Source organism: Panthera tigris, chromosome B4 (genome assembly GCF_018350195.1).
Source record: "Panthera tigris isolate Pti1 chromosome B4, P.tigris_Pti1_mat1.1, whole genome shotgun sequence".
In the NCBI taxonomy this organism is placed as follows: Eukaryota; Metazoa; Chordata; class Mammalia; order Carnivora; family Felidae; genus Panthera; species Panthera tigris.
The window spans coordinates 131282948-131352629 of NC_056666.1; the positions used below are offsets into that span (position 1 = coordinate 131282948).

Consider the following 69682-nt stretch of genomic DNA (forward strand, 5'->3'; position numbering starts at 1 on the left):
TCCTGCGGGGACAAGGGTGACATGCTCCGTGTCTACGTCGCAGTCATTCACGGTGTGTGTGGGGGGGGGGAGAGGGCTCCTAAGGACAGCTCAGCACAGGTTTGTCCTCCTCCGTTCCTAGGACCAGGGCTGAGGCCAGGCTGCAGCTAATCAGACCAGATGCTTCCGCCCTACCCGGGAGTCGTGTCGTGTCGTGTGCGGGGTGTGCGGATGTCTCAGCCCAGCAGGCCCAGGGAGCCTGGGCCAGGCCACGCCCAGGAAGAGAGAGGGTGGACAGTCCCAGAACCTGGGAGCCATCCCATCCTTTAAGGGACAAGAGCCGGGTCCCACCCTGAAGGGCGGCTGGCGGGACACCCCATAATCATGGTTTCTCTCGGGGATTCCTTAGAGCCCCTCTTGGGCTGCACAGGGAACAAGTTTGTCCGCGGGACTCCTGCCTGGAACATCTGGACGGTAATAGTGACCGGCCGTGGGCTGTGTGACAGTTAAGTGTCCAGGGCTTAGGACAGTGCCCGAGGTGGTTGTTCGCGGACACACGCTGGTGCTGGTGTGGAACAGGGGATATCTCTGCCTCAGTGGATCCCTCAGTCCACACAAGCTCCATGGGTCCTGCCCATGCTGCCCCCACCCTTAGCAGCCAGGCGCAGGGAAGCCGAGCTGGGTGGGTCGCTTTGGGGCCTCAGTAGGTGTCATGGCTGAGACCAGGACAGGCCCGGTCCCCTCCTCGGGTCAGGAGGTTTCCCTGATAGGGAGGCCCCTCCTCCCCAGGCTCCTCCTGTCCCCCTGCCCCTCCCCCGGGGCCTGGACCCTCCCTGTGGCTCCCAGACGTGTTTCCAGGGCTGGTGCCCCGACTTCTGGGTGTCCCCCCCTTGTCCAGCTGCAGGCGTGCCAGGGAGTGCGCGAGTCCCCAGAGGGGAGAGGGTCACAGCCACGTGAGGAGATGGATTGAGAAGGGACTCCTTTCCCTCACCTGACATTAGCATCTACCTTTCGTGGCAAACTGGGGCCTGTGTTCCGGGCTGGGCTCAGCCATTTAATGCCTGAGCCTCTCCTGATTTACCCGTCTCAGCCTGGGGAATTAGCACACTTTGTCTGGAGGCAAAACCCTTGTTCCCCTTTCCCGAGGTTTCTAAGGCAGGATGCTCTAGATTCCAGATTCACACCTGGGTCTGTGCAGACCCACAGCCAGCACAGCACGGAGAGAACTTTCTATGACAGGCTACATTGAGTTACATGAGGATGTGCAGAGTGGGGCAGAGAAGGGCACAGGGAAGCCGGGATTTTTAGCCTGGAGGGGAGTGTGGGCTTGGCCTGGGGGAGTGGCAGAGTGCCCTGAGGGACACTTTAGGCCAGAGGGAGGGACTGTGACAGGGCCAGATCCCAGGGAAAGGTCTGCAGGGTCAGGGAGGGGCAGGGTGAGGGCTGGTGGAGGTTCCCAGCAAGGGGACAGGAGCATGCGTCACCTGGAGAGCTGGAGGGGAGGAATCCTTGTCGTCCTGGAACACTTGAAGCCATGGGGCCTGGAGTCTGGGTGTGGGGGGGGGGGCTCCAGACCCACGGGAGCTATCAGAGCACGACCAGCGATGAAGGCCGCAGGCCCCGTTGGCTTTGACTTTCAGGAAAGCAACAAGTGATTTGGAGCCTACGTAACTGAAACAGGATTCACACCGCCTGCTGTCCTACATTTTCACCTGCTCAGTCTGTCTGTCCTCTTTGCTAGGAGACAGTCCGGGAACTTCCATCCGGGTCCCGGAGTGACACCCTGAGCAGGCTCCGCACCCTCCCTGGGGACCTTGGCCCCGGTCCTTCTCTGTGATGCCAGCACCCTGTCCCGTTCGCAGCAAGGTTTCCAGCATGATCCAAGCAGGAGTCGGGTTCCCCAGGCCGTGCCTGGCTGCAGAACATCGAGAGGGGGCGGCATCCTGGAGACACACAAGTGACATGGTAGTCCCCGCCCCAGAAGGAGGGTGATCTCTGCTCGCTCCTGCAAGACAGATGTCTGCGTGTCCTTAACATTTAAACTGCAGAAAGGACCAGGTGTTTCACGCAGCACAGGGTCTCTTGTTCTGGATGGAAAAGGAGAAGTGAGTGGGCTTCTCTCAGGGGGTGAGGCTGGGGGTGGGGAGCGGGGAGAAGAACAGGGAGCCGAGCCCTCATCTTCCAAAGACAGGAGGCAAGGGAGGCCCTGGGCGGCGGACTGATGGAGAAATGGAGTTTAAACCCAAGAGGGTGGAACTGAGGGTCAGGGCACAGCGGTGTCCCTTCGACGCTGGGAGCAAGGGAGGGGAGATCCGTGGTGCCGATTCTCAGCATCAGCAGCGAGGTCAGACGGGGTGGGTCCCGACCCAGCAGCACAGGCGCAGCTGGTAAGCCTGTGACGGACCACACAGTACAGCGAAGTGGCCGACGGTGGCGTTAGGCAGGTGCTGAGTCAGCAGGAACAAAAACACAACGCTGGGTGTGGTTTGGGGTTTTCCTGTCGCTGTGATTTTGTGAGGGTGCGTGTCCTGACCTTAGTACCTTCTCATTCCCCTCTTGACAGGGACACAGGCTCTAGAAAATGCTCTGTAATGAATGTAATAGGAAATACCTGAACTAAAGTGGTATATGAAGGTGATAGGAATCCATAGGAAAGCAGTGACTGCTTCCCCCTGACCCTGATCGTTGGACTTGTAGAAATGCCACTGGGGTCACGGGGCTAGAGAAAGGGCTAAGGTAGCGTGTGGGGGACGGTGACGCAGCCAACGTCTCCTGGGCTCGTGGGCCGGAGGCAGCCCGGGGCCACCAGGGAGGGGACGTGAGCCAGGACGAGGCGTGAAAGGGAAGAGGGCCCCTCCCCACGGTCTGGGTGAAACCAGCGAGCAGAAGCCCCCAGGAGCCCTGGCTTCCAGAATCCTGCAGCTGGCTGGCGTCTGGGCTGCAGGAGGCTCAGGGCCACAGTTAGCATGTCTGTGGGACTGAGCTCGTGCGCAGGTGCCCAGCAAGGTGAGGGGGACGCGGGATACGAAGTGCACACTCCCGGCCCGGTGCGGCGCGGTCGCCTGGGTTCCCCGGGGGATGCGCGCCGGACCTCAGGACACGTCGGGGACCGGCCGCCCTGGCAGGCCACTCAGCCGCCAGTCACCTGGGGCCGAGGGCTCTTCTGTGATCGGGTGGCCAGCCCGGCCGGCTCTGTGTGTGCCGTGTGGCCAGGAGCCGTGCGACTGGCGGCAGGCTGGCCGGCTGCCCGTTGAAGAATTCGCTCTTCTCTTTCTGGTGGGGGACGAATTCGCAGCACGCGCCTGACGCATATGCCCTTCGAACGTCTCGATTCTTCCATCTTGACGGCTCTCCCCTACGTTTTAAGTTGACGTTTGACTTCTCTACTGTGCCTGAGTGTTTGTGAGCCCCAGAACTCCGGGTGGGGTCCCAGGCCCCCCAGCCGTGCTCCCCTCACTCAGCAGGGCGCGGAGGACGGGGGGTGGGGGGCCGGGACCAGGGCTGTCCCCCGTGTGTATCCCCATGTCACCGGCTCTCCTAACACCCACGGCTGTGGTGGGATTTTTAACGACCGTTTCCTCAATGTAATTAAGTAGAATTTCATGTACAATATTAAAATCAAATGTAGAAGTTAAATTTTTAAAAAGGGAAGGAAAGAAAGAGAGAAAGGAACACATGCAGGTCTTGAGCCGTGCACCCTCCTCCTGTACGATGACCCCAGGTCAGCTGGTCGCCTGCAGTCCCCCGGGCTGGAGCCTGGGGTCACCTTGACTCTCCGGGCCCCCCCTCCGCGTCCTTGCTCTTTCCGCCTCTGGGGCTGGAGGCCCCTGAGCGTGCGCCACCACGGGACCCGGGAGCCCACACGGGATCCCGAGCTGGCTCCCGCGTGGTAAACTTGACGGACTCAGTCCCTCAGTCCGAGGCAGGAACGAGGGAGGACAAGCAGCACTCGCTGAGCGCCGGCTGTCCACCAGGCTCTGTGGCTCGTGCCTGAAGGGACGCGAGCGGAGCGGCTCTTTGAAACCCCCCACCCCGCCGGCCCAGCCGTGAGGACGGGTCCTTCCCAGGTGCCCTGCGCCCAGGAGGAAACAGAGGCTCTGGGGTCAGAGGTCACAAGCAGAGCGGGGGGCTGACCCACGTGCCCACGTGCTCGGCCCACGGGCCCCAACTCTGAGCCCGGGAAGCTGAGGAAAGCCTGAAATCGGGCACCCAGGCTTCTTTGCGAGTAGAGAAGTGTGTGCGATTTTACAAGCAGTATCCTTATCTCAGATACAACGTTCAAAGAGAAAAAAGAAAAGGGCTCCCTTCTAGGCGGAGAGGAAGTGATATAGTCTCCTACCGGAAACTATCACTTCTCAGAAAGGAAGTCCACATGTCCTTTGATTTAACAGACGGAACTTTCCAAACAATCTAAATCACTCCCGTGTCAAAATACAAACCCACCATTAAAATGCTTTCTTAAATGTTTCCGTAAGGAAAGATTTAAATGTGAACGCCCAGTGTCCACTCCCCGACTTGAGAAATGAAGACAAGAAAGCCGACTTCGGCCCCGGAGCCCCCCATCTCCTGTCAGCTGGAAAGTTCGAGAAAATCAGTCCCCCCTGACTTCCAGCACAGAGCTAAGCCCAGGAATATTCTTGTGTTTCTTCTGCCTCATTTTGTTTTTGCTTAATTATCTTTGCATCCAAGACGATAGAGGGTAACCCTCAAAGGCGTGGGCTGTGGTCACAGATGTCCTGGGTTCAACACCCAGCTCTTCCCCCTCCTACCTGTGTGGTCTCGGCTGAGTGACCAACCCTCTCTGTGCCTCAGCACTGGACTCAGGAGAGTTGAAAGAGTAAAGGGAGGAACACAAGTACAGCCCTGGCCCCAGGGGCAGCCTGTGTACCGCAAATCATCAGCTGCCCTTCCCTGGAAACCCTACTGTGGGCACAGTTGGGGGCCTGCTTTCGCCCACACATAGCATGACACACACATTCCCCCAAGTTTTAATATGTGTCATAAAAGGAATGCATACTCTTCAAGTATTGAGACAACGGCATCAATATTCAGAAGGATGCAGAATATTCTATGTGCGGATGGGCCCCGATTCAGGACTGGGTATGCCAGTCCCCCAGTGGAGCATACTTGGGTCCTTTCCAAATGTTCGGTACGTTCAAGAAAGCTGTGGCGTTGAGTTTTAGAAACGCTCTGGCATTTGGACACACGGTTGTAGGAAATCCCAGAAGAATTGGATACTGAAGCTTGGTGCACTTTGACAGACTTCCCCGTGAAAACCTGCTTGGAGATCCTCTCCCCGGGTTGGCCCAGAGACGCGCCTGGTGAGACCCCTGCCTGCGGTCCCCCACATCTGGGGTGTCATGGCAGGGGAACAACAGGACCGCCCTGCGGCTTGGGAGGAGATCAGCCCCAAACCAAGTCCTGGCTGCTATTCTGGAACAGATCTGAGCTCAGATCGCTCCTGATGTAGGCCCCAACTTCCACAGCTGGGCTTAGCGGAGTTACCCAGTTAGAGGGTCCCATGTTGGCCACCTAGGGCTGCTTGCTAAAGGAGTAGGGTTTCAGGTTGGGACCCATGGGGTCAGAGGTCATGGGCAGGGGAGAAGCCCAGTGGACACGGGGACAGAGGATCAGTGGCCTGGGACAGGAGGCCTGGGGACAGTCATCACACAGAGGGGGGCCTGAGAGAGGGAGCAGGCAGCCACTGGGTTTCAGGGGTGACCACGTTCTCAACTCCAACAGAGAAAAGCATGAGTTGTGGCCACAGGGAGCAGCTAAGTTCAGGGCACATTGGCCCGAAGGCTGCCAGCAAAGGCAACGATAGCTTCCCAAGCTCGTGTCAAGTGGTTGGAGACGCAGAGGCAATAAGGTAGCTGCCCGGACCCCAGAAAGCCCTTTGCACCCCTCTTTTTATCTCCCCTCTCTGGCTCCAGATGCTTGGTGTCCCTGAAGTCTTTAGCTTTCACGGACAGGTGGCACAAAGCTCCCCTACGCTGCCATCTGGTACAACGGGCCAGTGACACCCGTCTTGCTTCACATCGATGCCCTTCACAGCCGGGCGCCGGGCAGGGACAAGCCCGGACGTGGCCGATGTGCAGGGGGAACGGCGCAGCTCTCCGGTGGGCTTCTCACAATCATATACCCATCCTCCATCACGCGGGGAACAAAGGTGGTAGCACCGTGGAGGTGGGTGGGGCCAACCAAGGTGGTGGAAGGCAGTCTTGGGCCGTGCCCTCAGCTGAGGGGCCAAGACCACATTTTGGGGTCCACAGGCATGTAGATGGGAGTCTGTGGGGTGGTGAGGTGGGGGTCACCTGGACCCTCCCCTGTCTCCTCCAGACCCCGATCTCCTCGAGGGCGGGACGTGCCTGTCCCTTCCCTGCATCCCAGGTTCCTGCCGGGGTGGGACCCTGAGTAGGGGCTCCTGGGTACCTAGGAATGAATGGCTGAGGGACCCAGTGTAGGACTCAACCAGTCTTGCCCTCCCTATGTGCGGGAATCTTGCCACTGAAAACGTGCACGTGTGCGCGTTCTCGGAGGGCATCCTGGCGAAGCTGAAAGTGCACAGGTGCCCAGTCCCACGGGGCATTTCCCGGAGCCCCGGTTGTGAATGTGCCCAGACCTTGCCCACGTTCCTGACTTGAGCCCAGGGACCTCAGCCTGCGGACTTTGTAGCCCGGACTCCACTCCAGGTGGTCCCAGCAGATGGGCAAGAGCTGGGACCTGGCCCAGGGCTGGGGTCTCCTCGGGGAGGGGACCCTGGGCGTCAGCTGCCCAGCAGGGGCGGTGTGCAGGTCCCAGTCAGCCCCCAGAGGGAGGATTCTAGCCCACGCTGAGTGTGGGGGCAGAGTCCTGGCTTAGGACTGTAGGTGACACCGGGCACCATCTCTCAGAGTCCCCATCTCTCAGAAGGAGCTGGACAAGGGTGTGTGTGGCGGGGCGGCCTCTGCTCCCTGCATGGAAGCTGGCTGTCTCCCCTCCCACCACAGAGGATGCTGGGCAGGATGCTGGGCCGACTTGGGGGGGGGGTGGGCAGGGAAGGCCCGTGAGTCCTGGAACAGCCGGCAGGGAGGTGCTGGCAGGCGTCCTGGTGTGGCATACCCTCAGCCCCGCTGCCCCCTCTCCTTCCCGTTTCACCCCTCACTGACCCTTCCTCCGTCTGGGGGACCCTCTTTTCTATCGGTTTTCCTTCTGTCCCAGGCTCCTGCTGCACCTTCCCAGTGCCTGTGCCCACGTCAGTTTAGCTGTTGGCTGTCCCCAGATCCCACCCCTGCTTGCGGTCTCCCTCCCTCCCTTCTTCTGTTCTCCCTACATACTTCCCTCTCTCCCTGCCTCCTGTTTCCTTCTCATGGACCCTTTGTTTCTCTCCATTTGCCCAAAGGGTTTTATCTTCCTCTTTGATCCTGATTCTTTTTCCCCACCCCATGTTTCTCCTCTTCTCCCTCATGGCTGCCTCTTTCCTCCTCTTGGAGCTTCACGTTTGACTACTAGAGTTTTGTCTCTCTTAGATCCAGCATGAACTAAGACCTTTAACTTCTCCTTCCACTCTCTGGAACTTTCCTCTCCAAGATGACCTGGCATGAGTCATCTCACATGACCTCGGCCTGAAGAAGCCCTTCTTTGAGATGCTACCTTGAACCTTGAGCCACGTCCTTGGATCACCACAGACAGCAGACGCCCCTTGTGTCTCTGTGTCTGGAAGTCTTTCTGGGCTCCTCAGTAGAATTTGGAGTCTGGTGTTTCATCCTTGCTCTTTTAGAGCAGGAAACAGCATCCTTTTTTCTCTTGTGTTGAAGTCCAGCTTCTACCAAGTGGCTGCCACAGTCCACTTGTCCTGTGATGCCCAGCTCAGTCCATCTTAGAAAGATTGTGTACTTGTTGCAACAAAGGACAGAGACCCTGGTCCACCCCACTGCTCCTTCAGTCCTTGGCTCAGCAACTCTGGTTACAGGCTATGTCCTTGGCTTTCAACTGGGCCCCATAAAAGGAGGACTCCTTAAAATAATGGTGGGGTACATTAGTTACCACAATAAGGAAAGTTATTGGGAGCTCATTCTTATATATTTACAAATTTGGTGGGGTGGGGGGGAACGCCTGGGTGGCTCAGTCAGCTGAGTGTCTGATTCTTGGTTTCAGCTCAGGTCATGATCTCATGGATCGAGCCCCATGTCTGGCTCCACACTGACAGTCTCCCTTTCTCTCAGTCCCTCCCCTGCTCATGCTCACTCTCTCTCTCAAAATAAATAAACATAAAAAGATCTGCAAATCTTCATAAATACTGAATAATGTAAGATAGAGTTGAAAATGTCCCTCCTTAACACCCCAGCAATTGAGGAAGAGAGATCTTGCTGTGTCATAGAATTAGTTCAAAGAACTAGTTCAATAAATCTGAATACAAGATTAAAATCTTACATTCACTGACTATCAGTCTTGATTTTCTGTGCTATTGTGTGAACACCAACAGCTATTACCAAGTAGTATAGAGTAGTGGTGGAAGGAGAGACTCTGGAGCGGCTGCCTGAGTTCCAATCCTGCCCCCACCACTTGCTGGATTATGACATCTGGCAAGTTGTTTAGCCAAATTGTAGGCATGTAAAATGGAGATAATAATAGAACTTTCACCTACGTGGTTGTGAGGCTTAAATGAATTTGTTTATATTTATATCTACATATATTCTGAAGAGTGACTGACCTATAGTAAACATGATGGAAGGTTTTGCTGTTACCTATTACTAGAAATCTGTCTCTGATAACAGCACTAAACATCATCTTGAAAAAGTTGTCTAAGACCTTTGCACTGAAAAATGCAAAACATTACTAAGAGAAAGCAAAGAAGATGTGAAAATGTACAATGTTCATGGATCAGAAGACTCCATATTGTTAAAATATTAATTCTGTAGATTCTATGTAATCCCAAATGCATTCTCAGGGTTCTGCCACCTTGCAATAGTTCTGATGCAAGGACTTGGCCAGGCTGAACTACATTTGCCCGAATTCCCCTTACAGTAGTCTTAGATTGGGCCTAGTTTGGCCAACTAAAGAAGCAGCCTTTTCTAATGTGCTCTCGTGTTGAGGTACTGACTTGACTCACCTCCTTTGTGTGAAGCCACAACTATGAGAACCTCCCCCACATCCTCCTTGAGCTTCTCCTACCCTGGAGCAAGGCATGTGTTCTAGCTTTGTGGTGAAGGGAGTGTTAAGAAAGAAAAAAACAAATTCAAAATGGAGTCATTCACACCCCCCCACCCCATGACAGCAAGCCAAGACTTAATTACAGATGCAATCACATCCTAGGAATGTGACCTTTTAATAGTCAATCTGAAATTTCATGATCAGCACTAGTGAGGTCATCTGCTTGATAAAAACACTGCTGGTCCCTTCACTCCCCAAAGAAGATGTCCTGGCCTGAAACAATCCTTCCTTTTGTTTGCTAACAACTTCCTTACTCCAGTCTCTATGAAAACCTGCATTTGTACAACCCCTCAGAACATCTCTACTTGCTAGGTGGGGTGCCACCCAATTCATGAAGTGCTTAATGAAGCCAATTAGATCTTCAAATTTACTCTGTTGAATTTTGTTTTTAACAAGACCCCACAGGACACCCAGACCACTGAAATCAGGGACAAGAACAAGGACATGGATTTCTGCTGTTCCCCACGTGCTCTACAGCTCATCCTTATAGTCTCCAGTTTGTTCTTGCTTTCCCACACCCTACACCGACCGTCCTGTCACAAAGCGTTTATCCCATGGACTTTATGTCTGTTGCACACCAGACATGAAGACAATACCTTACTGACACTCCTTAACCTGCCCCTACACTGGCATAAAGTCAGAGTCCCATAAGAAGTCCTTTTATGTTCCATATGATTCAGCAATCCCACCTCTGGGTATATACCTATAGAGAGCAAGACAGTCATTCCTGTCCAGCAGAGATCTAAGCAGCCAAGGATGTTGCAGGTAAGACCAGATATCCTTGAAACCAGCACAGGCTGACAACACCCAGAACTGATAGCCAGCAGAACCAAAGGAGGTCTGCTAAGGCCCAAGGCTGATAAAACTCCAACGAGCTTAAAAAGGAGCTGCAGCCAACAGTCAGATTCTCCAGATGCTGACCCTTTCGCATCTATCTGACTGCATCAGAAAGGCAACTGTGGCCAAAGGCTCTGCCAGATTGATCTCTGAGCATAATACAGATCCTCCACTGCTTGAATATGATAGGCAGCAAATGCCAAGAGCTGACGCAGATCAGATGGAGGCCTCGTCTCAACTATGCGCCCACAGACTGGCTTCAAGTTAAGTTCATTAACTTCTTACCCCTTGTAACTGGTTTGTTGTGTGACTTTGTCTTGTGCTTTGCTTGGCACGGTGTGTATGAAGCCAAGTTATATGCATATGAAATGTCATTGAGTTTGGAATCCTGAACCAGTTTTATAATTACATTAACATTGTTTGTGACTGAATAACGCTGACATTGTGCAAAGACAACTTGTGTGTGCGTCTTCATAGTGTGCTTGTGACAATATCTAAAGGAAATGAAATCGATATTTTGAAGAGATATTTGCACCCCTGTGTTCATTACAGCATTATTCATGATAGCCAGGATATAGAAACAACATACATGCCCAACTGACTGATGAGTAAAGAAAATGTGGGAGATTTATATGTATATATATATATATATATATATATATATATGAAATGGGAATAACAAAATTTGATTTTGATTAAAATCAAAACCTGGTACTTTGAAAAAAAGTAATGAAGAAAGAAAGCAAAAACTATATTATCAGTGAAAAATGGGGTCATCTTTCTTAAAATATAGATTTATTTATTTATGTATTTATGTATGTATGTATGTATGTATGTATTTATAAGTAAAGCTCATAAACCTGAGATCAAGACCTGAGCTGAGATCAAGAGTCAGACACTTAACTGACTGAGCCATCCCGGTGCCCCAAAAGATTTTATTTTTAAGTAATCTTTATACTCAACATGGGAATCGAACTCACAACCCTGAGATCAAGAGTCACATGCTCTACTGACTAAGCCAGCCAAGCACCCCTGGGGTTATCTTTTATAGGTGTGTAAAAAGTCAGAAAATAATACTGTGAACACACTTACACAATCAATCTGACAAATGAGACTGAATGGACAACCTTCTAGAAAAAATATGATAAAAATGATACCAAAAGAAATACAACACATGGATTAACCCTAAACCATTAAAGAAATGCAATTATTACTTAAAATGACTACATAAACAACCATATCAAATTACCAGACCCAGAGGTTTTATGGTGAGTTCAATCAACCATGTAAGGATCAGAATTGAGCTTTCCTAGGAAATTGGAAAAAAAAGCCAAACTCCCCAATTGATTTTGGGCAGCTACAATAATCTTGATTTAAAATTAAATAAGAAGAGGGATGTCTGGCTGGCTCAGTCAGTGGAGTGGGTGACTCTTGGTCTCAGGGTTGTGGATTCAAGCCCTGTTTTGGGTGTAGACATTATTTTAAAATAATAATTATAAAAAAGCTAAATAAGGAGAACATGAGTAAGAAAAATTACAGCCATATTTCTAATCATAAATGCAAAAATCATAATTAAATGGTTAGCAAACAAATATTCAAGCCAAGAAAGATTTAAAGAATATGGGACTTCGACTATACTCAAAAAATTATTTTTTAAAAAAGATAAATGAAGAATTTGGGACAGTTTTCTATTTCCCTCTTAGAAATATTCCCCTAAAAATAGAATGACACAAAAGTCCCCTTTATGATTGTCACTGTTCAACACTGTGTTGTTGTCCAAGCCAGTGCCCCACAGGCTTCAATAAAGGACAAGAGCTGTGGGGATTGCAAAAAAAACACAAAAAAACAGAAACTATGAGAAACAGCAAGCAAATTCTCAGTAAGGTTGGTAGATCCAACTTCAGTTTAGGAATATTAATAGTGTTCCCAGACACTAGCAACAAACAAAAGTGTAGATAAAGGTAAAGGTAGATAAAGGTTACAATATCTCCCAAAGAGTTTACTAGAAGTGAACCTAACAAAATGTGTGAGACCTTTATTTTAAAAAGTACAAGATTCATTGAAAACATAAAAAGAAGAACTATATAAATTGAAGCATGTACCATGTTCATGGATAGAGACCTTCGGTGCCACAAAGATGTCTATGCTTTCCAAAATTAACCTGCACGTTGATAGCAGGATTTGTCATGGAACCTGAAAATTTGTCCATAAATTCATGTTGATCTATAAAGAGCCAGTACAATTTCGAACAATTTGAGGTTTGTTCATGTGTCCCATTTCTTTTTTAATTTACTCAGGTGAAATTCACATAACACAAAAAGAGGCTGGACAGGTGGGCACAACACTGAACTTGTCACTGGATTTCCTGTTTCTTTGCTCCATGGACTCTGGCTGTTCAGCGGGACCCTGCCCACCACAGGAGCCCTTAACTGAGCCAGCCCTCAGAGCTGAACCTGACCTGGAGCCTGGGTCACGCGACCGGTGACAAGGGACAGGGATCGAGGAGTTCACCGGCGGTAGATCAAAACAGACACTCTGGCCCTTCCTTGTTTCTTGAAACCAGGAGCCCTCTATATCATCCCTGCCCCTCTTGCCCGTCCTTCCAGAGACCTGCCTTTCAGTTCCACTTTCCCTGACTCACGCAGGCACCAGTGTTCCTGAGAAGGGCCTGGGGCTCTCTGAGGGAGCACTTGAAACGCTGGGAACCAGAGATTGGTTGGAAATGCAGAGAGACACTCAAGGTGAGCGTGGGGAGAGGGCCATGAGCGGCCAAATTCTTCATGGGGTCCTCAGAGAGCTGCATGTTGATTTCACCTCCGTTCACTTGGGCAGAGCAAAGGTGAGACAGTGCCCAAGGGGAACTACCTCCATGATGGCATGGAAATGCCACCTGTCAAGACTGGGCCTTGTGATAAAGGGTAAAGAAGCACCCAAGGGAACTTGCCCAGCCAAAGAGCTCAGGTGGGTGAGGTAGAAGGAGGGACCCACTGCCTATCACTCCTTTGTCACGATTGCCCCCAGGGCACAGTGTGAGGACTCCCCACAGCCTCCACCTGAGACACCAGCATCCACTATGAACCTACTTCCCAGCCAATACACCTTTGCTTCTTTTATTCCCACCAGGAAATCTCCATCCTGCTAAGGGCAGCAATGGCCCAGCTACCATCACTAACATTCTGGGCCTCCCGTGAGGAAGTGGTGAGCACGAACTCGATCCTCCAACCTCCAGAAAGGCAGCACCAGGGCCTAGAGACTCAGCTCTGAGTGTAAGGCAGAACTCACCCCTCATGTAGCAGTGTGATGACACATCAGCCATCCTGTCCCTGAGTCATCGAAAGGAATCCTGTCAGTCACAACTGTCCTGGGTTGAAAGACTGTATCCTCCAGATTCATATGTTGAAGCCCTAAACTCCTGTGGGATGGTGTTAAAAGTAGGATCTTTGGGGTGATTCGGTTTAGATGTTATCATGAGGGTGGGGCCCGTGAGGGGATTAGTGTCCTTCTTCTTTTCTTTTTTTTAAATGTTTATTTATTTGAGAGAGAGAGAGAGACAGAGCAGAGCGTGAGCAGGGGAGGGGCAGAGAGAGAGGGAGACACAGAATCCCAGGCAGGCTCCAGGCTCAGAGCTGTCAGCACAGAGTCCGACGCGGGGCTCGAACTCACAACAATGAGATCATGACCTGAGCCAAAGTCCGATGCTTAACTGACAGAGCCACCCAGGCGCCCCAGGTGTCCTTCTAAGAAGAGAAGAGAAACCTAAGCTGTCCCTCCTTCTCCCTCTCCCTCCCTCCCTCTCTCTCTCCCTCTCCACCTGTCTCTGCCCTCAATCTGCCACATGAAGGCTGAGGGGATTTATGCAGAGGACCAACCACAGAATTAGGAACCCAAAGCCCATCTGTGCCTTTACTACTGTGGAGTCAAGAGAGAACACAGGAGTTCTGACATAAAGTACACACCACATCCTTACCTCCATTCTTTCAACAGGCTTGTGGAGAGCAACACCTGGGCCCAGATGTGGGGACATGGGAACGCAGAGGTGACTCAGAGAGGGCTCACCCTGAGTCCTCAGAGAGCCCGCCCCTCCCCAGGAGCTGGCTTCTGTCTTGCTCTCTCCACCCAATCTGTTCCAACCCCCTCCGGTGTCCTCCTTTCTCTTTCCCTTTGCAATAACTCTGCCCAATGGTGCTGGTCCCTTCTGAGGGAGGCTGTGCCCAGGGGAGAGGCTTCAGAGGAAAGGCGAGTCTGACCCGAGGCAGTGCAACCACCTGAGGGCTCCCCTGAGAACAAAGCAGGAAGGAGGTGGGGCTTCTGAAGAGGCAGCCTGGGAGGTCACTGTCACACTGGGGCTTTCCCAAACCAAGGCTGGAGAGAGGAATGGAGCCCTGGCGCCCCAGCCCAAGGTACCCCTGCTCTCTGCTCGCTCTGTCCTGCTGGGCCCCCTTCTGCAGCCCCTCCTTCTGGCGGCCCTGTAGCGCCAAACTCTGGGAACCAGAGATTGGTTGGAAATGCAGGTCTCTGTCCTTGGCCTCCTCCTCCCCGCGATCCCCCTTCCCTTCTCTCCTTCTCTGGGCTCCTTCTCTGCAGGACCCACTCCCAACTGGATCCTCACCCTGTTCCCGGGATGCTCCCGTGATTGCTTCTGAACGCACCCCTCCCGCCTCCCCCACCCAGCCCTGTGCCCCCCCAGGCCAGTCTCTTGGTCTGAAAGTCTGTTGGGCATGTCTGGCCCTGCCTGTGCCGGGTGATGCCCACTTTCAGAGGCTTCCGGAAGTTCCTGTGCTCTGTTAAACGCTTTGAATCTAACCACAGGGTGGTCAAAGCAGTTGGTGGATTTCCTTTCAAGCACTTGAATCGATTTTCTCTCATATTTATGATGTGGTTTGAAGTGTAGGGGTTCGGGACCCCCCAAGGAAGAATTCTTAAAACATCTCTGGTGCAAAAAAAAAAAAAGGTGGTTTTATTAAAGCACGGGGACAGGACTCGTGGGCAGGAAGAGCTGCACTTGGGTTGCTAAGAGTGAATGATAAGGGAGTTAGGGACAACGTAAGACTCTAAGGCATTTTGGAAACAAGGTTTTCAGGATCTTGAGGGGCTAGCTGCTGTTAGGACAAGGTCATTTATTACTGTTCAGTAAAAACAAAGTCAGGAGGGGTGCCTGGGTGGTTCAGTCGGTTAAGCATCCGACTTCGGCTCAGGTCATGATCTGGTAGTTCTTGGGTTCCAGCCCCACATCGGGCTCTGTGCTGGCGGCTCGGAGCCTGGAGCCTGCTTCAGATTCTGTGTCTCCTGCTCTCTCTGCCCCTCTCCCACTCACATTCCGTCTCTCAAAAATAATTAAATTTTAAAAATTAAAAAAAAAAGAATTGAACTGAAGTCTTCACAGAGCTGTTCTTTTGGGATAGAGAAGTTTCTCTTTCTCTTTGTTATTTTTCTAATGGGTTGGGGGTAGGGCGGGCAGGAAAACATGAGTGCGTGTGCTACTGGAAGGAGCAGGGCCCAGGGGGCCCTAGAGGTGGGGTCCCTGTCCCTACTGTCCCTGGAGGCACGTCCCCCTTCCAGCCTGGAAAAGCAGCAGCACTGCGTAGGGCCCAGGAGGGCTGGAGGGAGCCACCGTGCCCAGGGCAGGCCACCCACCAGGGACAACTCCAGAGGGCACTTTCTGCATTTTCTGTTTTCTCTCCTTTACCCCCAGAAACCCAATGGACAGGATAGATCCTAAGACCTTCCGTTTCCAGTTTCCAAACCTGCGCTACGCTTCTGGGCGGAAACTCTGTTATCTCTGCTTCCAAGTGGAGAGAGACTACTTCTATTATAATGACAGCGACTGGGGAGTTTTTCGGAACAAGGTATGCACCCCCCCCTTCCTCCCCGGGGCCCTATCAGGCAGGAGCAGAGACAGGGGGCAGTGAGGAGAAGAATGTTATAAGTAAGATGCCAGATGGGGGTTCTTAGTGGTGGGTGCTCCTTCCCACGACGTTGTCCTAAGTCATGGACCCAATGAGCTCCCTGCTTGACCCTCTGAGAACCTGATACAGGATGGCATTTGACCCATCCGATGAGGCTCCTTCAGAGAGTCTGCTGGCATTCCGACCATCTTCAAATCTTGTCCTGGACCTTGGCCTCTGGCAGAAAGATGAAAGAGCATCTTTCGAAAGTCAGGGCCTGTTGGACACTATTGCCTTCTCTGCCCTGGTAATGGCTCCATTGGTAGAGCCGTCCCCTGGCCACACGGCTGACTCCTCCGTTCCCAGGCCCTCTGATCTCTCAGAGGACAGCCCACACCCCTCGTCCTGCCTACCCCTGGCCTGCTCCCAGCCACAGCCTAGATGTCCCTGGAAGGAGGTCACGGCACCAGTGACTAGCATCAGCAGTTGCTACAGCCAAGCCACCACCCTGCAGCCCTGTCCCCTAACCACTGCCACTCCTGAGACAGGTCCCACCATACCCCTGCCCTCTCCCCTCCCCTGATACTGCAGACTTTGCAGAGCCTGTTTCCAGGAGAGAACCATGATGGGCTGGGTCGGGGGTATGCTTCAGCAGTACTAACAGGTGAAAGGTCGTTTCACCTGTTCTAGTACCCGGTGTTCAAAGAGCTGAAGGCAGGGGCGCCTGGGTGGCGCAGTCGGCTAAGCGTCCGACTTCAGCCAGGTCACGATCTCGCGGTTCGTGAGTTTGAGCCCCGCGTCAGGCTCTGGGCTGATGGCTCAGAGCCTGGAGCCTGTTTCCGATTCTGTGTCTCCCTCTCTCTGTGCCCCTCCCCCGTTCATGCTCTGTCTCTCTCTGTGCCAAAAATAAATAAAAAACGTTGAAAAAAAAAAAATTTTAAAAAAAAAAAAAAAAAAAAAAAACAAAGAGCTGAAGGCAATTTATGAAATTAGTATTGATAATGTATTAGGCAATATATCTAAGAGATTCTTTCAAATTGTAATGAATATAAAAGTTCTTCATGAGGTCATTTACTTTCTTCTTTTTTACTATGTTGTTGGAACGGGATGTGTATTTACCCTTGCTCCCCCCCCCCCCTCAGTTCACACCAGCCAGGTAAAGTGGTCTGAAGATGTGTGTGGCTAGTGGTTCCCCTGTTGGGCAGCATGGCTGCCGAGGTGCCATCACCCAGGAAGCCAGCCTAGACCCCAAAGGACATGGTTCAGGGCAGGATGGATGGATGGATGGATGGTTGGATGGATGGAAGGATGGATGGTTGGATAGTTGGATGGATGGATGGATGGATGGATGGTTGGATGTATGGATGGTTGGATGGATGGATGGATGGATGGATGACTAGATGGATGGATGGAAGGATGGATGGATAGATGGTTGGTTCAATGGATGGATGGATGGTTGGATGGATGGATGGATGGATGGATGTATGGATAGATGGTTGGTTGAATGAATGGATGGATGGTTGGATGGTTGGATGGATGGATGGATAGATCGATGGTTGGATGGTTGGTTGAATGGATGGATGGAAGGATGGATGGTTGGATGGTTGGATGGATCGATGGATTGATGGTTGGTTGGTTGGATGGTTGGATGGATGGATGGATGGATGGATGGATGGTTGGATGGATCGATGGATGGATGGATGGATGGTTGGATGGTTGGATGGTTGGATGGATGGATGGATGGTTGGATGATTGGATGGTTGGATGGATGGATGGATGGATGGTTGGATGATTGGATGGATGGATGGATGGATGGATGGACAGATAGTTAGACTGATGGACAAATGGATGGATGGACGGTTGGACTGATGGACAGATGGATGAATGGATGGTTGGACAGATGGACAGATGGTTAGATGGTTGGATGGATGGACAGATGGTTGGATGGTTGGATGGATGGTTGGATGGATAGCTGGATGGCTGGGCGGTTGGATGGACAGATGGACGGATGGACGGATGGACAGATGGACGGATGGATGGATGGATGTTTGGACTGATGGACGGATGGTTGGATGGTTGGATGGATGGATGGATGCATGGTTGGATGGACAGGTGGACAGATGGATGGATGGATGGATGGTTGCATGGATGGTTGGATGGTTGGATGGATGGATTGATGGATGGATGGTTGGATGGATGGATAGATGGATGGAAGGAGAATAGATGTTAGAATTGATGCATGGTGGATAACTATGGGAAGGAATGACTCAGTAAAAAAAGACAGGGCAGGGAGAGATGGAAAGGAGTGATAAATCAATGAACGACATACCCCTGAGACTCCTGCCCCTTTACCCTTCCTTCCACGGCACCCAGTCCTGCCACACTGTCTGCTCTGTCAGCCAAGAGTGTCCCCTTCTCTTCTCTACTTCTCCCAGGTCCATCCCTGGGCTCCATGCCATGCAGAACAGAGCTTCCTCTTTTGGTTCCGTGACCAGTATCCATGCCGTGATGAATATTACAATGTCACCTGGTTCTTATCCTGGAGCCCCTGCCCCACCTGTGCAGAGGAGGTGGTCGAGTTCCTGGAGGAGTACAGGAACTTGACGCTGAGCATCTTCACCTCCCGCCTCTACTACTTCTGGCACCCAAATTACCAGCAGGGGCTTCGCAAGCTATGGGACACAGGGGTCCAGCTGGACATCATGTCCTGTGATGGTGAGAGCAGAGGGGAGCTGGGGACCCAGACTGTGGGAGAGAGTAGTACCGAGACAGGGGTGGGGGAGGATCTAGAATGTCCCCAGGGCGAGTGAGTGGGAGGAAACTGAGGCAAGACTGGTGGCACTTGGCAGGGAAGAGACTAGGCCTTGAGGAGGGGGGCACAAAGGGTCAGAGGGCAAGACCTCCCAGGGCCCACATGACTGCTCTCTTCCCTCTTTATCTCAGAGTTTGAATACTGTTGGGACAACTTTGTGTACCACAAGGGAAAGCGCTTCCAGAAATGGAATCTGTTAAAAGATTATGGTTTCCTGGCTGCAGAGCTTCAGGAAATCCTTAGGTAAGTGCATGCTCAGCCTCCTGTGCCGCTGCTGTTCTTTGAGTCTCCCACCACCGCACCTCCCTCCCCAGCGCCTCAGGTCTCCACCCCCTCTGCCCCACCCCTGCTTCCTCCTGCGCATCCTCCCTCCTCCCTCAAGGCCTCCTTCTCCCCCATGAGGGAGCCCCCAGCCTGGTTCCTCCCATCTCACCACATTCACCTTCTTGTTAATAAACTGAATGCAAATGAGCTTGAGTATGTCTAGCTGTGAAAATTGGAAGATGTGAGTAACATCCTTACCGGGGATGTGACTTATCAGAGAACCAGGGTCCTTGAGGACAGTGACCGCATTCCTCTGCTAGGGCTTCCAGAACAAAACCCCACAGACTGAGGGACCTCACGGCAGGTGTTTGTTTCCTCACAGCGTGGACACTGGAAGCCCGAGATCAAGGTGTCCCTGGGTCAGGCTCCTCCTAGGGCCTCTCTCCTTGGCCAGCAGACGGCCACCTTCTTGCTCCGCCCTCCCATGGTCTGTCCTCTGTGCTCACTGTGGGGAGCCCCTGGTGCCCCTCTGTGTGTCCCAGTTTCCCCTTCTCATAACAACATCAGGCAGATTGGATCAGGCCCATCCTAAGGGCCTCCTTTTAACAACCATCTCTTTAAAGCCTGTGCCTCAAATGTAGTCACATTCTGAGGCACCAGGGGTTGGGACTTTAGCACTTGGATTTGGGGGACACACGGTTCAGCCTCTTGGAGCTAAGAGGGTGGGAAAAAGCAGGATCCTTGTTCTGTGTACCTGTGTCCTGGGTTCTGCCTGACCTGCCACCTCCCCGCCCCGTCTCACCTACTTCCATTCCAGCCCTTGCTGCCCTGGACCCCCCACCGCCTGTCACCGGGTCACCGCCACACTCATCCTGGCTCCCTTGTCCCTTCTCCCCTTTCCCACATGGCTGCCAGAGGGAAAGTTCTGGACAGGTTGCAGCCTGGGGATGAGGACAGAGAGTGAGCAAGAAATTAGTTATTAAGTAAACTTTTAAATAAGTGTGTTTTATTTTTTTTAACATAGGATTGGGAATGGGAGGACTTTTCCATAAAGCAGAATAAAAAGTGGTAGGTGGCTGAGAGTCAAGCTGGGGACACAGGGAAACAAGCAGAAGCATTAGAGACAATAAAGCAGAAACAGAAACAGAAACAGAAACAGAAACAGAGGGAACACCTGGTCCTTCGACCGCCGAGCTGACTACCACGTGAACTTTGGAAAGTCAGTGGCGGTGCCCCACGGGGTGGCCTGGACCAGGGCACGGTGAAAAGGAGAAGAGATCAGCCTGAGATGCTGGGATTCTGGGCAGACAAAAGCCAGGAAGGAAGAGCAGCAGGGCAGGTGTGCGGTTGGTCACATCCAGAAAATCACTGTGGAGAGCGTCTTGGGTCCCACACGGACCCGTTGTTTCTTCCTCTGACCTTGGCCCATTAGGTGTGCATAGCGGTGGCCCCCGACACCTGTCTCTTCACTCCCCTCCCTGTCTGCACTGCTGCCTGGGGCGGAGGGCACGGTGCAGAAGAGTTCTGGCTGTTCAGTCAGTCTGTCCCGCTGCTCTCCCTGTCCACGCGTCCTCCAAGCTGGGAGGCACCGAGGGGCACACCCGGGGACCACACGCCTCTCCCCTGTCCCGGTCATGCAAACGGGCCCCCGTGGCCAGCTCACAATATCTGCTCCCTCTGGAGAAAAGAACAAGGCAGGAGGCCCATCTTAGAGATCCGCAGGGGCCTCCGGGAGGTCTCCTCCAAGAGTCACTGTCGTGCTCTGGCACACCCCCCTTCTCTGCCCATCTCCGAGGGCTAGCGGGGGTTCTCCAGGCCAGAGCTGCAGGAGTGCTGTCACGAGGGAAAGGCGAGAAGGGCTTTGAGCCTTGCTGCCCACCCTTAGTGCTTCTCGGGCCAGAGGCCGCGTAGCTGTCAACTTGAGCCACACCTGAGTGTGCACATCCGATCACTCTCTTGGAAGGGCCCGGCTCATTCTGGAATCTTCCATTGGCTGGAAACTCTGGACACTGAAACAGATGGGAGTGGAGGGGACGCCATTCCCTCCATCTCTTGTCCACGCTCTTGTTACCCTCCCCCGTTGGGGCCATCCCAGGGCCGGTGGGCAGAATGAGGTGGTGTGGGGGCACCAGCCGGAAGAAGCTCTTTGGGGACTCGCATGCGCGTGCGGTCTGGCCTGGGGTGACAGGTGTCTGCTCCAAGGCCTCCTCTTCCTGTCTAGGAGTCAACTTTCCCGGTTGCTCTTTGTTTCTCCATCTGGGGTCCTGGTGGACACGTGACGAGGCAAGCACACAGCTCGCAGGATGCCCGTTTCAAGCCCAGATCCCTGATCCCTGACCTGGGAGGCCTTTAGGGGCAGCAAGGGCCCTCCCCTTGTGCCCCCACCCACTCCTATCCATGGAATAATGAGGAAGCAGGAGGAGCCAGGCCAGGCCCCCTGGAAGGCATTCCAGCTCGGCCATTGCTTTGCTGAGTGGCTCCAGAGAGTACCTTAGCCTCTCTGTGCTGGGACCTCATCTAAGATGGGAGGGCAGTGATCGGCCCCTCCCAAAGCTCTTGGGGGCTGTGGTAGAGGATGCGCTCAACACACCTGCCTTCTCCTGGAATGCGGATGAAGATCTGCAGGGCTGAGCCCTGGCCCTCCCTTTCCAGACACCCAGCGTCCTGCTGGGGGCCTGAATGGCTCCTAAGGGTCACACAGTGGTGGACAGGAGAGGGCTCATCCCACTCAGAGAGCCCGCCCCTCCCCAGCCACCGGCTTCTGTCCTGCTCTCCCCAGCCAGTGTCTGTCCCAACCCCCTCTGGCAAAGTACTTTCTCTTTCCCTTTTCCATAACCTGGGTCCTGCTGCCCAATGGGGCCCATCTCCTTCTGAGGGAGGCTGTGCCCAGGGCGGGGGGAAGGCCTTGGGAGAGGTGGCTCTGAGCCTGAGGAAGTGCAACCATCTGAGGGCCCTCCCACCCTTGGGGCAAAAGCAGGAAGGAGGTGGGGCTTCTGAAGAGGCAGCCTGGGAGGTCACTGTCACACTGGGGCTTTCCCAAACCAAGGCTGGAGAGAGGAATGGAGCCCTGGCGCCCCAGCCCAAGGTACCCCCCCTCTCTGCTCGCTCTGTCCTGCTGGGCCCCCTTCTGCAGCCCCTCCTTCTGGCGGCCCTGCAGTGTTTGCCTCTGTCCTTGGCCTCCTCCTCCCCGCGGTCCCCCTTCCCTTCTCTCCCTCTCTGGGCTCCTTCTCTGCAGGACCCACTCCCAACTGGATCCTCACCCTGTTCCCGGGATGCTCCTGGGATTGCTTCTGAACGCACCCCTCCCGCCTCCCCCACCACCCAGCCCTGTGCACCCCCCCCCCCAGGCCAGCCTCTGGGTCTGAAAGTCTGTTGGGCATGTCTGGCCCTGCCTGTGCCGGGTGATGCCCACTTTCAGAGGCTTCCGGAAGTTCCTGTGCTCTGTTAAACGCTTTGAATCTAACCACAGGGTGGTCAAAGCAGTTGGTGGATTTCCTTTCAAGCACTTGAATCGATTTTCTCTCATATTTATGATGTGGTTTGAAGTGTAGGGGTTTGGAGTCGATGGCCGAGAAAACTCTTGAGACGTCTTGGGTGCAAAAACAGTGGTTTTATTATTTTTTTAATTTGTTTTCAGTAAAAAAAATTTTTTTTTAATGTTTATTTATTTTTTGAGAGACAGAGACAGAATGTGAACGGGGGAGGAGCAGAGAGTGAGCCACAGAATCTGAAGCAGGCTCCAGGCTCTGAGCTGTTAACACAGAGCCTTATGCAGGGCTCGAACCCATGGACTGCGAGATCATGACCTGAGCCGAAGTCGGATGCTTAACTGAGTGAGCGATCCAGGTGCCCCCAAAAAGGTGGTTTTATTAAAGCATGGGGACAGGACTCATGGGCAGGAAGAGCCACACTGGGGTTCTGAAGAGTGAATGATTATATACATACAGGTTGGGAGGGGGTTAGGGACAGCATAAGTCTCTAAGTTATTTTGGAAACAAGGTTTCCAGGACTTTGAGGGTCTAGCTGCTGTTAGGACAAGGTCATTTATTACTGTTCAGTAAAACTCAGTCATGAGACCCTTCACATGTATATCGGTCGGCCATATGTCTGGAGGATGATTGCCAACATACGTCTTGGGGGGTAGAGATAAAGGAGGTTCCCCAAGGAATTTGTATATGTTAAAGTAGACTTAGCAGGTCCTAGGGGTTGGGATAATGTTTAGCTAAGATTCCCTTTGGCCTTTAGCAAAGTGTCATCATCGAGGCAGCTGAGCTCCTAGAGGAAGGTCACTCTGCCTGTGCGAAGGACTTCTAAATGGGCCATGGGCAGTAGGAAATTGAAATTTTTTCTTCTGCCTTTGTTTCCCACATCATTTACAATACAATAAGCACAGTGTGAGGATAGCTCTCAGAGGCAAGAAGAGAAGTCATCTATTGCAAAGCTCTCTCCACCACAGACAAGTACAGTAAAACCTTGGTTTGTGAGCATAATTTGTTCCAGGAACGTGCTTGTAATCCAAAGCACTTGTATGGCAAAGCGAATTTCCCCATAAGAAATGATGGAAACTCAGGGCGCCTAGGTGGCTCAGTCGGTTGAGCGTCCAACATTGGCTCAGGTCATGATCTCGCGGTTTGTGGGTTCGGGCCCTGCGTCGGGCTCTGTGCTGATGGCTCAGAGCCTGGAGCCTGCTTTGGATTCTGTGTCTCACTCTCTCTCTGCCCCTCCCCTGCTCACGCTCTGTCTCTGTCTCAAAAATAAACCATTTTAAAAATTTTGTTTAAAAAAGAAATGATGGAAACTCAGATGATTCATTCCACAACCCCAAATATTCATATAAAAATGATTACAAAGCTGTAATAGAATACAAAATAATAAGGAGAATACAAAAGAAAAAGAAAAAGAAACAAATTAACCTGCACTTACCTTTGAAAAGCTTCGTGGCTGGAGCGAGGGAGACAAGAAAGAGGAGGGTTATTGGTAGGACAACTTTCACTATTACTAATGGATGTTGACTATAGTACAGTATTAATAAACTCTTGTCATAGACTGTATTTAATGCAACTGGCGATAAGGCAGCAGAGGAAAGGGTCTATATCTGCAGGCAGCCTCACCTGGAATGAAGCAAAGCATTCCTAAGCTTACTCTTGTCTGGAAAAGCAAAGGACTGTCCATAGGAACTTTGAAGAGACAAAAAACACATTAGTGCCAGTTGTGGGCACCTTCCAACGTTCTGAAAAATCACCGATTTCTGCCAAACACACCTGCCTGAGACCGAGCATCCGAGCATGGGAGATGATCACCCACCATCCTGCAGCCAGAGAGAGAGAGAGAGAGACAGAAGCAGAGACAGAGAGACGGAGAGAAGAACCATTGGCTCAGTTGTGATCATGTGACCTTTGGCATCGCGAACTACTCATATTGAAAGACATCACTCCTTTATCAAGTTAAACTTGATGAAAAATGTTTGCTCGTCTTGCAGAACAGGTTACTCGCCATCCAAGGTTTTAGTGGAAATGCAGACTGTTCTCAACCTTACCCACAACCTAGGGGAGAGAGCTTCATGCTTCACGTTTGTAACTACCACCGGCATGCATCCGGAAGGAAGATGCCTTGGCTGGAAGGAATGTGCCTATTTAAAAGGAAGTAGAAAAAAAGACACATTTAAGACCGCATATACTGCTGCGGCAGCCATGTAAGGTCCCTGCTGGAAATAACCTGTCTGGACAGGTGCCCCAGCTCCATCACTTACTAGCCGTGGACTTGGCTAGGCTGCTTCACCTGCCAGAGCCCCTGCTCCTGTCCCTCTAAAGTGTGGGTGTGACTCCCCCAGGATCTGGGAAGGAGTCGGTGAGTTCAGATATTTGAGGCACTTAGCACAGTAGCCTGAGCCTCCGAATTTAAGCATTAACCTGATACTTAAAAAGAAAAAACAAACAGGTGGAAAATCAGGAATGAATTGAACTGAGGTCTTCAAAAAGCTGTTCTTTTGGGATAGAGAAGTTTCTCTTTCTCTTTGTTATTTTTCTAATGGGTTGGGGGTAGGGTGGGCAGGAAAACATGAGTGCGTGTGCTACTGGAAGGAGCAGGGCCCAGGGGGCCCTAGAGGTGGGGTCCCTGTCCCTACTGTCCCTGGAGGCACGTCCCCCTTCCAGCCTGGAAAAGCAGCAGCACTGTGTAGGGCCCAAGAGGGCTGGAGGGAGCCACCGTGCCCAGGGCAGGCCACCCACCAGGGACAACTCCAGAGGGCACTTTCTGCATTTTCTGTTTTCTCTCCTTTACCCCCAGAAACCCAATGGACAGGATAGATCCTAAGACCTTCCGTTTCCAGTTTCCGAACCTGCGCTACGCTTCTGGGCGGAAACTCTGTTATCTCTGCTTCCAAGTGGAGAGAGACTACTTCTATTATAATGACAGCGACTGGGGAGTTTTTCGGAACAAGGTACGCACCCCCCCCCCCTCCCCGGACCCTATCAGGCAGGAGCAGAGTCAGGGGGCAGTGAGGAGAAGAATGTTATAAGATGCCAGATGGGGGTTCTTAGTGGTGGATGCTCCTTCCCACGACGTTGTCCTAAGTCATGGACCCAATGAGCTCCCTGCTTGACCCTCTGGGAACCTGATACAGGATGGCATTTGACCCATCCGATGAGGCTCCTTCAGAGAGTCTGCTGGCATTCCGGCCATCTTCAAATCTTGTCCTGGACCTTGGCCTCTGGCAGTCTTGGATGAAAGAGCATCTTTCGAAAGTCAGGGCCTGTTGGACACCATTGCCTTCTCTGCCCTGCTAATGGCTCCGTTGGTAGAGCCGTCCCCTGGCCACACGGCTGACTCCTCCGTTCCCAGGCCCTCTGATCTCTCAGAGGACAGCCCACACCCCTCGTCCTGCCTACCCCTGGCCTGCTCCCAGCCACAGCCTAGATGTCCCTGGAAGGAGGTCACCGCACCAGTGACCAGCATCAGCAGTTGCTACAGCCAAGCCACCACCCTGCAGCCCTGTCCCCTAACCACTGCCACTCCTGAGACAGGTCCCACCATACCCCTGCCCTCTCCCCTCCCCTGATACTGCAGACTTTGCAGAGCCTGTTTCCAGGAGAGAACCATGATGGGCTGGGTCAGGGGTATCCTTCAGCAGTACTAACAGGTGAAAGGTCGTTTCACCTGTTCTAGTACCCGGTGTTCAAAGAGCTGAAGGCAATTTATGAAATTAGTATTGATAATGTATTAGGCAATATATCTAAGAGATTCTTTCAAATTGCAATGAATATAAAAGTTCTTCATGAGGTCGTTTACATTCTTCTTTTTTACTACGTTGTTGAAATGAGATGTGTATTTACACTTGCCCCCCATCTCAGTTCACACGAGCCACAGGTCAAGTGGTCTGAAGATGTGTGCAGCTAGCGGTTCCCCTGTGGGACAGCATGGCTGTGTGACGCTCCCCAGGTGCCATCACCCAGGGAACCAGCCTAGAGCCAAAAGGGCCTGGCTGAGGGCAGAATGGATGGATGGATGGATGGATGGATGGATGGTTGGATGGATGGATGGTTGGATGGATGGATGGTTGGATGGATGGATGGATGGATGGATGGTTGGATGGATGGTTGGATGGATGGATGGATGGATGTTGGATGGTTGGATGGATGGATGGTTGGATGGTTGGATGGATGGATGGTTGGATGGTTGGATGGATGGATGGATGGGTGTTGGATGGATGGATGGATGGTTGGATGGATGGATGGATGGATGTTTGATGGTTGGATGGATGGATGGTTGGATGGATGGATAGATGGATGGATGGATAGATGGATGGATGGATGGATGGTTGGTTGGATGGATGGTTGGATGGTTGGATGGTTGGATCGATGGATAAATGGATGGAAGGAGAATAGATGTTAGAATTGATGCATGGTGGATAACTATGGGAAGGGATGGCTCAAAAAAAAAGACAGGGCAGGGAGAGATGGAAAGCAGTGATAAATCAATGAACGACATACCCCTGAGGCTCCTGCCCCTTTACTCCTCCTCCCACGGCACCCAGTCCTGCCACTCTGTCTGCTCTGTCAGCCGAGAGTGTCCCCTTCTCTTCTCTACTTCTCCCAGGTCCATCCCTGGGCTCCATGCCATGCAGAACAGTGCTTCCTCTCTTGGTTCCGTGACCAGTATCCGTACCGTGATGAGGATTACAATGTCACCTGGTTCTTATCCTGGAGCCCCTGCCCCACCTGTGCAGAGGAGGTGGTCGAGTTCCTGGAGGAGTACAGGAACTTGACGCTGAGCATCTTCACCTCCCGCCTCTACTACTTCTGGCACCCAAATTACCAGGAGGGGCTTTGCAAGCTATGGGACGCAGGGGTCCAGCTGGACATCATGTCCTGTGATGGTGAGAGCAGAGGGGAGCTGGGGACCCAGACTGTGGGAGAGAGTAGTACCGAGACAGGGGTGGGGGAGGATCTAGAATGTCCCCAGGGCGAGTGAGTGGGAGGAAACTGAGGCAAGACTGGTGGCACTTGGCAGGGAAGAGACTAGGCCCTGAGGAGGGGGGCACAGAAGGGTCAGGAGGAGAAGACCTCCCAGGGCCCACATGACTGCTCTCTTCCCTCTTTATCTCAGAGTTTGAATACTGTTGGGACAACTTTGTGTACCACAAGGGAATGCGCTTCCAGAGACGGAATCTGTTAAAAGATTATGATTTCCTGGCTGCAAAGCTTCAAGAAATCCTTAGGTGAGGGCGTCCTCAGCCCCCCTGCAGCTGCTGTTCCTTGTGTCTCCCACCACCACACCTCCCTCCCCAGCGCCTCAGGTCCCCGCCCCTCCCCACCCCTGCTTCCTCCTGCGCATCCTCCCTCCTCCCTCAAGGCCTCCTTCTCCCCCATGAGGGAGCCCCCAGCCTGGTTCCTCCCATCTCACCACATTCACCTTCTTGTTAATAAACTGAATGCAAATGAGCTTGAGTATGTCTAGCTGTGAAAATTGGAAGATGTGAGTAACATCCTTACCGGGGATGTGACTTATCAGAGAACCAGGGTCCTTGAGGACAGTGACCGCATTCCTCTGCTAGGGCTTCCAGAACAAAACCCCACAGACTGAGGGACCTCACGGCAGGTGTTTGTTTCCTCACAGCGTGGACACTGGAAGCCCGAGATCAAGGTGTCCCTGGGTCAGGCTCCTCCTAGGGCCTCTCTCCTTGGCCAGCAGAGGGCCACCTTCTTGCTCCGCCCTCCCATGGTCTGTCCTCTGTGCTCACTGTGGGGAGCCCCTGGTGCCCCCTGTGTGTCCCAGTTTCCCCTTCTCATAACAACATCAGGCAGATTGGATCAGGCCCATCCTAAGGGCCTCCTTTTAACAACCATCTCTTTAAAGCCTGTGCCTCAAATGTAGTCACATTCTGAGGCACCAGGGGTTGGGACTTTAGCACTTGGATTTGGGGGACACACGGTTCAGCCTCTTGGAGCTAAGAGGGTGGGAAAAAGCAGGATCCTTGTTCTGTGTACCTGTGTCCTGGGTTCTGCCTGACCTGCCACCTCCCCGCCCCGTCTCACCTACTTCCATTCCAGCCCTTGCTGCCCTGGACCCCCCACCGCCTGTCACCGGGTCACCGCCACACTCATCCTGGCTCCCTTGTCCCTTCTCCCCTTTCCCACATGGCTGCCAGAGGGAAAGTTCTGGACAGGTTGCAGCCTGGGGATGAGGACAGAGAGTGAGCAAGAAATTAGTTATTAAGTAAACTTTTAAATAAGTGTGTTTTATTTTTTTTAACATAGGATTGGGAATGGGAGGACTTTTCCATAAAGCAGAATAAAAAGTGGTAGGTGGCTGAGAGTCAAGTTGGGGACACAGGGAAACAAGCAGAAGCATTAGAGACAATAAAGCAGAAACAGAAACAGAAACAGAAACAGAGGGAACACCTGGTCCTTCGACCGCCGAGCTGACTACCGCGTGAACTTTGGAAAGTCAGTGGCGGTGCCCCACGGGGTGGCCTGGACCAGGGCACGGTGAAAAGGAGAAGAGATCAGCCTGAGATGCTGGGATTCTGGGCAGACAAAAGCCAGGAAGGAAAAGCAGCAGGGCAGGTGTGCGGTTGGTCACATCCAGAAAATCACTGTGGAGAGCGTCTTGGGTCCCACACGGACCCGTTGTTTCTTCCTCTGACCTTGGCCCATTAGGTGTGCATAGCGGTGGCCCCCGACACCTGTCTCTTCACTCCCCTCCCTGTCTGCACTGCTGCCTGGGGCGGAGGGCACGGTGCAGAAGAGTTCTGGCTGTTCAGTCAGTCTGTCCCGCTGCTCTCCCTGTCCACGCGTCCTCCAAGCTGGGAGGCACCGAGGGGCACACCCGGGGACCACACGCCTCTCCCCTGTCCCGGTCATGCAAACGGGCCCCCGTGGCCAGCTCACAATATCTGCTCCCTCTGGAGAAAAGAACAAGGCAGGAGGCCCATCTTAGAGATCCGCAGGGGCCTCCGGGAGGTCTCCTCCAAGAGTCACTGTCGTGCTCTGGCACACCCCCCTTCTCTGCCCATCTCCGAGGGCTAGCGGGGGTTCTCCAGGCCAGAGCTGCAGGAGTGCTGTCACGAGGGAAAGGCGAGAAGGGCTTTGAGCCTTGCTGCCCACCCTTAGTGCTTCTCGGGCCAGAGGCCGCGTAGCTGTCAACTTGAGCCACACCTGAGTGTGCACATCCGATCACTCTCTTGGAAGGGCCCGGCTCATTCTGGAATCTTCCATTGGCTGGAAACTCTGGACACTGAAACAGATGGGAGTGGAGGGGACGCCATTCCCTCCATCTCTTGCCCACGCTCTTGTTACCCTCCCCCGTTGGGGCCATCCCAGGGCCGGTGGGCAGAATGAGGTGGTGTGGGGGCACCAGCCGGAAGAAGCTCTTTGGGGACTCGCATGCGCGTGCGGTCTGGCCTGGGGTGACAGGTGTCTGCTCCAAGGCCTCCTCTTCCTGTCTAGGAGTCAACTTTCCCGGTTGCTCTTTGTTTCTCCATCTGGGGTCCTGGTGGACACGTGACGAGGCAAGCACACAGCTCGCAGGATGCCCGCTTCAAGCCCAGATCCCTGATCCCTGACCTGGGAGGCCTTTAGGGGCAGCAAGGGCCCTCCCCTTGTGCCCCCACCCACTCCTATCCATGGAATAATGAGGAAGCAGGAGGAGCCAGGCCAGGCCCCCTGGAAGGCATTCCAGCTCGGCCATTGCTTTGCTGAGTGGCTCCAGAGAGTACCTTAGCCTCTCTGTGCTGGGACCTCATCTAAGATGGGAGGGCAGTGGTCGGCCCCTCCCAAAGCTCTTGGGGGCTGTGGTAGAGGATGCGCTCAACACACCTGCCTTCTCCTGGAATGCGGATGAAGATCTGCAGGGCTGAGCCCTGGCCCTCCCTTTCCAGACACCCAGCGTCCTGCTGGGGGCCTGAATGGCTCCTAAGGGTCACACAGTGGTGGACAGGAGAGGGCTCATCCCACTCAGAGAGCCCGCCCCTCCCCAGCCACCGGCTTCTGTCCTGCTCTCCCCAGCCAGTGTCTGTCCCAACCCCCTCTGGCAAAGTACTTTCTCTTTCCCTTTTCCATAACCTGGGTCCTGCTGCCCAATGGGGCCCATCTCCTTCTGAGGGAGGCTGTGCCCAGGGCGGGGGGAAGGCCTTGGGAGAGGTGGCTCTGAGCCTGAGGAAGTGCAACCATCTGAGGGCCCTCCCACCCTTGGGGCAAAAGCAGGAAGGAGGTGGGGCTTCTGAGGAGGCAGCCTGGGAGGTTAGTGTCACACTGGGGCTCTCCTAAAGCAAAGCCGGTGAGAGGAATGGAGCCCTGGTGCCCCAGATAAAGGCAGGGCTGCGACAAATCAGCTGAGGAGGGACAGCTGCACAGGGCCCATCAGGGGCAGGTAAGTCAGGAGCAAAGAAGGGGGGTGGGAGCCCAGAGAAGCAACACCAACCTGGGGCCTTCCATCCCTGCTGTGTAAGGCAGGAAGGGGCTGGGTCCACCCTCAGACTAATCTGGGAGGACCCTCACAGATGAGGGGCTTTCCCAAGGCCAAGGGCAGCCTTGTGAGAGAGAACTGGTGCTGGAGAGCCCAAAGCCTAAGGCAGGATGGGACAAGCCTGCCCCCGAGTCTGGCACTCGACGGCAGGAAGCAGGTCCCACTGCTGGCTTTCCTCTCTGCCCTCGTCCTGCCCCAGCCCTCGGTCCTCTCCTTCTCTGACACCTCATCCGCAGGGTCTGCTCCTGCCTCTGGTCTGTGGGCACCGCCAGGGCCGATGTCCCACCACTACCACCCCCCTCCCCGCCTCCAGCAGCCCCTCTGTCTCCCATCCTATGGGGGTGGCCATGGGTCTCTCTAAAGTGCTTTGTTTAGGCTTCGTTACAGACTTTCCATTCAAGGATGATTGAGACAATTGTTGGAGTCAGCTATAAAAGCTTATTCATACATTTTATTCTAAAGACTTGCACAATTTGGCCAAGAATCCTCTCGTGTCTGTAACCACCCTGAGCAAGAGTTCATCTGCCGGATGCTCAGGAAACCAATGAGACACTGACACTGGGCTTCTGCAGGGAAGAGAGGCTCGCTAAGAGTGTGGCGTCACCCAGGACAACAGGGGGCGCATGTTCCAGAGTCCTGAACTCCCCTAGGGTCTGCAAGTGCTTACGGGCAAAAATTAAGGGTCAGGGGTCCAGGGCCGTGGGTTCTTCTGATTGATCAGGGGTTAGGTAAACGTCAAGACTGATTAGCTTGGCTTTCTGGCACCCATCGGTCTGGTTTCATCCAGATTGCGGTCCAGGTCTGAGGACCATCTCGGCAACGTGCATCAGCGATGCTGTCTTTGTTGGCAGAAGCAGCCCAACGCCTCCTGACCGTGACGACCTTGCAGGCTATTTCACTGTTGTTCCCTGGGTAGCATTCATCATCTTAAACAAAGCACAGTCTTAAGTTTCCTCTTGGTGTTTGTCCCCGTATCTCTAACCGTGGGCGTCGCGCCTTTCTGCAGACTTCATTCTGTGGATGGTTTCGTTTCTGTTCTGTGGATGCAACACTCATTTGCAAGACAAGAAGATAAACTGTTTCCCATGAACTCGCTACCAGCTGTGAAAAACTAAATTAGTCCTGAAATGTTTCTTACAAGTTGTTTCTCTCATCCCTGAATTTTAGCCGTTCAAGGTCAAGCTTCAACGTTTGTGCTGTTACGATAGTGCACTTGTCCAAAACGTAAAGTGTTTCTGCCTTGAGCGTCTGGGTTTGCCAGGGACTGGGGGAGTTTCCCAGAACGTGGGAACTTCAGTGCTAAAATCAGGAAGCGAAGCCCCGGGCCAGTCAGCTGTCCTAAGTGTGCTATGAATGGGGGTTTTCAACCTAATCCTCATGGTGAGGGCAGCTGGGGTCTCTACCTGAGAGTACCAAGCTTCCGGTGAGGTCGCCGAGGGGTGATCCAAAGCCACGAGGCAGACATGGCTTCTTCAATGACAGTCATCCAAATCCACCTGAAGCTTTACTAATGACCCTAAGAGACATCAGAGATGGGTTTCCATTGATGAAATTGGTGGCTCTGTTCATCAGCAGATCAGAGGACAGAAATGGCTTGGTTGGTGGAATCAGTGGTCTTTCAACGAGTTGGCCGGAAATCTGGGGAAGGCATTTCTGGCCTTGCAAGGAACACGGAACGGACCCCATAGTCTGTGCCCTGAGCAAGGACACCCGCGGCTTGATTCCTGTGTCCAGTTCCAAGTGTCTGTGGTCACCTGAGCCAGACCCCGTGGTCACCCGGGTCGCGTTGCCTTTGGCTGGAGTGTCCAGAAGGAAAGCGGCTGGGGCTCCATCAAGCTCCCCCAATTTCTTCAGACCGTTCGGTGTCTGCTTGGTCAGTAACGCCCACACGCAGTGGGGCCCCGCCAGATGGAGATTCGCGCACCTGTCCCGGGCAGGCAGGCAGGCTCCCAGGTCTGTCCACCTACCTCTATCTGTGCAGAGCCAACAGCATTTATCAAAAAGAATCTGTGCACGTACGCCCACATGAGCCACGTCACTTTGCGATGTAACATTAAACGAAAAAAACAAAAAGCAAGATACGGGACGGAACCGTCTATAGAGTGTAATCACCGCTGGGGGGAGGAAAAGCTGTGTGAGTCCTGTGGCCAAAGTCGCCATCACAGCTCTCCCTCGGTGACAGCAGGTTTTCCTGTTCACCAGCCTCTCTGGGCTTTGTACTGACAAAGCTGTGATGCCCACGCCTAGGCAAAGAGCACAGAGAATTACCATTTCACCCCCTCGCACCCCAGAGAGAAGGGATCTGCACCGGACGTGTCAGGGTTGAGATGCCTGTGGGGCCTGAGCAGAGGGGTCTGGGGCACAGGACAAAATGGGTGAGCCAAAGAAGCACACGTGATGCTGGTTCTTGGGGCGGGGTCCCCCACCCAGCTCAAGGCGTCCTGCCTGCTAAGGCCTCCAGGGTGGGTGACGATGGGCGCTCCACCAGACTGGAGGTGGGGCCGTGTGTCGCCGCCGGGGCGGGAGGGGGGGAGGGCGGCGGGCACTCAATTCACCCTCTTCCTTTTCTCTCCCCAGTCCCGGCCAACAAAGAAAAAGAGACTGGCCCTTCCCTCCCCGCCCAGGGGCCCAAGTAGACCCAAGGAGTTGGGTTCAGGAGGTGACAGAGCCTGGGATAAACACCAGAAGACACCCTCTGCACCTTTTGGTTTCCTTCCTCTTGCCCAGACCCACAATGAATCCACTACAAGAAGACATATTCTACCGTCAGTTTGGCAACCAGCACCGGGTCCCAAAGCCCTACTACTACCGGAGGAAAACCTACTTGTGCTACCAGCTGAAGCTGCCCGAAGGCACCCTAATTGACAAAGACTGCCTTCGAAACAAGGTGCCGAGCGGGCTGTCTGGACACAGGGCAGGCTTAGCCGGGTCTCCATTAGCCCCACTCCCCAGGAACTCTCCACAGTTTTCCTGTCCCCGGGCCTCTGCAGAAGCCGTTCCCTCCAGCAGAATGCTCTCCCTGCCCCTCTTTGAGAATTTAGTATTTACTTGTCTTCTGGATCTCAGCTCAGTCACCGTTTCTGAGAAGCCAAGAGGTCCTCCAAGGACGGAGCGCTCGACCCCACCTGCGAGAACCCCCTCATATCCCTGCCCTCTGCTTTGCTGCCCGCCTTCCCACCTGCCCTGTCCCGCCTCCCTCCCATTCTGACCCGCTCCTCGCTCCTCTGGACCCCCCCCCCCCCGCATTCAAACATCTCCAGATGTCCAAAAGGCGAGGTCTGCAGAGCATTTGAGACCGTGTTGTAGGGGTGTCTGTGGCCGAGGGGGGGCTGCTGCTGGGTCTGATTCAGATCAAGCTGTGGGTGCTTTGGGGGTACTCAATTAATGGGTGAGTAAGAGAAGGAAGGAGGGAAGGAAGGAAGGAAGGAAGGAAGGAAGGAAGGTTCTTTCCCTGTCCCAGGTGAGTTCACAGAGCAGAGCCTGTCATCCCCAATGGCACCCACAGTGTGTGACCTCTGGCCTCTGCCTTGTAACCAACCCTTCTCTCTGTCTGGGACACTCCCTAGAAAAAGCGCCATGCAGAAATATGCTTTATTGACAAGATCAGGTCACTGACGCGGGACACATCCCAGAGATTCGAAATCATCTGCTATATCACATGGAGCCCCTGCCCCTTCTGTGCCGAGGAACTGGTTGCGTTTGTCAAAGACAACCCCCACCTCAGCCTGCGGATCTTTGCCTCCCGCCTGTACGTCCACTGGCGCTGGAAGTATCAGCAGGGGCTGAGACACCTGCACGCATCCGGGATCCCAGTGGCTGTCATGAGCCTCCCAGGTGGGGAGAGGGCACAGCTGTCAGGGGATGGGAGGATGTGGGGTTCCAAGAGGGAAAAGCCACGGATGGGGGTGGGTGGGGAGGCTGGACCGAAGCGGGGTGCCCCAGCTGAGGCCCAAGATGTGATGCCACCCGGAAGGGAAAAGGAAGGAGGAGCCCCTGGCCCTGCGGGCTGCAGGCAGGCTGCTCCCCCGTCCTGGGACCTCACTGCCTTCTCCTCCTCCGTCTCAGAGTTTGAGGACTGCTGGAGGAATTTTGTGGACCACCAGGACAGGTTGTTCCAGCCCTGGCGCAACCTGGACCAATACAGTGAAAGCATAAAACGTAGGCTTGGGAAGATCCTGACGGTGAGAAGCTGTCCCTGCTGCAGGCACCTGGCCTCCCTCCCCCTGGGACTCCCCTTCCCAGCTCACCCCCCCCTTCTCTCTGTCCTTGCTCTCTGTCCTCAGTGCCCCTCCACGCCTTTCTCTTTTCTTGAGACACCCTTCCCCCCAGTAGGGGCTCCCAGGCTCCCACGTCCTTCCTTAGCTCCCTTTTCTCAGGATCTTGGGGCACCTGGGTGGCTCAGTCGGTTAAACGTCCGACTTTTGATTTGGGCTCAGGTCACGATCTCAGTTTGTGAGTTCCAGTCCCGCATCCGGCTCTGCACTGACAGCAAGGATCCTGCTTGAGAGTCTCTCTCTCTGCCCCTTCCCCCCACCCGCCCCCAATATAAAGAAACATTAAACTTTAAAAAAAAAAAAAGAAAGGATCTCATCAGCTTTCCATTTCCCTCGAGGCCTCCCTGGCCTCTTTGACCAGGCTCCTCTGGTCCCCTCTCCCTCTCTTGCCCCCTGCACCGCTTGTTGCCTGTGACACTTTAAACTGTTCTCTTTCTCTCTCAACAGCCCCTGAATGATTTAAGGAATGATTTCAGAAATTTGAAACTTGAATGACCATCAGCCCTCCCCCCACCACCCACCCTGTTCCTGCAGCATCTCAATGCTTCATAAACTGCTGACTCTTAGGAGCAAGTTGTGACCTCCATGTGCACCCCGGACCCTCCTCCCCGAGTCCAGGAAGCCTTTCTTTTCCCCTTCATTCTTCTGTTTTCTTTTATAAGTGGGTATATATTTTTGTAATTGAAAAAATAAAGATGATTTTCAAGTCTGTAAAACTTGGGTTACTTTCTGAAAGGGAAGTCAGGGCTTTCCTTCGTAAAAAAATGAGCTTAAAGGATTTTCATTTCACGGCACCAAGAAAAAAAAAAAACGTGTTTGGGAATTTGCTCTTGTGGTCTAGAATAGCTGGATCATTTCGTCGCCCGAATATTCTCTGTTCTTTCTCAGTATCTACTACATATCTAAACAAATAGGGTAAAACTGTTGAACGCACACAGTTGCTCATAGACTTGATTGGGGAAGAAAACCACTTGGAACAGTGTTATTCGGTGTTCTGAGCTGAAGAAATAGGCACCGACTCTGGCTGATTAAAGCAGAAAAGAAAGATTTGTTAAAAAAGATGTTGGGTGATTCCTTGAAACTCTAGGAAAGAGGGAGAGCTAGATTTGGAGGCTCCCAAGCCAGGAAGGAGCCCCCACACTGTGCTGCAGAGCCGGTCTAATGAAGGTGGCGTTGCCAATGGCTGCGTGCTCCGCTCACCCCAGCCGTGCCTGGAAGCCGGATGCTGACACAGAACAGCCTGCCTTAGCTGCCTCCACTAGGGACAGCCCCACCCAGGATGGAGAGAAGGAAAGAAGAAACAAGTGGCAATACATAATGAACACAGCAGAAGATGAAAAAAGTAAAATCGAGTGTGTAACACTAAATACGAACAGAATAAATTCTTCCATGCTCCTCCCAAGAGGCACTCTTAAAAAAAAAAAAAAAAAAGGAAACAGAGATTGAAAATAAAAGGAATGAACAAAGAGAGCAGGCAAATAAAATTTAAAAAAAGCAATATTGGCAATATCACACAAGGTATACATTAATGGATCGAACAGGTTAAAGGACTTAACATAATGATATAAAGGAACAATGAAAGAATAAAATAATAATCAAGAGGCGGAGTTAAGATGGCAGAGAAGTAGGGGGACCGGGATTTCCCTCCTCCTTCAAACAGAGCTGTATTGAGGTCAGATCACTTGGAACACCCAGGAAATCAATCTGCAGTGGCAGAAGGATCTCCACGGTTGGAAGGAGACAGCTTGGTGGGATCAAGGTGCAGTGCATGTATGTGAATTGGGGGAGATAAAATGGAGTAGGCACAGAGGAGAGGGAACCCGTTCCGTGGACAGACAAAAGGAAGAGAAAGGCAGAGAGGAACTGTGAAATTGAGGTACTGAGTTAGCAGAAGAGGAAAACCTCTCCGGACCATGGACGGGGAAAGAGAAATGCAGAGAGAACTGGTTTCTATTTTGCAAACAGCCTTAGGAGCTGAAACTTGGAGGTTCCAAAGTGTGGGACTTTCTTCAAAGTGATGCCGCTGCCGTGTGCACGCACTGTGGGGGAGCCGACCTCCAGCCGGTAGCGATCTGGGGGGCGCACTGGGAGACAACAGTCCCCTCCCTCGAGTACTGTGGGAAGAGGGTCTATTGCCTTCCCCCCCCCCCCCCCGGCCCCACAAGAGCAAAAGACTCTGCAGGCACCAGCCAAAGGCCCTTTGTCGGCTGGGCAGAGTGGCACTACCCCAGAACTGTCCACACAGTGCAGGATCCTTTAAGACAGAGGGTTTTGGATTCCAGCCGAGCACCTAGGAGGCACAGGACACCTTGCAGCAGGACAAATGGCCCCACCCGCTACTCTCTGAGGGCCGCTGGAACAGCATGGTTGGACACACCCATCCTGGGGAGGGGAGATTGGGGTGTTTCCATTTTTCTCCCCATCACCAACACGGTGGGTCTTCCAGGAGCAAATCAGCAGCCCCCAGTGGAGGCAGGACCCGTCTATACCAAACCCCGCCCCTCTGTGCCTGGTAACTGCTTATCTACACTGACCACACTCCAGACCAGCACAGCTACTGGTCCCCAGGCACCACCAGACAACTGTTCTTGTTTGTTTCTTTTCTGTTCTGTTCTTTTCTTTTTCTTTCTACCCTCTTCTTTTCTCCTTTTGCAATCAAGCTATAGTTTCTGATTTGTTTTTAGTCAATTCTTATTATATATATATGACACACACATACACACACGTAATTGTTTGCTTGTTTGATCAGGCATTTTTATTCTATTCTTTTTACACCTTTTCTATTTCTTCTTCTTCTTTATTTTCCTTTCTCTTTCTCTGGATTTAGTCTTATAGTTTTTTGATTCTCTGTTTGGTCTTCAGGGGGAAAGCTCTCCATTTTTCCCCATTGAGGATGATATCATCTGTGGGCCTTTCATATATGGCTTTTATGATGTTAAGGTATGTTCTTTCTATCCCATCTTTCTTGAGGGTTTTTAACAAGAAAGGATGCTGTATTTTGTCCAATGCTGTTTCTACACCTATTGACAGGATCATATGGTTCTTATCTTTTCTTCTATTAATGTGGTGTATCACGTTGATTGATTTGTGAATAGTGAACCAGCCTTGCATTCCAGGAATGAATCCCACTTGATTATTGTGAATAATTCTTTTAATGTACTGTTGAATTCGATATGCTCGTATCTTTTTGAGAATTTTTGCATCCATGTTCATCAGGAATATTGGCCTGTAATTCTTTTAGTGGGGTCTTTGTCTGGTTTTGGAAGCAAGGTAATGCTGGCTTCACTGAATGAGTTTGGAAGCTTTCCTTCCGTTTCTACTTTTTGTAACAGTTTGAGAAGAATAGGTATTAACTCTGCTTTAAATGTCTGATAGAATTCCTGCTAGGAAGCCATCTGGCCCAGAACTCATTTTTGGGGAGATTTTTGATAACCGATTCAATTTCTTTGCTGGTTATGAATCTGCTTACATTTTCTATTTCTTCCCATTTGAGTTTTGGGAGTGTGTGAGTGTCCAGGAATTTGTCCATCTCTTCCAGATTGTCCAGTTTGTTGGTATATAGTTTTTCTTAATATTGTCTTATAATTGTTTGTATTTCTGTGATGTTGGTTGTGATCTTCTTTCATTCATGATTTTATCTATTTGGGCCCTCTCTCTTTTCTTTTTGGGAAGTCTGGTTAGGGGTTATCAATTTTGTTTATCTTTCAAAAAAACACAGTACTTTCATTGATTTGTTCTACTGGGCTTTTTTGATTCTGTATCATTTATTTCTGCTCTAATCTTTATTATTTCCCTTCTTCTACTGGCGTTGGGCTTTATTTGCTGCCCAAAACTAGCTCCTTTAAGAGTAAGGTTCAGTTGTGTACTTGGGACTTTTCTTACTTCTTGAGATAGGCCTGAATTAAAATGTATTTTCCCCTTGGGACTGCCTTTGCTGCATCCCAAAAAGTTCGGACTGTCGTGTTTTCATTTTCATTTGCTTTCATGTATTTTCTAATTTCTTATTTAATTTTCTGTTTGACCCATTCATTCTTTAGTAGGATGTTCTTTAACCTCCATGTATTTGGGGGCTTTCCAAATTTTTTCTTGTGGTTGATTTCAAGTTTCATAGCGTTGTGATCCAAAAATATGCGCGGTATGATCTCAATCCCTTTATATTTGTTGAGGGCTGTTTTGTGACCCAGTATGTGATCTACTTTGGAGAATGTCCCATGTGCACTCAAGAAGAATGTGTATTCTGCTGCTTTAGGATGGAATGTTTTAAATATATCTGTTAAGTCCACCTCATCCAATGTATCATTCAGAGGCATTGTTTCCTTATTGGTTTTCTGCCTAGATGATCTGTCCCTTACAATTATGGCATTATTATCCGAAAGTATTAATTGATTTATATATTTGGGTTCTTTCATGTTGAGGGCATAAATATTTACAATTGTTAGCTCTTCTTGGTGGATAGACCCCTTAATTATGATATAATGCCCTTGTTCATCTCTTGTTACAGTCTTTGTTTTAAAGTCTAGTTTGTCTGATATAAGTATGGCTACTCCGGCTTTCTTTTGATGTCTATTAGCATAATAGATGGTTCTCCATCCCCTCACTTTCCATCTGCAGGAATCCTGTGGTCTATTTTTTTTTAATTTTTTAATTTTTATTTATTTATTTTTATTATTAACTTGTTTTATTTTTTATTTTTTTAAATTTACATCCAAATTAGTTAGCATCTAGTGCAACAATGATTTCAGGAGTAGATTCCTTAGTGCCCCTTACCCATTTAGCCCATCCCCCCTCCCACAACCCCTCCAGTAACCCTCAGTTTGTTCTCTGTATTTATGAGTCTCTTCTGTTTTGTCCCCCTCCCTGTTTTTGTATTAGTTTTGCTTCCCTTCCCTTATGTGCATCTGTTTTGTCTCTTAAAGTCCTCATATGAGTGAAGTCATATGATTTTTGTCTTTCTCTGACTAATTTCACTTAACATAATACCCTCCAGTTCCATCCATGTAGTTGCAAATGGCAAGATTTCATTTTGATTGCCAAGTAATACTCCATTGTATATATACATACACCACATTGTCTTTATCCATTCATCCATCGATGGACATTTGGGCTCTTCCCATACTTTGGCTATTGTTGATAGTGCTGCTATAAACATGGGGGTGCATGTGTCCCTTCGACACAGCACACCTATATCCCTTGGATAAATGCCTAGTAGTGAAATTTCTGGGTCGTAGGGTAGTTCTATTTTTAGTTTTTTGAGGAACCTCCATACTGTTTCCCAGAGGGGCTGCACCAGTTTGCATTTCCACCAACAATGCAAAAGAGATCCTCTTTCTCCACATCCTCACCAACATCTTTTGTTGCCCGAGTTGTTAATGTTAGTCATTCTGAGAGGTGTAAGGTGATATCATTGTGGTTTTGATTTGTATTTCCCCGATGATGGGTGATGTGGAGCATTTTTTCATGTGTCAGTTGGCCATCTGGATGTCTTCTTTGGAGAAGTGTCTATTCATGTGTTTTGCCCATTTCTTCAATGGATTATTTGTTTTTTGGGTGTTGGGTTTGATAAGTTCTTTATAGATTTTGGATACTAATCCTTTATCTGATATGTCATTTGCAAATATTTTCTCCCATTCCGTCGGTTGCCTTTTGTTTTGCTGATTGTTTCCTTCACTGTGCAGAAGCTTTTTATTTCGATGAGGTACCAGTAGTTCATTTTTGTTTTTGTTTCCGTTGCCTCTAGAGATGTGTTGAGTAAGAAGTGGCTGCGGCTAAGATCAAAGAGGTTTTTTTCCTGTGCAGGTATCCTGTGGTTTTAAAATGAGTCTCTTACAGGCAGCATATAGATGAATCTTGGTTTTTTGTTTTTTTTTTTTAATCCATTCTGATGCCCTATGTCTTTTGACTGGGGCTTTTAGTCCATTTACATTCAGAGTGATTACTGAAAGATATGAATTTAGCGCCATTGTGTTATCTGTAGACTTCGTGTTTGTTGTGATGTCTCTGGTCCATTGTAGTCTTTGCTGCTTTCCACTGACAGAGTCCCCCTTAGGATCTCCTGCAGGTTTGGTTTTGTGGTCATAAACTCCTTTAGTTTCTGTCCTGTGCCTCCTAAGTGTTTGCATCATGACTGGCCTGCATCTGTCATGTAACCCTATTGCCCTTTGCCACATGTTAGCCTCTCTTGAAGCTAGGAGCGGCCTTGTGTCCCACTTATGACCAATCAAACATAAGAAAATGTCTACTAGGAGAGCTTTTTGGTTTTTTTTTTTTCTTTGGAAAGACATTTCAGGCAAGTAGGGTTTCACTGCACTGTCCCTCCCTTGTTTTTCCTGCCTATGAGTGGGAGAGAACACGTGATGACTGGAATTGTGGCGGTTATTTTGCAACCATAAGATGATGATGCCCATGAGGACACAGAGCCAACATATTGAGGATGGTGAAGCAAAAAGCTAGAAAAAGTATGAGTTTTTGATAACATTGTTAAGCCACTGGAGGTAGAAACTTCTACCTCTAATCTCCCTTTAAGTAAGATAATAAATGTCTGCATTATTCAAGTGATTGTGAGTCAGATATTTTGTTATTTGTAGCTGAATGTGCCCTAACTGATGTAACTTCAAACCCAAATCTAGAGAACACAGCAAAAGTTATACTCAGAGGGGCACCTGGCTGGCTCAGTCCATAGGTAGAGCATGAGTTTTGATCTTAGGGTCATGAGTTTGAGAACCACATTGGGGGATAGAGTTTACCTAAAAAAAAAAAAATGATTTAGGGGCTTGGCTTAGGGGCTGTTTATAAAACATGGCTTAAAAAAAAGTTAGGGGCGCCTGGGTGGTTCAGTCAGTTGGACATCTGACTTAGGCTGAGGTCATGATCTCATGGTTCTTGAGTTCGAGCCCCATGTTGGGCTCTGTGCACAGCTCAGAGCCTGGAGCCTGTTTCGGATTCTGTGTGTGTCTCTCCTTCTCTGCCCCTCCCCCACTAACGCTGGGTCTCTCTCTGTCTCTCAAAAATGAATAAATGTTAAGAAAAAATTTTGTAAAGGTATACTCAGAAAAAAAAATGAATAAGCTAAATGTTTTAATTAACACAAAAGAGATAAATATAGTAATTCAGCACCCATTTTAAGAAATTAGAAAAAGCAGGGGCACTTGGGTGGCTCAGTTGGTTGAGCATCTGACTTTGGCTCAGATCATGATCTTGCAGCTTGTTGGTTCAAGCCCTGCATTGGGCTCTGTGCTGGCAGCTCAGAGCCTGGAGCCTCCTTCAGATTCTGTGCTCTCTCTCTGCCCCTTCCTTGCTCATGCTCTGTCTCTCTCGCCCTCTCAAAAATAAACATTAAAAAAATTTTTTAATTAAGAAAAATTTTTTAAAGAGAAATTAGAAAAATGAAAGAAACCAAAAATAGGAAATTAATAAAGATCAAAGTTGAAATTAATTAGAAAATTTTAGATGGTAGGAAGAACAAATAAATTTAAAAATCTCTTCCTTGAAAAGATTAGTGAAGTAAATAAATCCAGCAAGAACCTGAAAGAAGAAAAAAGACAGCAAAATATACAAAAATAAAGTATGAGAAAGAAAATATAACCTTGATACAGAAAATACTAGAAGAATTACATAAGAATATTTCATGTGAATTGATAGAAATGACTTTGAAAACCTTGAGGAAATGAATAATTTCCTGGCAAAACATAAATTAACAAAACTGACCCAAGAAGAAATCGAAGACTTGGATAAACCTATTCTCATGGAGGAAATTGGAAACATAATTAAAGGTCTACCACTAAGAAAGAAAGAAAGAAAGAAAGAAAGAAAGAAAGAAAGAACAAAAAAACCCCACCAGGACCAATTGTATTCACAAATCTTTTTTTAAATTTTTTTAATGTTTTTATTTATTTTTGAGACAGAGAGAGAGCATGAGCAGGGGAGGGGTAGAGAGAGAGGGAGACACAGAATCCGAAGCAAGCTCCAGGCTCTGAGCTGTCAGCACAGACCCTGATGCGGGGCTTGAACTCATGGAGTGTGAGATCATGACCTGAGCTGAAGTCGGACACTCAACTGACTGAGCCACCCAGGTGCCCCAGAAATCTTTTTATCATACATCTAAAGAATATATAATTTCAGTGTTGCTAAGAGATTAAAAGTTATAGAAAAATATGGAAAATTTCTCCCAACTCCTGTTGTAAAGAAATAGCCTTAATACATATATCACTTATGAATATAGATGCAAAAATTATAAATAAAATATTTACAAATAGAATCAACAACGTATGAAGAGGATTTACAAAAAATGCAAGTATAGTTACACACAGGAAATAGATCAACGTGATCCATTATGACTGATTAAAGAAGAAAAACCATGTGGTGTCACGTCAATAAATACTGAACAGAATTTCATAGGATTTGGCCAGCGTTAAAAGATTAAGCAAAAAGAAAAATAAAAAATGCTGAAGTGTAGGAAAAGATTTTTACGGAAAATGCAGCAATGAATATTATAAATGGTAAAACATTAAAATCATTTCAATTAAATTGGGAATATGACAGGGAGGGCACCTATCACCATTTATTCCACGTTGACTTGGAGTTCTAATGCATGAAACACGACAAAGAAACTCTATAATTAGTATAAACACTGAAAAAAAGATATTAACTGTCTTCTGTTGTTGACAATTTGACACCCTCCAAACCCAAGAGACTCCAGTTCGTGGGGAAAAAAGAAAGAGTAAATAAGACAGCTGAACACAACATAAATATATAAAACCTTTTCTCTATATCAACAACAATCATCTAAAAATGGAAAAGGGGAAAGTATTATACTTAGAATAGCAATAAAAAGTATTAAATCCAATTCATACAAAAATCGATTGTACATCTATCCACTACCGAACAATCTGAGAAGGAAATTAAGAAAACAATCCCGTTTAAGGAAAAAGACTAAAATACTTAAGAGTACATTTCACCTTTTTATCATACATCTAAAGAATATATAATTTCAGAGTTACTAAGAGATTATAAGCAGGCATAAGGCCTAGACATGGCCAGTTTTAAAACACTGCTGAAAGACATTTAAAAAGACACAAATACATTCAAAGATGCCTCATGTTCATGGACTAGAAAACTTAATATGTTAAAATGTTGAAACTACCCAAGGCAACTGACAAATTCAGTGCAGTAACTATCAAAAGCTTAAGCTCATTTTTTTGCTGGAACAGGAAAAAGTATCCTAAAATTCCAGTGAAATCTTAAGAGACCCCAAATTGCCATGCAAACTTAGAAAATGCAGAAATTCTAAGAAAGACGCCAAGTTTCAAAAATAAAGTCTCGATGACAAAGGGAAACGTAACAGTCCTTGATGATGCCACAAATAAATATCACAAATTCATTGTTAAAAAGACCAAGCCTAACAAGCGAAGATTTCCGTATAAATTTCCTTCGTGTGTGCATCTCAGTAAAGAATCAATCTAGATTCCTCAGTCCTGAAATCTCAATCAGCCTGAAATAATGTTTGACCTGTTATTTAAGACCCCAAAGGGTTGGGCGTGTGGGTGGCTCGGTTGGCTAAGCGTCCCACTTTGGCTCAGGTCATGATCTCACGGTTCATGAGTTTGAGCCCCGTGTCGGGCTCTGTGGTGACAGCTCCGAGCCCGCGGCCAGCTTCCAGTTCTGTGTCTCCCCCTCTCTCTGCCCCTCCCCTGCTTGTGCTGTGTCTCTCAAAAATAAAGAAACATCAAAATCTTTTTCAAATGTCTAAAGGGTCTAAAAAAATCAATCATACTGGATTTATAATTGCCATTTAAGTTTTAAGGAAGTGTAATTAATCACATTAATAATAATGTTTAAATGTTCAAGGAAAATTGATTTCCAGAGTTCTACTACTTTCATAAATTGTCCAATACACTAAGTACCAATACAATTGAGTGCTCCCCTCCGGGCACAAAAACCTACTGGATATTAAAGAACTGTCAAAAACGTACTCGTGAAATCAAGACTGCCTGTAAGTAATTGAAAGCCCCCAACTGGAGGCTGAAACCAGCCGGGAGCAGGGGCCTCTGAGGATGGTCTGTTCACCTCAAAGCTCCAAGGTCTCCCTTCTGTGTTCTACCGTGTGAATGCACCCCCTAGGTTTGTGCAGTATGGGACAGTATATGCAGTATGGGACGCCCTGGGCGGAGGTTTATCTCAAACAGAAAAGTCCAGATATAAGCTGCAGAGGTAGGACGATCTGTCAGCCCGGCTGGGGAAGCGGAGGAGAAAGGGGCAAAGGACCAAGCTGGCTGTCTCTTAGGAAGGGTCCCAGAAGCTGCCATTTGGCCTTTATTGTCACATCCCATTGACCAAGACTTAGTCATTCGGCTACATCCGGCAGCAAAGGAGTCTGGGAAATGTAGCCTTTATTATGTATGGAGGGCCATGTAACTTGCAAAAACTCAGGGGTTATATAGTGACAAAAAGGAGAATAAATAGAGTGAAACAATTAGTAGTCTGTGCCACATACATGAGAAAGTATCTAATAAATGTGAAATGTGTATGTGTTGAGTTGGATCGTATTCCCTCCAAAATGCATATCCTTTCCAGAACCTCCGAATGGGACCTTATTTGGAAACGGGGTCTTTGCAGACGTAATCATTTAAGATAAGGTCTCCACTGAAGCAGCATGGGCCTTTAATATGACCGGTGTCCTTATAGGAATTGGAGAGGGGCCTCCTGGGTAGCTCGCTTGGTTAAGCGCCCAACTTCAGCTCAGGTCATGATCTCATGGTTCAGTTCATGAGTTCAAGCTCCCCCATGAGTTCAAGCTCCCCATGAGTTCAAGCTCCTCGCTGAGAGCAGAGAGCCCACTTTGGATCCTCTGTCCCCCACCCCTGTCCCTCCCCCACTCGTGCTTTTTCTCTCTCTCTCTCTCTCAAAAGTAAATGAACATAAAAAAGAAGAAGAAGACGAAGACGAAGACGAAGAAGAAGAAGAAGAATTGGAGAGACTCAGGGGCACCTGGGTGGCTCAGTCCTTAAGTTTCTGACTTCGGCTCAGGTCATGATCTCACCACTTGTGAGTTCAAGTCCCATGGCAGGTAAGCTCGAGCTCCCCATCCCGGGTGAGCCCGGGTTCTCTCTCTCTCTCTCCCTCCCTCTTTCTCTCTCTCTCCCCTCCCCCCTCTGCCCCTCACTCACTTGCACCCTCTATCTCTAAAAAACAAAACAAAAACAAAAAAAAGAGACGCAGACAGACTTTCAGGGAGAAGGCCATCAGAAGGGCAAAGGCCCCATGTATAGAAGATGCGAGAAAGATCCTCCCCTAGAGCCTTCAGAGAAAGCACAGCCTGCCTTGATGACAGAATTCCAGCCTCCAGACCGTGAGAGAATTGATTTCTGCTGCTTAAAGCCGCCCAGTTTGTGATCATTTGTCACGGCGCCCTGGAAATGAGTGCAATGTATACATGAATAGGGGTCCTATGAACTAACAATCTCCAACTTAAAAATATTCATGTGTGGTTAGTGGGGGGATACTATTCACAACTGTCACGAAAATTGTGACATGCAGAGGAAAAGCCCTAAGAAGAAATAGGTACACTTTATGAACATAATTTAAAAACTTGAATAAAGGGCATAAAAATAGAAGCTACGCGAAGGGAGGAAAAATGCAATGTCCTTACAGAAAATATTTTACTTCTTTTTTTCTTTTTCTTCCATAAAGTCACAGGAATCTTAACCAAAATTTCCCTTTGAATTTTTTTCCCCCCATAATTGGCCATATCAGTTTTCATCTCAGTATGAGAAGAGAAACTCTTCAAGAATAGCCAAGAGAATTCTGGAAGAGAATAACAATGTGGGGGGGGGGGGGGGCGGGGGAAGGAGAGGAATTGCCCTGCAAAGTATTTTTAAAACCTTAAAAATATTGAAGATTAAACATACCCTAAAGCTAGAGTAGCTAAACGAGTTACAAGGGCTCCCACCAGCCAAATCTGAGAAATTTTGAGCATTCAGGTAAATAACGGTACAGCGAACTATAGCCCGTTGAATGAAATAGGAAGCCATGAATCCATACTCATAAATACATAACTACTTTGCAGATGTGGGGAGGGATCTTAACCGAATGATCCAAGCGGATGCCGGGAACGGTGGGACAAACGGACACCAGGTGCTCTGTGCCAGGGTACCCTGAGAAGAACACAGCATCACTTTGGTCATGTCCCAGTGGAAGATGCATGAGGACCGGAACCTAATCATGAGGACGCATCCGATGAGCCCCAGTCGGGGCGCAGACTCTACAGAGAGCTCACCTGTTATCATCGGTCGGTCGTATAGCACCCCTAGCGGTGGGGAGCTGGGGAGGGAGGTTGGGTAAGTCGTGGCTTCCACTCCTCCCAATTGAATGAAGCTTCTGTCAGCAGCAAGATGAGTAGGGTGTTGGTGGGCAGGTGCGATGGGCTGGAATGTGTCCCCTGCAATATTCCCGTGCTCAAGTCTAAACCGCCCGGACCTCAGGACGTGACTGCATTTGGAGACAGAGCCTTTAAAGAGATTAGGTTAGGGGCACCTGGGTGGCCCAGTCGGTTACGCTTCTGCCTCTTGATTTGGGCTCAGGTCGTGATCTCACGGTTCGTGAGATCGAACCCACGTCAGGCTCCACGTTGACAGCGAGGCGTCTGTTTGGGACTCTCTCTCTCAAAATAAATAAATAAACTTTAAAAAAATAAAATAAAGAGATTCAGTGATGTCATATGGGTGAATCCTAATCCAGTATGACTGGTGTCCTTATAAGAGGAGGAGATTAGGGCACAGACACGCACAGAAGGAAGGAGAGGGCAGGAGAGATCAGACTTCCAGGAAAGCGCTTCAGAGCTCAGGGCTATTAGGATCACACCAGGCTCAGACACCATCGGTCGGATGCCACCCAAGCAGGGGGGCCCGGGAAAAGACCGAAGGCCCTGTCGTGCAGTGTGGGGAGGGGGCGGGGAGGTGGGGCTTGCAGCCCCCAGTCCGGGGACCTGGCTGTCTCTTCCCCTTTCCAAAGTTGGGAGCCTTTGCAAAGCCAGGGCGGTCTCCGTCTCCTTTCCCCCACCGTCAGCTGGCCCTCCCCGAAGCCTCCCCTGGGCCGGACCCTCCCTTCCTCCGGACCAGGGTCCAGCCTCTGCCCCTTCCTACCCCCCAGCTCCACTGCGCCCCCCTTTCCTCCCACTGGCCTTAAATCCTCCCTCTCTTGCCTTGCTTTTCTTTCCCACCTCTTTCTTCCTCCTCCCTCCCTTCAAACTTCTTCCTAGGCCTTCAGCTTTCCCCTCGCAGAGCGAAGGGGGTGGCGGGGACTTGACAGATGGCAGGGAGCTCTCTCAAGGCCACACCCGGGAGAAGCCGGCAAGGGCCTTCTAGGAGGGCGGAGGGCATCAGACCCAGAGCCCCGCCAGCCTCCGTCCCAGAGTGGCAAGGGGAAAAGTGGCGACTCTCAAGTGTGGCCCGGGGACCCTCTCAGGGATCTGCAAGGTCCAGAGGTTTTCCTAATATTGCTTGAGATCAAGTCTGGCTGAGGCGGCCCGTGGGCACTCTTTACACCGTGGCCTCTGCTTTGGGATAGGTTGGAGCTTTTTCACCTTAAAAAGTTTTAAAACTGGGGCGCCTGGGTGGCTCAGTCGGTTAAGCATCTGACTCTTGATTTCGGCTCAGGTCAGGATCTCACCTGAGTTTGTGAGTTCGAGCCCCGCATCAGGCTCTGTGCCGACAGCAAGGAGCCTGCTTGGGATTCGCTCTCTCTCTCTCTCTCTATCTTTCTCTCTCTCTCAATAAATACGTAATCATTTTTTTAAAAGTTTTAAAACTAAGAGACTCCTTCAAACATGTTTTTCTCCCCAAGCTTCAGCGCGGCATGTGGACTGCTTTCGGGACCTCTCTACACGCAGACACCTTCAACTCAGAATGAAAAACGTGCCTCTCTCTTCTACTGCACACGTGTCTGGGCTCAACTCGGTCCTCTCGCCCGCATTTCTGATTTTAGCTCCGGCTGGGTGGACGCCCCCCACCTTTACCCCCTGCCTGGCGGGGGGTGGGGGGGGGCTCCTCTGACCCTGGGTGGGAACTCCCTTGCCCTCTGCACAGCTCGGAAGTGCAAAGGAGTCGACGCCCCTTGACATTGAGGGATAGAGGCCTGTGAGTGAGCAGGCCTGTGTGGGTCCTTCCGGGGGAGAACTGGAGGGACATCTGGAGGCTTCTCAGAAAGTTCAGGCGGAATCAAGCCCTCGTTTCCTACAGCATCAACCTCAATGACCCCCTGTCCTCACTCTTGCTTCCTAGGACCACCTCCCAAATACGGTGCCTGCACACTAGCCTCGTCTCAGACTCCATTCTCGCAGACGCAGTAGCGGTTCCCTGGGGCCTCCGTCACAAAGGGAGACCAGGCGGCTCAAACACCAGAAATTTATTTGCTCAACGTTCTGGAGGCTGAAGTCTGAGGCCAAGGTGTTTGGCAAGGTTGGTTCCCTGAGGCTGGGAGGGAAGGGTCTGTGCCAGGTCTCTGTCATTGGCTTGTAGACGGCCTTCCCCTCGGCGTGTCCTTCACATCGTCTTCCCTCTGTCTCTGGGCCCCACATTTCCCCTTTGCCTAAGGCCATCAGTCACATCAGACTAGGGCCCATCCTGTGGCCTCATTTTCACTTACCTATCTCTGTAAAGAACCTGTCTCCAAATTAAGTCGTATCCTGAAGTACCTGAGGTTAGGGCTCTAATACATGAATTTAGGGAGGCAGGGGGAGGCGGGGACACAAGTGAACCCGTAACAGGTGAGGGTGCTGGGATAGCGAGGGCTCTAGTCTTTGAATGGTGGCGTTGGACAAAGAAAATGGCGGCCTCAGACCAGCCACCGTCAACTCTGGTTATGCTGTGAAAGTTCTTGTAAGTTTTTTGTTTGGGAAAATAGTTATTTTTCATATATATATATATATATATGTCATATAAAAATATGATATATATATAGGGACATATATATAGACATATATATAGAGATGGTCTATATGTCTATATATATATGTCTCTATATATATCATATTTTTTCATGTTTTATGACATATATTCATATGCATGACAGCGTTTAACGACCCCTGATCTCCCAAAGCCCTGGGGTACGTCTTGCTGACCATCAGGCCCGATATTTAGCTACAGGAGGTGCAGACAAGGCTGGGCACATTGCCTTGGCAGGCCTCTTATTGGGGACCCTGACAGGGAAGGAACAGAACCCTAAGTCCCGGGACGGAAACATTTGGGATAAGGTGTCTGAGAAACTTGACCGCCAGAGTCTCCTGACCCCTCGGGCTGGCATCGGAAGCCCGTCACCCTGACTGGGGAAGGGCAGACCCCTTGCTTGGTGACCGCGTGAAGGCCTCACCTGTGGCAGACACCCCTCCAGATTATACTCTTCCTTCTCAAGCTTCCCCTCCGCCTCCTTTCCTTATCCCGGCGTGGCCCAAGCAGGGAAACACGCTCCCTCCCCAGGAGGAAATTGTCAACTCGCTCCCAGGACCGGGGCAGCCGCGGACACAGCGGAGCAGGAACGCGCAGCTCGCAACGCGGGCCTGGACTGGAGGGTTTGAGACCTAGTGGCGCGAATAAACCGTACAGGAGAAGATGTCGGCGTGAAAGCGTCCCCATGCCGCAGGATCTCCCCAGCTGACGAGGACACCTGGTGACAGCGCCGGGGCACGGCCAAGGTGGCCCCGTGAAGCCTGGCCCTGACGGCCTACTGTGGGATGGAGATGCTGTCGGGAGGGACCTGAATCCCCATCTTGGTGTTTAACTGCTGCCAGCTTTTAAGCCTACATCTGGGCAAACTGATGAGAAAGCCTGGTGCGTCTTCTTTGGTGCCAGAAGATTCAAACCCGGCCGGTACTGGGGAGCTTGGCCCCGGCCCGCCCTCCCAACAGCGAGAAAACCCGGGCCACTCTCCTCTCAGGTCATTCTGGGCCCGCCTGAGAGACACCCCGCCCCCACTCTCCCCAGAGATCTCAATTAGGCATGTAATCGGTATTTCCACACCCTTGTGTGTGTGTGTGTGTGTGTGTGTGTAGCATGAATCTCAACATCTGAACCAAATTTGAGGGGGGGGGGGTGGGTGGGGCTCATTTGCCTCTACAGGTGACCGAAACAGGTGCTAAAACCCGCCTGGGCATAGTTGCCAGGGAGGGGCCGGAAGGCTCGGGTTGGTGGAAGTTTGGGGATGGATTTCTGACGTCTGACCCTGCTCTCCCCTGAAGGGGGCACATGGTGACGGCCCGTCACCCCAACGCGATGGTTGGAGAAAAACACCACGCAGAGCTATGCCAGAAATAATAGAGCCTTGAGAAAATGTATATTGGAAGGTCTCTCTGGAGAGGCGGCCGACGTACGTCGCGAAGCTGAGCAGCTGGGAGACCCGCTCAAGGTGGACCCGCCGCCTGCCTCTTTGGTCTGTACTTCTCCGCTTCCTCAGAGACCACAACCACCTGCCACGGATCCGATCGGGGTCTTTGATTGTGCTCGCTCGACCCTGGATGACTCCCGCCACGCGCTTAAGCGAGTTCTGTCCTTCTCCGGAGAAGGCTCTTTGAACGCTGTAGTGAATCTTGAAGTCTTTTTGTTGATGGTTCGCACTTTCCCGATAAATATGGGAATGAGGAGCCGTGCGGGGCGACTGTCCTTCCAACTGTCGACCCCTGCTCCCTTTCTCTTGCCCCTGACTTGTTCGTGCCTCGTTCTTCTCTCGTGCGCCGCTGGATTTGTGCCCATCGGAGAGCACTCGCCGCAGAGAAGATCTCACAAGGAGGACAGGGCGAGCCATCTATCCATCTGACAGGGGACGACAGCCAGCCTCTGCCCTTGACAGCCGGTGCCTACACAGTAAGCCCGCCAGTGGAATGACCATAGTGGGTGTGACACGGAGGGTGCGCGTGGCCTGGCCGCCCGGGCTTCCTTTCACAAAGTTGTCCCGAGGCTAGTTCCCATCGCTGATGAATGGCCAACCTGTCAGAGGCAGGTGCTGAGGGTTCGCCCTCGATATGGCATCATTCTTCAAGGAGATCGGCCGGACCCTTCGTGGCAAGGGTCGATGACCCTTCGATTACACTGGCTTCCTTCCCTGCTGGAGAAGTCGGCAGTTCGCGCTTAGCAGATCGGACACCAACGCGCGATGAGGGTTTGCCTTCTCTGCCCACACCACCCATCCATCCCATCACTGCCACCATCGCCCTGCAGAGCTGGGCCATTGCCCGCCAGGACCTAGTGTAGACACCAACAGTGCTGTGTCCAGGGAGAGCGTAGGGGGCAGACGCTACACTGGTCCTCCTCACCGCGGCAGTGTAGACCCTGGTCAATCAGAGGTCGACCTGATTTCCGGCACAGGGTAAGGAATTCCTCGGAAGCTACAAGTACCAACCGGTCACTTTGGCGAAAAGCGTGGTTACTTAACTGATGTGGCGAACTGACCTTGCTTACCCGACATGCCAGGGTCACCGCCACATGCTGCGGGTAGAGAGGTCACTGAGGCATCTCTCGGTGCCCGGTGGCGACTTTAAACGGGCACTTGCGGCAAACTCAGCTGATCTGACAAAGACGAGTCGACAAGGACTCAGACTCTTCGTGGACAAGAGGCTGGGTCACCCCACCGGGCAGACAGCCTGGACCAATGGGAACTCGGGCTGAGTGAGGGAGATGGTGAGGGTCAGACACAGGCTTGGGGTTGGCTATGGCACCGAGGACTCTCGCTGCTAAGTCTTTGTTTAGAGAGTGTAACTGGCCACTGCCTGGAAGACTCCACGAGAGTGAATTTGTGTGGCGAACGCACAGAGGAGCGGTGTGAGGCGTGGGCCGTGTCAGACGCCTTTAGTGGCCCCCCGGGCACACTTGGCCTCGGCTCTGGGTCAGCTGTGGAAGGGGACGGTCCCGTGTGCAATTAGACTGGCAGCGCGTCTCCACTTTCTGCCCCAGGCTCTTCCAATAAGACAGATGGGGTAATGGACGGTGGCCGCCGACATGTGCAAATCTTGGAAATTGGGGGCTGGGTTCACAAACCCTGGGGCAACCCTTGACCAGCGCTCAGGGAATAATGCTCCCGGCCCTCATCCTTCGGGAATGGGCGACTCTGGGCGACACGTGTGTCCTTCTGGGGTGACCTCAGGTGGAATGACACGGTAGTTGCCATAATGGCGACCTCAATAGCCCACCTCATTGCGGCTTCTCCTCCTTCCCTGACCCATTCTACCCCCCTCACCCCTACTCCTTGGATCACTTCCCAAATAAAGCCCCTGTCTTGGGCTCTGCTTCTGGGGTGACCAAGGCACCTCCAAACCTGCTTCTCCTCCTCTAGCCTCCACCCACATGAAGAACCACCATCTACCCAGTTGTCCAAACCAGAAACCGGGCATCATCGTGACGCCTCCCTCGCCCTCACACCAAATCGTTTCCCAAGTCTTGGTAATTCTACCACCTAAGTCTATCGCCAGCCGATCCGTTCTCCCTCTTTCCCTGACACATCCGTGGCTGTGGGCACCACCACTCCCCACCTGGGCGGCCACTCGGAGGGTTAGGACACAAGTTGACTCTTACCTGTTCTCTGTTACCAGTCCTGCACGCTCCTGTTCGGTCTCTACCCTGAGCCCAGCATGAGCCTAAATGCAGAGGAGGGTAGCGGACTCTCCCAGCCCCCACTCATGTTTGCTCTGACCGCCACTTTCTGGGCCCAGACAGGTGTGCCGAGCTTAGCTGAACGGTAGGTGAGCATTAGCCCATGAGAGTCCAGGGTTCCAGAACCTACAACTGCAGAGACTCGGGATATGGACCACCCCTGGGTTCTAGAAGAGAACACTCTTGGCAGGAAGCAGAGAAAAGGTGACGGGATCCCGGCCTCTGATGACACCCTGCAGGGACCCTAATGGTGGGCGCCTGCCCATCTATGCTCCAGCCTCCAGTCCCCAACCACTTTCCCACCCCCACCCAAAGTAATCCTGCTGTACATCTGGAGGGCTCAGAAAATGTCCAAGATCACGGTCAGCAAATGGCAGACCTGGGACCTAAATCCCTGGGGGCTGGAGCTCCTTCCTCGGCCCAGCTGTGACTCCGCCGAAAACGAAGGCTCGAATGCAAGAGCTTTTTTTTTTTTTTTTTTTCAAAATCATCTTTAATGTATTTTTAATAATTTTTTTTTGCCTCATTTACCAGATAAATCATCTAAATAAATAGATGCTATACAGTCTCTTACCAATATCAGTACAAAAATAAACCGCGCTCTGCGTCCGCTCTAGCCCTCCCAGCACACACTCACTCGGAAAAGGCATGTGCTTGGAATCATCTCACACCCCCAACCCTCCCAAATACATTCACGTTGTCTGAACAAAGCTCGACGCTCATTCCGCGCAAAGGCAGCGTTCCTGTGCTGAGACGTGGAGGCCGGGCTGGCCACTTACAAAGCAAAGCTAAGCCACCTTACACGGGCATAGCGGCCCCCGCAGGAGGGGAGTCAGCAAGGGGATCATCACCCCGGAGGGATGACAGGGCTCGGCTGGGCATCACAAGTGGCCGTGCGGGGGTGGAGGAATCCTCTCCTCGCCCCATCCCACAGCAAGAGGAAAGTACCGACCGGGCTCTCTACATTCAAAATGGGTGGGGGCTGGAGGGGGGGAAGACAGGGGGTCCAACTCTTTCTAAGAACCCCCACCCCTGCAAGTACTGGCCTTCTGGGGAGGGGTGGGGTGGGAGCTCAGTGTCCCAGGCCCCACTGGGACGCTCAGGGCTGGGGAGAGGCCTGCAAGGCCGCACCCAGCCCCTCATAGAGGTCTCCATCCCAGGGAGCCGCGGGGAGCCCCGGCTCCCAGGGTTCTGCCCTCTCTGAGACGCGGGATGCTGAGGAAGGGGCAAGAAGCGTTTTGCTGCAGCAGACAGAACATCAGCCGTCTCACTCCACAAAGAGCCCCCCAAATCTCCAGGCCTGCTAATTGCACAAACAGCTCTTTCAAAGTGCCCATGAGGCAGTTAGAGGTCCCATGTCCCCTGGAGGAGGGGGGTTCCTTCTATTGCAAGCCGCCAGCCCGGTCCCAAAGCCACGGGCGACGGCATTCAATCAGACAGACCCCCACCCCCGGCCACCCTCCCCACCACCCTCACATCTGTTGGGAGCCCCTGTCCTGGGAGACACCCCCCCAATTCCAAACTGCCCTTCCCCGACCCAGGGTCTCCCAGCTGGGCAGGGTGGAGGTGTCCAGGCGCCCCTCCTTCCCCGGTCCACCCCCACATACTCCTCTAGAGTCAACTTCCCAGGCTGGGAGGAACCACCAGAGGGGACCACCCCCCAATGGAAGCACTGAATTGACCCTGGACAACGAAGGATTAAGGAGGGAGGGGAGAGAGAGACTCAGGGATTTAGGAATCTCGCCAGCAGGGCACCCCAAACAAAAATGGGGTACAGGCTGTCTTTGGTTTGGGAACTTGGGGAGAAGGGGTCTGGGGGAAGAACCGCCCTATCCTTGCCTCAGCAGGGTTCTGCTGACTTCCTCAGGACAAAGCAGAGTGGGGAGAGAGCCCTGGGAGAGGGCGGGCAGGCCCCCCCCAAGCGCCCCCACTCTGATGATGGGGGAAAGGGAGAGGGAGCCAGCCTTTTACTTTTGCTCCCCTGGCACCCCCCACCCCCCGCCCCTGCCATCTGGCTTTTTCTCCCTTACAGGGCTGGGGCAGGGGAGAGGGGGAGAGGACGCTCCTCATTGCCAGGGAAGCCACTTGCCCGCGGGGCACATTTGCGCAAACCAGGAACCGAGGGCCCCTCCTCCTGGCAGCCACAGCCCCTTGCCGGGTGGGCCCGGGGCTTACACACAGCCTGACCCACCGTCCCCCGCAGCCAGACGGCAGAGAGACACGGCAGAGGTCCCCCCACAGGAAAACTAGGTCGCTCCCGGCTGTGGCATTTCGGACGAATGGGAAGGGGACACGGAATGCGAGGAGGGAGAGTTTCGGGAGTTGAAGGCTGCCCTGAGAAGGTGACGGGACGCTCCCTCCCTCTCTGGGAGGGCAGAAAAAGAGAGGAGTGGGTAGGGTTGAAAAGTCACCTGAGTCAGAGAAAACAAGAGCCCCTCGGGGGAAGAAGGACAGGGCCCAAGTGCCTCAGAGCCAGTGCTGACCCACGGCGCACCTGCACAGACACGTGCACACCTGTGGCCGGCCAGGTGAAGCCACAAAACCCCCCTGCGTGCTGGGAGCATCGGAGGCCATCCTGCCCTCTGCTGACAGCTGTGAGCAAACGAGTTGGGACAGAGCCCGTCACATGATGTGCTGTACAAGGGTGGTTAAGGGTGGGGTGCCCCCGACAAGTTCTCAGGTGCTGCGAATCGCCCCGCATTCCCCGGGTCAGGGTTTCCGAACAGGAGATTTGCAAGGCCCACGGCCCACGGCTGCAGGCAGCGCGCGTGGTCGCGAGGGCACGGGGCTGGGTGCGCCCACCTCACGGGTCAGGCGATGCGGGTGGGGGAGCTCCCCGGAGAAGGGGCTCGGCGGGCAGCCTCCCCCAGGGGAAGACCTCTCTGAAGGGTCTGGAACGCACCCCAGCAACCTCAAAGCCTTCCTCCTGCCCCCTCATTTTGACCCAGTCCTTTTTGGCCAAAGCCAGCCTCCGTATCCCACCGCAAAGCTGGGGTGGAAAGTGACACACAGCGACCCACCCCCACCCGCCGCCCCCAAAACGGAAAAGGGAAACCAACCAAAAAGGCGGGAGGGGGTGGCTCAAGGGAGAGGGTCTGGGCCTTCCCGTTCTCCTTTGGTTCCTGGGACCAGCTGCTGCGTCTCTAGAGAACACTGGTGGTGGAGGCATCCGGGGGTGGGGGGCCCAGAGACGGCACCCTGACCGACAGAGCGATGCCGGGCCTCCCCAGCCCCCCAGACAGACCACCGAGCCTTTCTGTAAACATCACACGCAGAGAAAGGGGCGAGGTGGCGGGAAAGTGTCAGGATCTTCCCCCCCTTCTCCTGTTCCATATATTTTTAAATAAAATAATTACCCCGCCCCCAACCCCTCCCCATCTCTGGAAGTCCCCACCCCAAGCCCAAAAGCAAACAGTTTACGAAGAGTAAAAACGGTGACTCAGAACTTCCCGCCGCGGTCCCGGAAGAAACCTTCAGCCGCCTGGGCCTCGCGGAAGGTGACGGTGACGGAATTGGCGGTGATATCGGTCACTGTCACTTCGCTCGGGGGGAGCACGGGAGTCCAAGGAGGGGGCCCCTCGGCCAGGTCTGCATCTGCGGCAGCCACGGGAGAGAAAGGCAGAGAGATGGGGGACAGCGTTGACGACAGCGTAGGAAAGGTGGGAGCGGGAGGCGGCATGCAGACCCCCGCCAGCCCAGCACCGGGTCCCCCTCCACGTCCGCGGCCAGGTCGGGGCCTAGCTCAAGGCTGGACACACGGGAGGACGCCACTACATTTATCTTCCCTGCCTGGGCCAGTTCACCCACAGTGGGACCACGGGAGGAGGGGGACCAGGCTGAGCCGGGGGCCCCTGCGGGCTGTGCAGCCTCAGGAGCCCACCGGGCCCTCTCTGGGCCTTACGGCAGCTGAACCTGATGACTCGTGGGGACTTTCCAGCTCTGAGGGGCTCTGGGACTGGGCCTCGGGGCCTGGTCACCTTACCCTCCTCCTCGGGGGGCTGCTCAGCAGGCTCCCACTCGCTGGCCGCCTGCAGGACGTCCGGGGCTGCTGGCTCCTGCAGGAAGAGCTCCCGTGGATGGCTGTGACTCTCCAGGTCGGGCCCGCGGGGCGGGAACTTCTTGCGTGAGAGCCGCAGGTACTTGTGGGCCTTGCGCGGCTTGCGGAGCGGGAAGGGCAGGGTGGGCACCAAGGGGCCCTTGTCCACCAGCTCGGGCGCCCCTGCCTTGACCACCCCCTCAGGGCTCCCGCTGCCGAGTGGGCGCGTCAGGGAGAAGCACAGCTTCTCCTTGCCCTTGGCCTTGTGGGAGCTCCGCAGGTCCATGCTGTACAGCCGCTGCGGGGGCAAGCCAGGGCACGGCGGGTCAGCCCTGCCCTCCCCGCCACTGCCGCGCCTTTGCTCATGCCGTTCCCCCCCCCGCCTGGAGTGCCCTTCCCTGCGTTCCGTGGCCCGGAGCCGGCCATCACCCCGACCCCCACCCCGGCCCAGAAAGCCAGCCCCGAGCAGCCCAGCCCCAGCCCTGGCCGGGTACAGCCACTCGTCCTGGCCCCACAGGGCAGCCTCATCTCCCCAGGGGGTTGTAGGTGGCGCCGGGATGGGGCTGCAGGGAACATTACTCTGGTGCACAGCAGAGGAGCGTACAAGAGGTACAGACTGAACATCGACCGAGAAAAACCAAATCTCGGTTCGTGAAGCAGACAAGTGAAGGAGTTCTTCCTCATCCCAGGAAAGGCACTTCTGCTTACTAAAGGACCCCCAAAGCCGAGACAGCCAGGCCGTCGAGGAGATGGTGTGAGATGGAGGCCCTAAGGCTCCCGGGGCAAGTAACCAGGGGCGCACGTGGCACTGGGCGCACGGTCACGCGGCCACAGGGACAGTGCTCTGCCAGCAGCCTACAGGCGCTCCACTCCTCCCCCTGAGCTGCGCGGGCCCAGCCCCCTGCCGATGCCCCGTCTCACTCTCGTGAAAATGGGGCCGGAGGGCACGTTCTCCCGCCACGCAAGGGCTGGATTTTTTGTACTCCGGGGATTTGACTAATTGACTTTGGCAGAAATTTAGACAAATCCACGAGAGATCCCTGGTGCTAAGGCGTCGGGAAGGCGTGGATCACGCTGGGACGGTACCTTCTGCTGCCACCTGTCACCAGGGGCCAAGAGTCTCCACGGAGAGCGAGGCCCTCAGATGGGGCCTGCCGGTCAAACATCTCCCAGTTGGGAGCAAAGCCCACATGCGCAGGCTCCATTCGCCAATGCTGCCCACTAATGCCCGTCACACGGCATGGGGCATGGGTGGTTATGGGACAGGAGGAGGGCCGACCAGGCGGAGATCGGGACAACACTGCCATGCCGGGAGGCCTTATCCGATGGCAGCTTTACCAAAACCTGCTCCTTCGGCCCGGCTCACAGGCCATCACGAGCCCAGTAAGCTCCTCCCTCCTGCCGTCCACAGAGCGAGAACCTGAGGCTGCCCACAGCCGTCCAGGAGCACCCAGGGCCAGACCTGGGTTTGAATCCAGCTCTGGGTAAACTACCGGCCTCCCTGAGCCTCGGTTTCTTCGTCAGTGAGACGATGAAGAAAAGAGTGGCCAGCCTCTGAGACCGCCCCAACGATGCGCGCCTCGGGGAATTCACAGCCATGGGCAGTCCCCTGGAACCCTGGGCACTGTGGGTTGGGACCTCCAAGGCTAAGTCAGTAAAGACCCTGTGCTCCCACCTTCCTCATGCTCTCTCTCTCTCTCACATCATCCACTCTGGGGAAGCTAGTGGCCACGCTGCAAGGCCACCCGGGAGCCCTTGGAAAGTACCAGGCCTCTTGACAACATCCCGTGCTGACCTGCTGGCACGCGAGCAGCCGGCCGACGGTCCAGCCCCGGTCAAACCTCCAGATGAGTGCGCCCTGGCTGACATCGTGACCGTAACCTGAACTAGAAATCACTAAGGAACCAGCTACAGGACCCCTGAATTCCTGACCCACCGGGACTGGGTGAGGTACTAAGTGTTTATTGCTCTAAGTTGCTAAGTTCGGGGCTAGTTTGCTACTTTCCTTCCTGGGACCTAATTCACACCAAACCCTGTGAAAATACCCATCGCATGAAGGGAATCCCACCTTATCTGGCAAAAGTCCCAGGTGATCTCTAATCAAGGGTGGGCAGGAGACTGGACATGTCTCCTCACCCTGCGTGGGGACCAAGAAGCCTTATTTTTGGCTTCAAATACCCGGGTGAACCTTATTCACTTAAGGAGAGCAGGTACGCTGATCACCCCAATTTTACAGAGAACGCTCGAGCTCAGAGAGGCAGAGAGACCTGCCTCAAATCACACAGCCACGTCACTTCAAACTTCACCCGCGTTCCAAGCAGACCAGTGATGTCAGCAAAGTGGCCCCAAGACCTGGGTAACTTGGGGTGTCCCAGAGTCTAGACACAACCCCCCTGCCTGTGGCAGAGGATTGGAAAAGGGGGCCCCATAGGTTTCTTCTCACTCAAAAACGACACATTTCTAGGGCATTTCAAGACTACGGTCTCAGAATTCTGAGTGTCCTTTTCTTGGATTCTAAAATCCCAGGCTCCCACGTTTCCTCAGTTCTAACGTGTATGTGTCTGAGGTTCTCCAATGTTACAATCTTGTGTTCTGGTGACTTTGAGCGTGATGAAGGCTAATTTACAAGATTCTAAGCTTTCAAAAGTCTAGGCTCCCACCAATGGGCCATAGACCCATCTTCCCCCATACCCACAGCACCTCCCGCCCAGGCTGTTTTCCTTCCCCACCTCCCCCTGTGGAGATGGACCCACTAAGTCCCCCCCACCACCACCCCGTGCCCTGGGCAGAGCAAAGAGGTTAAGTAGTTCGGCTCCACTGGCTGGTGCAAATGCGTGGGGTGGGGGAGGCTGGTAGGAGGAGCAAGGGGGGGACTGTGGGTGGGCACCAAGGCTGGTGGCGTTACCTGCAGCAGAAGCCGCTTGGGTTTCGGACCTCTCTTCCTATACCCCGACGCTCGGTCTCTCTCCTCCCTGGGGTGCAAAGCAGATGGCAGAAGAAAAGCAAACACTGGTGACATTTAAGGGAAAGGAAAGCATCCGCTCCGCCCAGGCCTCCGCTGTCTATGGGAAAAGGGGGCACCCACCACAGGCCACCCCCCGACCCCGGAGTAGGGACTCCTCCCCATTGCCCTCGTTAGACCGTAACAGTGGGGTCCCATGTTCATGTCCCAGGGTCTCGGTCTTCCCCTCTGACAAAAGGGGAGGGCACAGCCACCGGTCCTAATGCTGAGGAGGGACGCGGGCGACATCTCCAAAAGCAGGCGTGTCTTTACCGGGCTCCAGGGTCACGCCAGAGCCCCGCTCTGCACGCCACTGGGAACAGCCTCCAAAACAAAACAGTTTCCACCCTCAGGAGAGTTGTATAGAAACCTGCCAATCAAATTTGCCTCAGACGTCCCAGGGGGGCTGATGAGCATGGGCACGGTCCTTCTGTAAGCGAAGCCCTGCCCAGATTTCCCCCCATTTGGGATCTGCATGAACCTGGTGGAGAGGACAGGCCCTCACTGTATCATCTGGTTGGGGAAAGGGAGGAAAGCTCGCCTTTTCGGAGTCCCTGGTGGATGCCAGGTTCTCTGCTGGGTGCCCTCCCCACAACCCACCTGCACAGACACACACACAACCCAAGGATGTGTACAAAGTCACACGGGACACATGCGAGACATCGCAACAGAGACTCCAGCAACAGCTTCAAAGCCATTTTCATTCCACCTTTTCATCTCATTCCATCCCACTCTCCATAGCTAGCCCCCACTGCAGAGGCCATGTGGGCAGGAGAGAGAATGCGGGGGCCGGGAGCGTGCCCCCTTCCCGCTGCGGGCTGTGTGACTCGGGGCGGTCTCTCCATCTGAGCTCGGCAAAACCGGACAGTCCCAGGCAGCTGGTCCACCGCCAGCCCTCCTCGGGGCGGCAGCTGTCTGCCGTCTCCAGGGGTGCTGGGGAGACGCACCTCGCGTGGGGCCCTCCCTCCCTGCCTGCGCGCTTGGCCGCAGCAGGTCTGACCCGGGGCCCCGGAGCCGGCGTCTGAAAGCAGCAGCCAAGGCGCTGTGATAGCAGCCGCTCGGCTGCCAGGAGGGAACTGCCAGCCTTTAAGGGTGAGAATCTTCCCTCGGAAGCTGGTGCTGGGCACCAGGACACCCTGTTCCAGGCCCAGCTCTCCCCTGATCCACGGGAGACCCTGGCCGGTCGCTTCCCCTCTGGACCTCAGTGCCCTTGTCTGGAGCGAGCGGTCACTTCTCAGCCGGCCACCAGGGCTCCTGGGAGAAGCAAGAGGGGTCCCTGGGATTTATCGAAATAGGGGGGAGAAAAAGCTAAAATGATAAAGTGAGGTGGAGGAGGAAGGGAAAAAAAGAAGAGAGGAAGAGGAGGAGGAAGTAGACAGGGGGAAAGGGAAGGGCCTTAGGGGAAAAGAATAATGATGGGAGCGTGTTTGTGACGTTTAGGTAAGTGTGGCGTATGATCATCACATACCGGACGCTCTGCACAAGGCACTGCTCTACCTAAGGCCCCCCTGTGAGGGAGCCACTATTACTATCCTCATTTTATAGTTGTGGAAACTGAGGCACAAAGACGCTAAATGACTTGCCCCATGCCAAAATTCTGACAACTTCTGCCGCTGAGCTCCGGGCTCCAGGCCTAGTGAGGGTCAGGCCCAGGGTCCAATCAGGGCCCCCAGGGCAGGCCTGGAGCCCAGGCCACATGATCCGGGTTTCCGATCTACAGCGTGCATGCGTGCGTGTGTGTGAGTGTGTGCACGTGCATGTGTGAAGGGGGAGAGGTCCATTCTATCCAGTCCTTACCACCCAGGGCCTGGTTTCTGCCAGCCTTGGGTCCTACCCATCAATGGCCAGTGCTGTAGGGCTGTGGCGACTTAGGAGTCGTACCCTCTCGGCCTCTCCCTGCGGGCGGGACTCCCCAAAAGAGCCCCCTTGCCAGACTCCCTCTGAGTCTCTTTAAAACCCTGCAGAGCAGGTGTTAAATGGACATCATCCCTCTTTCACCTCCTTTTCACCAAGACTGAGAGAGAAGAAGTCGGCTGAAAGTCACACAGTGGGTCTGTACAAGCTCTTCGTTTGTTCCTTAACTATTGACTTTCCTGACTCCTTCAAAATAACATCCGGATCTTGCACCAGGACCTACACGGCACTCCCTGAGCTGCGCCCCCCATTCCCTCAGCTGCCCCATTCCTGCCTCATCTCCCACACCTTACCCGGCTCACATCACCCCAGCCAGCCACACTCACAGCCACGCTGGCCTCCGTGCTGTTCCTTAAACACCGGCTCTCACCCCGGGGTCTTTGTACTGATTGTTCTCTTTACCTGGGATGTCCTCTAAAATACTCACTGGGCTCAATCCCTCGCTTAATCCAGGTCTCTGGTCACACCCCCCACCTGACCACCCACTGACCTCTGCACCCCTACCTATCCCCTCTCTCTGCCCCCAACCCTGTCTTTGCAGCAGTTATGACCATCTGATACCGTATACGGGGTTTTTTTTTTATGTTTTTTTATTGCCGGTCTCTGCACTGGAGCCCCATGAAAATAGGGTTGTCTGTTGGTTTGGTTCCTTGCTGTGTCCCCAGACACCTGGAATAGTGTCTGGCACACAGCGGAACCTCAATACCTGTTGCGCAAATGAACGAACGACCCTTAGTTACCATCGGGAAGATAATTCACACACGTGTGCCCACACTTACTGGCCTACAAAATGCTTTCGGAAACCTTGGTCCCCATGAGAGCCCCATGAGATCAGCACTCTTATCCCCACTTCACAGATGGGGAAGATGACGCTCCAAGAGGAAAAGGCCTTGCCCATCGCCACACAGCTGGCGAGTGGCAGAGCTAGGGTGCTAACCCAGGACTTTGGCACCTGCCCGGCACTCTCCTCGCGACAGTCCGGGACATTCCACAGGATTTTCCCAAGCACCCGGGGGCAAGAAAGAAGCTGAGGGACAGGGACACCCTGATTTTTAAAGGAAAGAACCATGGAAGGTCCTTGGAATCGGCAACAGGAAACTTCCTGGGGGAGAAGCCATGGGAAGAGGGCAAGGAGGGCCAGAGGAAGGGCATCTGACTTGGAGTCAGAAGCTCTGGGTTAAGTCCTAGGTTGGCTGCTTCCCAGCTGCGAGACACCCGGACAAGCTCCTTAGCTCCTCAGAGCCTCAGTTTCCCCATCCATCCAATGAGACCCTCATCCCTGTCTCAGGAGGCTACCGCGAAGGGCCAAATGAAAACAATTTTATGAAAAGATCCCGCCCTGCAGGGTCTCCAGGGAAGAGGCAGGAGGGTTTGGGCTGCCTGCTGGCAGGGAGGTCGGTCAAGCTGGAGCTCATGCGGCAGACGGGGATGGCGAGACTCAAAAGGCTCCCACATCAGGAGAAACAACATTCTGTCAAAGGCTCCCCCCTGAGATGCGCCCTCACTGCCCACCGGTGGAGCTGCCGATCGCGAACCGACCTTCGGAATCGGAGCAGAGCACTGGCAGGTAAGGGAGACTGAGGTAAGGGAGCTTTGCCCAGGGCCACTGAGCTGGGAGGCGGCCAGGTGGGATGGACCAGAACTCAGATGTCCTTGCTCCAAAGCCATGGTCCCCGGCCTTTCTCCAGCTTCACCGGACCTCCCTTTGCTTGGTGGGAGAATCTCTCTCTGATCTGTCCCCAGGGCCATGACGGCGCATTACTGATACTGTGCCCCTCACACAGGGCATCTGTGAAAAGCATTTTTACACTCTTCGCAGCAACTGAAACCCCAACTTCAGGGAAACCGGGGCCGGTGGTATTACAGACGGCCCATTTTACAGCAGAGAGACCGAGGCCTGGGGAGGTTAGAGACGTGGCCAGCGTCACTCAGCGACAGGAATGGGACCCAGGACCCCCAGCTGCAGACTAGACCAGGCTGTCCCCACCAAGTCCCCGACCCCCACGCCCATGACCCTCATCCGGAGCCAAGCCAGCAGCAGGCTGAGGCCCCCTTACTTCTCCTCATAGGCCATGACCAGGCGGGGGTCCAGGATGTGCTCTTCTGGCTCCCATGTGCTGTACCTGGGGAGAGAGAGAAGAGGTCAGACGCGGCCCTGCTCCCCACTGGCATTCACGGAAGCTAGGGTAGTTCCACCTGGGCCCACTGGGGGCAGGGGCGGGGCAGGCTTCTGGCCCTTCCCCGGTCCGGCGGAATTGTCACCAACTCCCGAGAGCTGTTCCTGGCTGCCCAGGCTGGGTCGGGAGGCTCCCACGACACTAGGACTGCCCTCGTTCTGAGCACCGATCACATCAGCCTCTAAACAAGTGTGTCTAACTCCCAGTTAGACCTCGTGTTCACCTCAGGAGCACAGGGTCCTTCTCCCAGGATTCCCTTCCCATGAGAGGCATGAGCATGTGGTCAAGAGCGGAGGCTCTAGAGCCAGACCAGCTGGGGTCAAATCCCAGCCCTGCCCTTGCTCACCACACAACCTTGAAGGATTTCCTCAACACTTCTGTGCCTCCATTTCCCCAACCATAAAGAGCTCCCGTGCTGCTTAATGCATTCACCTAAGGGCTCCGTGCCTATTCCTTTTGCTGTCCCCAGCCATCCTCAAGCCCTGGCCCCAGCATGGCCCTCTCTGCCTGGGCCGAGCTACTCCCTCCCTCCTCGGTACACATCTGCACCTTCATGGCCAGGTCTGAAGTTCCCTTGTCGGGCCCGGCACGCAGCAGGAATTTGGTAGATGTCTAGTGACTGACTGGTACAGAGATGCCACGGCAGGCCCCTTGGTATTTCCACCACCTCCCCACCAGAGACCATCCCCTGTTGGGACAGATCTGGAAGTCAGAGCTCAGCAGTTCCACAGCTCAAGCCACCTTTGATCCACATGCACTATCATTTACTTAATATCTGCCTTTCAAATAGATCACTTTTTTTTTAAGTGTATTTATTTATTCTTTTTGAGACAGAGTGTGAGACGGGGAGGAGCAGAGAAAGAGAGAAGGAAAAAGAATCCCAAGCAAGCTCTGCGCTGTCAGCTCAGAGCCCCAAGCGGGGCTCGAACTCACGAACCACGAGATCATGACCTGAGCCGAAATCAAGAGTCGGACGATTAACTGACTGAGCCGCCCAGGTGGCCCTAAAGCAGGTCATTTTTTTTTAGTTTAATAATTTTATTTTAAAATCAAACTTTAGGGGTGCCTGGCTGGCTTGGTCAGAGGAACATGCCACTCTTGGTCTCGGGGTCGTGACTTTGAGTCCCATGTTGGGTGTAGAGATTACTTAAAAACATAGATAAAAAAAACAACTTTGTATCACTTCATGAATGGAAAAACTAGTACAGTTCACCATAAACAGATGCCAGTGCATAAAAAACTAAAAGTTTTAAAACACAAATCTAAATGTGTGTATGCATACACATACTCAAACATACAATACACACACAAACATATAAATACACATGTGTGTTCATGTGTGCGCACGTATGCATACAAACAACACCAGAGCCACGGACTATGATTCTGACCCAGGTGGCCCCCAGCTGCGCTAGGTAAGAAGGGAGGTGAGAAGTGTCACGGAGGTGTTAGGAGGCAGAAAGAGGCTGGGGCCAGCCCCTCCTCGGGCTGCCTCCTAATCAGCCGAGCTAAAACCTTCACCTTCAACTGTCCTGGGACACTGATACCCACCAGCAGTCCAATCCGGATTTGAACAACAAGCTACCCAAGGACAGAATCCTTTCCTCCTTCCTTCCACGGACGCTTCTGCGCACCTACTGTGCGTTGGGCCCCGTGTCAGGCTCTGTGGACTCAGTGACAAAGGTCTGTGCCCTGAGGACCTTATAGCCCTTACCCAAGTGCCACAGGCCCAGCCTGATCGGGCACAATGACACCTTCCTTGTACATGCTGTGTTCTCCTCCTGACGGCCAGTCCCTCGGTGACCACCTCCTCATCCTTTAGGAGCCAGGCCCTTGTAGCTTCCCCTGACATCCTCTCCAAGCTGTCCCACTCCCAGCCTCCTCCCTGCTGCTCGCCACAGCCTGGGCACTTGGTACTTCCAAAATTATTGATGAACCCAGCTGGTATCTTGGTTGGCAGGCTGTAAGCCCTCCCCAGGGTGCCCAGCCCAGCCCCAGTCCCTCGGTGCTCTAGGAAAGGTGACAGAAACCACTGTAGAGTTTTGCTCACCCTGAAGAAATGCCAAAAGTGAAACTTTTTTTTTTTTTTTAGTAGTTGGAGTAATGCCCAAAGTGTAAGCAACCAGAGACTGGCAAAGACTCCCAACCTTCCTCTCCCAAAACAAAGGCTGACTTTCCCCAACTGTAACTAGAAACAAGAAAAGAGGAATTTTGCTTTCCTCCTGTGTCCTCTGTCCTCTGCCTCGCCCTCTCTGCTCTGTTAAAATATCCCTACAGTGTTCTAGTCCTCTCTGTCCTGCCCACTTCTCCACTGCCCTGCCCATTTCTTTGTTGATGGAGGTGCTGTGTGGTTCCTGGCAAGTCCCCAACCTCCTCTGGACCTCCGTTTCCTCATCTTAAGAATCACCACCATCATGGTAACAGCACGACTGCCAGGGACTACTCAATTCCTCACAAAACCCCTATGAGGTAGGTTACCCCACTTAAAGACGAAGAAAGGGAGGCACAGAGGGTAAGCATCTTGCCAAGGTCACTGAGACAGCACGTGACCAGTCTGTGGTTGGAACTGTTGAATCTTGGCCACCCTCTACCTTTGGGTGTCTCACATGTCACTGCATCTGTCTCCCCGCCGGACTGTAATGTCTTCGGGAGACGGGCAGTGCCCGACTGACCATGCCCCGTGTCTGACGGGGGCCTCGTACACAGTACGTGCACAGAAAGGGTCAGTGGATTCAGGGGACATTGTTACTGGGCTGGGGCTGCTGGGGGTCTGAAACAATGGGAGAGGGTCAGACCAGGCAGCAGGAGGCCAGGTCCTGCTCCGTGCTGCGCGAGAGAAAAAGGAGGGGGACTGCGCTACGTCTCACTCTCCCCGACATCCCTGTCCCATGAAGTGGAGGCCATTAGCCCCGCTCCGCAATGTGGAGAGAGAGACCACGTCGAGGGCAAACCCGCTTTGCGAAGAACTGGGCGCGGGCAGAAGAGCACCCAGCCGGCGGGGCTCACAGCCTAGATACCACGGAGCTGAGTCTGCGGGTCGCAGGGCGGAATGGGGCGGGGCGTGCAGGGGGGCGGACGCGGGCTGGGCGGGAACGGAGCGCTCCACGGGGCGGGGCGGAGAGCCCCACTTGGCCCCGCCCCGCCCCCTGCAGCGGGTCCGCCGTGAGCGCGCACGCACGAGGGGCGCGCCCCGGATTACCAGGCCAGCCAATGAGGGGCGGGGGCGGGGACGGCGCGCGCCGGCTCCGAGGTAAACACGGCCACGTGACCGACCGTCCCGCCCCCTCCCCCCCGCCCGAGTCCGGGTAAACAGGCTCGCGGCCGCCCCGCCTGGGCTCCGCTGCGCAGGCTCCCGCCGTGCAGGGGGCGGGGCCCCCCAGAGCCAGGCCCGCCCTAGTACCCCCACCCTCCCATTTAAAGCCCTCCAAAAAACGAAGCAGCGAGGCGGACTCGGGTGCGCCGGTAAGTCCGCCGCTGGGGCCTCCAGTTACTCATCCGTGAAGTGGGACTAATGTGAGAATTAGTTGTGCGAAGCCACGTGAAGCACTTAGTTCAGCGTGACGCATAATAAAAGCAAATGCTCGTTAAGAAATCAGTTCCAAGCAAGTGCAAAAACCTCCCAGGCCCCAATCCTGGACTCTGCTGCGGCTGCCCAAACCCTGCGCTGGAAGGAGATGACGCCCTTCCTCTGCCCCTGGCATTGCTGTGAAACTTTTCGGGTCTCAGGCAGCCTTGCCAGGGTCCTGTGAGGCTAGGGCTCCATTTTACAGGTGGAGAAATGGAGGTGCAGAGGTTGAGGGCTTTGCCCTGGGTCACACAGCTTGTAAAATCTACAGAACGAGGGTTCAAAGGCAGCCTGGTCTGCCTAGGCACTCCAAAGCCTAGGCACTTCTTACTGAATAGTCAAAAGACCAAAGGACAAAAGATCCTCAGTCACCTTTGGCAGAGCTGACTGTGTATCACAGGGGCTAGGTCCCCAAATTCTGGGGTCAGGCAAACCATAGTTCAAATGATCCCAGCTGTAGATGACCCTGGGCATGGCCTCCTCTGCTGTGGATTTGTTTCCCCATCTGTAAAATCGGTTGCCATGAGGCACTTAAAAATGGGCCAATACCTGACTCAGACAAGGTGCTTACTGACCAGCAGCCTGATTATTGCTGTACCCACTGACAATATCATTACCAAAGCTCCATGGAGGCAGTCCTCCCTAAAAGATGGGGTAGTATTCACAAGTGGTAAAGGAAGGAAGGAAGGGAGGAATGCATTCCCAAAAGGGGAACAGCAGTCCTGGGCAGGCTGAAATAAGTGGGGTATCTGACAGTCTCCGTGGGGCAGAGGGCCTGTACCTGGTGACTTAACATCCATCACCCTGTTCCCCTGGCCCCTCCCTGGGCAATTTGCAGTACCTTCCAGAACAAACAAGATAGCTCCTCTGCCCCATCTGCTGGGGATGAAGGGCAGTCATTTGTCTGCAGTTGGGGAGAGAAAATGGGCAAAGCATGTAATGGCCTAAAAGGGGCCTGGCACAGAGTGTTTGTTTAAATCATGGTTTCTGTTACTAACATAAGCCTCCTTGGCCACGGCGAGGAAGGTGCTGCTGAGCAGGAGAATCAGACTCTCCCCCAGCCAAGGCTCCCAGGCCTGCCCAACTACCCACTCCCCAGCCTCTCTCTCAGCCTCTTCTCCAAGCAAGGCCCCCTGAGAAGAGGAGACTAAGC

General features: G+C 52.6%; 3 protein-coding genes across 4 annotated transcripts in view; 2 read left to right on the forward strand and 1 right to left on the reverse strand.

Annotated features, from left to right (window-relative positions):
• The first annotated feature begins 14259 nt into the window (after window positions 1-14259).
• Window positions 14260-19182, forward strand: LOC122240472 (DNA dC->dU-editing enzyme APOBEC-3Ca-like). Its single transcript, XM_042993296.1, has 4 exons — window positions 14260-14408; window positions 15701-15854; window positions 18329-18608; window positions 18837-19182. The coding sequence occupies exons 1-4, from the start codon at window positions 14383-14385 to the stop codon at window positions 18950-18952; spliced, it is 576 nt and encodes a 191-aa protein (XP_042849230.1). The 5' UTR covers window positions 14260-14382; the 3' UTR covers window positions 18953-19182.
• A 2739-nt stretch (window positions 19183-21921) lies between these two features.
• On the forward strand, window positions 21922-35886 carry LOC102971284 (DNA dC->dU-editing enzyme APOBEC3-like). The gene is made up of 8 exons (XM_042993297.1): window positions 21922-22054; window positions 25255-25408; window positions 27064-27343; window positions 27574-27685; window positions 33511-33820; window positions 34500-34767; window positions 34999-35114; window positions 35655-35886. Exons 1-8 carry the CDS (start codon window positions 22029-22031, stop codon window positions 35700-35702), a joined length of 1314 nt encoding a protein of 437 aa, XP_042849231.1. The 5' UTR covers window positions 21922-22028; the 3' UTR covers window positions 35703-35886.
• A 15474-nt stretch (window positions 35887-51360) lies between these two features.
• Window positions 51361-69682, reverse strand: part of CBX7 (chromobox 7) — a 23145-nt gene continuing 4823 nt past the window's right edge. The window contains exons 3-6 of one of the 2 annotated variants that reach the window (XM_042993299.1): window positions 64845-64910; window positions 60778-60844; window positions 57819-57891; window positions 51361-57430 (exon numbers count right to left, since the gene is read on the reverse strand). In XM_042993299.1, coding sequence (XP_042849233.1) covers window positions 57276-57430; window positions 57819-57891; window positions 60778-60844; window positions 64845-64910 — 361 coding nt within the window. In that variant the 3' untranslated portion in view covers window positions 51361-57275. Of the gene's footprint in view, window positions 57431-57818; window positions 58171-60777; window positions 60845-64844; window positions 64911-69682 lie in introns of both variants that reach the window. The other variant, XM_042993298.1, reaches the window with a different exon arrangement.

Bases quoted from the DNA above. Each gene is read 5' to 3' on its own strand.
- LOC122240472 (XM_042993296.1), top strand. From the start codon at position 14,383: ATGGAGCCCTGGCGCCCCAGCCCAAG. The intron at 14,409-15,700 runs GTACCCCTGCTC...CTTTACCCCCAG, and splicing joins CCCTGGCGCCCCAGCCCAAG to AAACCCAATGGACAGGATAG. The intron at 18,609-18,836 runs GTGAGAGCAGAG...TCTTTATCTCAG, and splicing joins GGACATCATGTCCTGTGATG to AGTTTGAATACTGTTGGGAC.
- LOC102971284 (XM_042993297.1), top strand. From the start codon at position 22,029: ATGGAGCCCTGGCGCCCCAGCCCAAG. The intron at 25,409-27,063 runs GTACGCACCCCC...TACTTCTCCCAG, and splicing joins GGGGAGTTTTTCGGAACAAG to GTCCATCCCTGGGCTCCATG. The intron at 35,115-35,654 runs GTGAGAAGCTGT...CTCTCTCAACAG, and splicing joins GGCTTGGGAAGATCCTGACG to CCCCTGAATGATTTAAGGAA.